Here is a 72,089-nt window from a genome sequence, read left to right as displayed (position 1 = left end):
TTGTCCAAGGAGGCCCACAAGCCCTTGCTTTTTAAGCTCTTGTAGCCTATACAAGGCCTCTCACTTCTTGTTATGCTCATATCTAGTTGCATCTCTTATGATTGTTGGTGATTGTGCAATTAAGGTTGTGCTCCACTACATCTATCATTTCTAAAAATGTGGTGAACATGCTTTCAATCTCTACTTTAAGTAGGATATCAACATTGTACTTTTGCCTCCCAATAGTCATTCCTAGTACAATGATCATGGCTACTAGATTGGGAATAAGTAGATGAAGGCACATGTGAATATCCACCATGTTGTAGTGGTGATAAGGCTTCACATGGTAGTGAAGGATGTTTCACTAGAGAGGATGGAGTGCCACTTGAAGCAGATCATAAGGAAATAGATTCCATTCAACATAAAATATTAATGTATTAACATATTGTGTATAAATTGCATTGAAACATAAACAAACAAACCAAAAGTTCTAACAATTCTAAGACTACACATTGTTATATACATCCATCCATCTATGCATCTATCTATGTATATCACATTTAAAATCGCATTTGAGAACTCCATGAGAGGATCTTGAAGCCGCCAAGATTCTTGTGCATCATATTTATTCACATGAATATCTATGAATGATAACAATATATTTGACATGTTAATTTTCTATAGGATTCTTCAATAGAAAAAGAAAATTGTAACAACAGATGACATATGTTTGCATTCAAACACTTAACAAGAATCATTAATGGCTCGCATTGATACATAAATGTATACCTAATATATAGTGAGCACTAGCTTGAATGCTACATAGATGACATATAGGCACTATTGTGGAAGTATGTGTATATGACTAGTAAATAAAATAGCATACATTCTCTCCTTTATGAGTAGTTGTGTATGTCTCTTGACAGGGTCTCACTCTTTTGATAACAGATTAGTAAATTTATAGTTAGTCTTCAACATTAGGTACTTCTCTTCTTTCATGAGTGGATCCAAGGTAGTCCACCCTATAACTAAGTTGAGTAAAGGCCAAAAGCTTGTAAATTTCAAATCAAAGATACACCAATGGTTGTTTTGGGTTGCATAAATGATTATCACAAGGTCTAGGTTGATGTCATAATTTGTATATCTACATGACTTCGAGTTGAACTATAAAATAATGACATGATATATCTTATGCTGCTCAGATTGTGACACAAGTCTATGCGATCATGTTGTTTTAACTATACACCCTAGCTATCCTTTCAATCTACTTAAGAATGTTTTGATATTTAAGTGTGATTGAATTCACAAGAGAGTAATTTGTAACGTGAGAACTAGCCAAAAAGGATAGTAAGAGTCATGTTTTAGGGAAGAAGCATGAGAAAGTTGTAATGCATCATGTGAAAATCCCATCATACATAAGGGTTGAATAAATAATTTTTTATGTGGAAGATAACATTGGGCCACATAGACTTTTTGATACAGAAATGTATATATAATATATAGTGAGCAGTAGCTTGCATGCTACATAGATGACATATAGGCACTCTTGTGGAAGTATGTGTATATGGATATAGTAAAGAAAATAACATGCATTCTCTCCTTTAGGAGTAGTTGTGTATGTCTCTTACAGAGTCTCACTCTTTTGAAAATAGATTAGTAAATATATAGTTAGTCTTCAAATTTGTGTATTTCTCTTCTTTCATGACTGGATTCAAGGTAGTCCACCCTATAACTAACTTGGGTAAAGGATACAAGCTTGTAAATTTCAAATCAATACACAAATGGTTGTTTTGGATTGCATAAATGTTTATCAACAAGGTCTATGTTGACACCATAATTTGTATAGCTACATGCCTTAAAGTTGAACTATAAAATAATGACATGATATATATTATGTTGCTCAGATTGTGGCAAAAGTCTATGCGATCATGCTCTTTTGACTATATAGCCTTGCTATCCTTTCAATCTACTTAAAAATGTTTTGATATTCAAGAGTGATTGATTCAAAAGAGAGTAATTTCTAACATGAGAACTAGCCAAAAAGATAGTAAGAATCATGTTTTAGGAAAAAAGCATGAGAAAGTTGTAATGCATCATGTGAAAATCCCATCATAAAAAATGATTTAATAAATAATTTTTTATATGGAAGATATTATTGGGCCACATAGAGGTTTTGAAAAAATCATAAGAAAGATCATGAACAATCTATGGCTAGTAAAAACATACTTTGCATGTGAAGGAGTTAATTAGGAATGTTTTTTTTGCTTGCAAGATATTGTTACACTACTGTACAAAGATTATGACCAAGGAAATGTACATGGAGGGATCGAAAGTACAAAAGTGAACTTTTTGAATGTGATTCAATATATGTGAGGTTGTACATATAAACCATAAATATCGTGTGTCTTGCTAGGAGTACTTAAAAGATCCCTCTACTTACATATAATGAAGTAATAATGTGACCCCTCTTTTTAATGATTTTATGGGTTTTTTAAAATGTGAATAAAGAACCCCATTGTGTAAGTGTAATCTTGAAAATGTACCTAGAGTTATCAAATCAAATATCTCTCCTCTCGTGAACTCATGTGATATACTTACATTTTTAGAGCTGCACCCTCAAGCTCAATAGTAACATATTACCATGATTTATTGGTATTCTTAGACCAGCTTGTATATGCACAACTTATGCTTTGTATTATTTTCATTATGAGTACATATGTGTGTTTGTCCATTTTTCCCATAGTCATAATCTTTTTTAACTAAGCAAAGTGTTTTTCTCCCTAAAAATATGAAAAGCAAAGATGGTATAAGTTCTCCCTTTTGAAAGTAGTACAATTTAATCTTCTTGGAAATTTGAGTGCTTGAGTTAGTCTTGATCATTGTCTTTGTAGAAAATTTGAGTTACCTTTTGGAAAATATTTGAGAGAAAGAGAACATGCATGAGAGAGAGAGAGAGGATGTATTTGAAAAGAGGATATGACTGTTTTGGGTGTATGTGAGCGTGTACATGAGAGAGGATGAGCGAGATGTTTGCTTGAAATAGAAAGGAGTATACAAGGGTGTGTTGGCAAAAGTTATAATTAAGCAATCACCTTCCTTCCATGGCTACCATTCAAGTCACTTAAATAGCTATAAGATTCCAATATTCACCTAGGAGACATGATAGCCTAGGCAAAATAATGGCCCAGGCAAACAATATGTTATTGTAATGGACTAGGCCACAATGTCATCTAGGTGACATAGTTTCTTAAGAAACCATCAAGTGACACCTACATGTCACTAAGGGTGTTGTTATTTATGTCAATGCATGATGTTCGAAAATGACTCTTTTAGAGACTCCTTTAGCTATACTTCATCATGTCAATAATATAGTCACTAAAAGATGTAACTCTCTCTCTCTCTCTCTCTCTCTCTCTCTCTCTCTCTCTCTCTCTCTCTCTCTCTCTCTCTCTCTCTCTCTCTCTCTCTCTCTCTCTCTCTCTCTCTCTCTCTCTCTCTCTCTCTCTCTCTCTCTCTCTCTCTCTCTCTCTCTCTCTCTCTCTCTCTCTCTCTCTCTCTCTCTGCTCCTTCTCCCATATACAAGATCTTGCAAGTCAAATGACCCTATCGAGGAGGAGAATCGATTGAGTGTTTGTGGACAAGAGCTCAAACTTACATGAACACACCATCTAAACATAGGTGTCCTCAAAGTGAGGCACCCAAGACTTTAACCCACAAACCGCTTCACCTCAAGATTATAAAGAATTGGTAGAAAGTGGACCAAAAAATGGAAGCTATAGTAGATCTTCAGTTACATCTTGTTGGGGTAAAGGCCAATGGCCAATAGCTGGAATGGCATTCTTTGTATATTACACATTGCACAGTTGTATATAAGCAAAGATAACAAAAAATAAGTGTACCATCCATTTTGTACCCACATACCTCTCATGTGTTCTTCTCTCACAACCCCCTTGCACTCCACAACTTTCACCTCATATCCCATCATTCCTTCCCTCTCAATTGGAGTGGTGTTTGGTATTTATGGAAGCCCATGCTTGGAGCAAGCAGCATAAGGAGTGAAGCGTTGCGAAGGTCAAGGATTCAAGCTTTTTCTTTGATATTGATGCTTATTACCTAGAAATTGATAGAGGTACTATTTTCAATGCCATGATCTAGATTTAAGTCAAGCAAGTGCTTGAGCCATTGAGACTTGAGTTTGAGGTTGCAATAGCCTGATTCGGTTGCATCTTGGTAGCCATAGTGGCTAGAATTGATGCAAAACATCTTAGCTTTGGATGCTCAAAAGCATATTCTATGCATACAAAGATTGAGCATTGTTAAAGCTTTCCAATAGAAGAGAAATCAACATTCTCTTTTTATGTCCCTCCTCGCAAATGCATGTACAATAGAGTAGAAAGTGAGAATAGATTGAGCATTGTTAAAGCTTTCCACTAATAGAAGAGAAATCAACATTCTCTTTTTATTTCCCTCCTCTCAAATGTATGTACAATAGAGTAGAAAGTGAGAATACCTTTGAAGCATTCACTTTTGAGTCATTCTATCCATTTTGAGTGAATATAGAGCATATTGCAAAAGGCATGAACAACTATGGTAGCTTAGCAAGGCTTCAATATTTTAGTCATAACTTTTCATCCAATATTGGATTGAGGTGTTCTAAGGATGCTCTATAGCTCAAAACAAAAAGCCCAATGAGAGCTACAAATTTGGGTATTCACGTAGTTGATTTTGTGCAATTTTTAATTCTCTCTTTTACATAGAACAAAATAGTGCTAGTTTGGATATCACTTCTAGATAATAGCTCGCATTTGGAGGCTCTTAGATTACTCTTAAATTTGGATTACATACAAATTTTGGTGGATTTATCAACTAAAAGGGTTTATCACGTTGGTTTATGCTCATTTTTCAAAGATTATGTCAGTTGAAATTAATTTGTGAATGTATTTTTCATGTACTTGGTCTCTAGTAGGTTCTTTTATGCTCAGAAGATAGCTTGAATACTTGGGAAAGCTTGTGGAAAATTTATATGCCTTTGGGAGTACTGAAGTATCATTTTTACATCAATTTTATGTTGCCTCTTATTTGGGCCATTGTCACTTGGCTTTGTAGGGCACTCCATTTATAGTCTATTGGCCTATTTTGAGCTTGCAATTGGGCATATCTTAATGTTTTGGTGTGGAGACCTACTTTACTCATTATAGCTTTTTCGTTAAGCTCAAAGAATACAATGCTCAATATTGAAAATCTTGGTGGAATAAACTTTCCATATTAGAGCAAATATACAATATATTGGTATAGGAGAAGTATGTGAAGCCAACCAAATGTAGTGGGATTAAGTTTGAGGATGTGGATGTAGATATATGAGAGGAATTGAATGAGCTAGCACATTCCACTATTATGTTGACACTCTCAAAGTATATGTATTTTAATGTGAGAGATGCAGCATATGGAAAAAGCTTGGTGACATGTATGAAAAAGAAAGTGCAACATCATAGTTTTATTGGCTTTAAAAACTCATCCATCTCGGCATGGAGGAGGGGGCTTTAATGTCTAATTACCTCAAAATTTTTAACATAATTTTTAGCCAATTGACATCTCAAAAGATTGTCTTTCATGATTCAGTGAAGGCCATGTTCTTGTTAGTTATCTTGCATAAGATCTGGGTTACTTTTAGGATTTCCATTAGTAACTCCCCACCCATAGGTGGTCTTTCGAGTCCTAATATTCAAAAAAAAAATCTCATTGAGCAAGGTGAACAAAAAGAACAATGTAGGATCAAAGAGCTCCAATGCACTTGTGGTGAGAGAAAGATCAAATGTCACGGGGAATTCTCATGAGAGAGCCAAGTCAAAAAGCAAGCCATCAACGAGGTGAGCGGGAAGAAAATGAGGATGCTAGAAAACAAAAAAGCAAGGCAAAGGATGAGAAGATTAATCCATGTGATAGCAATGATAGTGATGTTTTGTTTATATCCTCTTTTAGTGATGCATTCTTGGTTGCCATGGATAGTGGCATATCTCAAAACTAGCTTATGGATTCTTGAGCATCGTTTCATGTTACTTCATATAGGCAGTGGTTCTCTACTTATGATATTGGAAAGAGAATATATGATTGCCTTGATAATAACTATGCATGCAACATTATTGGCATTAGGGATATATATTTGTCATTACCAAATGATTCTTCCTTTGTCTTACAGAATGTATGGTATGTTTCACACATTTCAAAAGTTCTTGGCATTTGTAGAGTCAAGCAAGAAGCTTAAGTGCTTGAGGACTGATAATGTTGGAGAGTATATCCCATATGCATTTATGGACTTTTGTACAAGCCATGATATCAAGAGAGAGTCGATAAGCTACAAAGAATCCCTCTCAAAATGGTGTGGCTAAGAAGATGAATAAGACAGACCATTCAAGAGAGGGTCAATTGTATGCTCTTTAATGCTGGTCTCACTAATGGATGGTTGAAGCTATAAATATAGGAGTACAATTGATCAATAGGTCTCCTAGCAAGCCATTGGATGGCAAGATACTAGACATTAGGGGAAATATTGACTCTTTTTTACCCCTTAAAGGGTTTCTCTCACCTCTCTCTCTCTCTCTAAAAAGAGATTCCAAAATAATATTAGAATAAGAGATCTTCTATCAAGCGAATCTCATATATGTATTTTCAATAGATTTCACCTATTATTTTATTCTCAAACTATAGGATAAGGTCACTTTTTCTCAAAATCCTCATAATTTTAAAATTTTCTAGTTTTTTGTAAAAATGGAGCCAATCATTAATATATGACTCTTTAGTGTCCTCATGGCTTTTCAACATGAAAATATATTAGAACCATTCACATTATTGCTTCTTAAAATGACGGAAGTTTAAAAACGATATAAAATAACGTACACATCATATTTTAAGATTATTTTTTACCCAGAGACACCTTTTTGACTTGAGAGTTTCCTTGTAAATTTTTATCGTTTTTGGACAAGTATATGCCTTTTCTGGGAATTTCTTCATTTCCTCTCAAAGCTCTAGTTTTGTCCGAAATTTTGTGTACTCTTCTCCTTCCCTCCAGAATATGATTTCTTGCATACGAATTCTTCTAAAGCAACACTCAGTACTATCTACAATACTCTCTACCCTGCTACAAGCAATCTCAAAAGCGGTTTTGATAGCATTTGCTAAAATTAAATAATCTCTATCTACAACACTCTCTACCTTGCTATAAGCAATCTCCCTCTTCAGTACTATGCTATAAGATATCTTCCTCTTCAACACTCTATACTACAAGCAATCAAGTGATAATGGAGGTATCTTTATTTTTTAAATCTTTGTGATGTTATTATTCTTCATAGTTATTGTTTAATCCTTAAGTGTCAATTCATATATATATATATATAGAGAGAGAGAGAGAGAGAGGGAAAGAGAGAGAAGGGGGGAAGAGAGAGGACTGTGTGAGATGAACTAAGAAAATATATGATAGAGTGACAAAGACTAAATGAGGGTAGAAGATAAGATGATGCTATTGTTCTCCACTAGCCAAGCTTCTGTATAAATGTGTTTAAATATCTTTGATCAATTCTTCTTGAGAGAGAGAGAGAGAGAGAGAGAGAGAGAATATTTTGGATAGGAGAAGATAAGATTGGATGTTGATTAGAGGTAGATTAAAAGCTAAGATTACAGGCAGATTAGGGGTTGACTAGGGTCTATCATGACTGAAATCAAGAGAAAGAGACAAGATCCAACTGGGTAAAAAAGAACACAGATATAGTGAATCAAAGGGGTGTAATTGTGTGATTTGAATGTTAATCCAAGTTAAAATTGGCATATATTTTTCTTTACAGGATGTAGGTGCAGGACGTACCAAGAAAAAGAGAGATATTCACTTTCAATTGGAGGGTGAATATGCACCAATGTTCAAAAGAACTGTAGAAAGGGATGATGCAATAAGATACAGGGATGCAACAAGAAAGAAATGCAGGGGAAAAAAATGTGGACCTTTGGATTGATGGGTGCATTTATCCACCTGATCCAGTCACTCAAAGGCCACCACAATGTGAAGGGCTTACATCATTTGTAAAGTTCATTTGTGAAGACAATGAAAGATTGTGTGGATACACATGCGGACTTGTCACACAAGGATTAGCAAGGGTTCATCAAGCCTTGACAAATATGCAGACAAGATTACAAGGGGATATGCAGTCTTTGATAGAAAATGATAGATTATTGGTTGAGAAGGATAGGGAGAACCAAAGCCTACAACAAGCAATGTCTGTCATTGAAGATGCTATGCAGGCTACACACGTGCAAAATATGGAGTTACAGTCTAAAGTTATGGACTTGGAGAAGAAGAATCGAAACATAAAGAGGAAGCTCACAAAAACTTTGGAGATTGGGCCTACTTTAAAAACCAAAAGTGCATGTCGGCGCATCCGATTAGTTAAACCAATTCACCAATTAACCAAAGGAAGTGGACAATATCATAGACGGATACATACTCAATCTACTATAATGACAAATATGTTCCCTCATGTAGAGAAATGATACTATTGCCAAAGTCCTAAGCAAGGATATGGTCAAAAATGCATTGGAAATTTGTAAATTCAGGGATATTATAGATGGTATCACAAGTGAACATCTTAGGGATGTGAGCAACTTGTTTACTACTAAAAATGCTCAGGGATTATGTGACAAGGTGGAAATGAGTTTTGAGTCATATAGTATGCTCTATCAACAATTGGATACAAGATTTAAGCAAGTCTTCAAAACTAAGCGAGTAATGTCTCTACCAAAACCATTTCACATGAAGAAGGATAAAAAATAACTAAATGAGAAAGTTTTAGAACTAATTGGTGAGTCAACGCATCTAGAAATGAAGTATGATTACAAAGAATTTGCATTTGTATTGAATGCATCCAACAAACTTTGTATTGGATATATGTAGGGTTCAGATTGCTATGGTCAAGTTCTACAATATGTCTATGGAAGAATGTAGAGGCAAGCTTAAGTTTGTCCTCAAACTTGATGAGAGTGAGATTATTAAGGGGCAAAAACTTGAATGTGTGAGTATAACACTTATGAATCGAGTATTGGATCCCAACATCAATGAAAACCATCCTTTATACTTCAATGTACAGTCAGAGAATGAAATGTGGTGGCTTGCAACATTTGAAGTACCAAAGGAGGACCATGAAGTACTTAAAGTTTTTTTAACCTCACTAATATACCCAATGTTATTCAACAGCAAAATAATGGAGTAATTTTACGCATCGAGGGGTTTGGGGACTATCAAGTTGAATGGCATCTTACAAGTGATTTAAAAACATTGAAGTGTATGTTTGATTTATCAAATGCAGCAAATGCAAAACTTCCGTGCATATATTGCATGCAAACTAGGAAGAAAGGGAAAGATGGAAAGAAAGAATGGCTCGCCAAGGCAGGACAACATGGTGCTCCAATACATGATCAAAAAGTGATGAGAAATGGAATGCTAGTTTCAGTGGATCTAAATTGGCGCCCTATTTTGGAAATACCACTATCAAGGGTTCACTTTTGCACATTGCATTGTTTGGTTAGAATAATTGAGAAACTAGTATATGAATATATATTCTTTGCATACAAGATGCAGCCTATGTCAGAAGCTGATGCTACATGCAAGAAGGTAGAACAAGTCCTCTTTGAAGTTGGATTGCATGGGGGCCAAGTAGAAATAAAAAAGGACGAGAAAAAATCGAGAAAGAGTGGAAATATCCCTTGTAAACCATACTCTGGTAGACCCAAGGCTAGGAAGTTTATATCTCCACCTCAAGATGAGGAAGGCAATATACTTGTAAAACAACCAGAGAAGTATGAAGCATGGAAAAAGTTGCACCTTGATGTTCTGGATTGGAGCAATGGGAGACGAACAAGGATTGCAAAGGCAGAAGTGTAGATACACCTAGATAGATTAGCAGCTCTCTTACAAAAGTTGAGGTTTAGGGATGGTGATGCCAATACATTTAAAGAGACAGTTGCTAAATTTCATAAGTCCATGGTAGAGGCATGGACTACAAATAGTATAACACACAACGTGGTCAGTTTTATCACCATTACAAAAAATATCATCATTTTGAATTAGTTTGTGTTTCTAATCTCTCTTCTTGTGTAGCATATACTTGAAGCACATGGTCCATACTTTGCAAATCAAGGAAGTTTGGTTTTATGGTCAACTCAAGGCATGGAACGATCTCATTGCCAAGCTCCCTGTGCTTTTCAAAAGGCAATTGATCATGGAGGTGGCATCAATGATTCCAATTCTATGAGGCAATTATTACAATGGTGGTATAGGAGATTAGAGATACGATACGAGGAAAAAGAAAAGAAATCCAAAACCTCTCAATAAGAATTTATAAGTAGGGCAATATATGAACTGAGAAAAGCAAGATATGAAAACAACACAGCTAGACAACGCCACACAGAATGGTTGGCAACCCAAGAGAGAGATGGCAAGAAATGAAGGCCTAGATAAAGATAATACTTTTGATGCATTTAGAGTCCACAAGAGAGCATAGGTACCCAGGATATGACACATCAATACTCCTATCTTTAACATGAGATGTCTTGCAAATTTTGTTTTAAATTTCGAAGGTTTGTCACTATATTTTTCAATTTCAATTTCAAACTATGTTTTTTAATTTTAAAGTTAATTTACACCACAGTAAATTTAAAAGTTTCGTACCTAATTCAATTTTTTCCTTTCATTTTTTCCCATTACTCTTCACTACTCTACCCTCCACCTTTCTATCATTCATCATCACAACAATGACACGTTCCAAAGCTTCCTATCAAGAAGGCGCCTACAAGAGCAAGAGCTCAACACTCTTCCGAATCTAGTGAGCGTACTGTGAGTGACAAAGGTCCCTTATAGTGGCTGACATCGGTGGCCCTACTACAGCTAATAATGGTGATGCTACTATGTCCAACAATGGTGGCCCTATTATGGTCAATAATGATGGTTCGCCATTGCATATTTCCAAGTTTCTAATTTTGAAAGTAGTTTTGTTGAGGATAAATTCAATGTGCAATCACGCACACATTAGTGATCAATTATACATGGGCCGATGCACTATATCTTTACTGTATTTAGTGGTTTGACAACACTATATCCGATATGCGATATTCCATTTCACCCATTACTTATTTTTTAAAAAAATTTAAGTTTCTAATATTTTACGTAGTTTGGTTGACAATACATTTAATATGCAACTGCGCACACTCGGTGTGGTGGTGAGTTTTTCTATTATTAGTGAAGTATAATCCAGTTAATGCATTTTCAAAAAAACTCATGGATATTAAAAAATTGGCCCCATCAAAAGTCTCTGGGATACCTTTCCGAAGGCTCACGTCTGGGGCCTTGAATCTAGGGATTCAAGGCTCAGACGCCAACCTCTGATGAGACCAAAAAAAATTTGGGTAGTCGATGTACCCTAGAGGAGTCCACATGTAAAATTTCACGTCAATCGGATCACTGGTCATATTTTTTCAAATCTTGGATACATTAATTTAGGTTTAAGGATTTTTTGAAAGTTTCACCTCATTTTATACCTTTCACTTTTGAGTTTTGAGTTTTCTCTTCTAGAAGACATGGCACGCACCAAGCAAGCGACCCGAAGACACCCCCTTAGAAATCCTATGCAGAGGCCACCTCCCCCAGCTCCACCACCACCACGCCAATATCGTAAATGTCGATGGAAGCCAGGCACATTGGCTCTTTGTGAGATCTGCCATTACCAGAAGACCATGCACATCCTGATACCAAAGGCTCCATTCCAGAAGTTAGTGCATGAGATTATGGACAGCACACTCATTAAGAACAGCAGGAGGCACTTCCTAGATGGAACATGCTTACAACAACCAGATCGCTGGAGTGCCCAAGCCCTCCTTGCACTACAGGAAGCCACCGAAGCTTACGTCATCGACTTGTTCAGAGACTCGGTCTATGCAGCAGTACATGCAAGGAGAGTCACCGTCACCGATAGGGATTTGCAGATAGTGAGGTTCTTCCAATGATGGAAGGATAGTCCTCGCGGAGATCAATAACGATAGGGGTGTACTACCAGAACATATACGGAATGTAGCTTCCAAAGAGATTTACCGGGATGGGGTCCCCCAGAGCTGCCCTGGGCCAGAGGCTCACATTTGGGAAACCTGAATCTGCACCAGAGCAGCTCTGGGGACCCAATCCCAGCAAAATTTTATGTACACACTCCTGATGCCCTAGAGACCCTACTGGTAAATTTTTACCCAAATCTGAAAACTTCAATTAGATAACATTATCTTCTCTGCATCATCTATCTGTTGATGTAATTTAGCATCCAAGTCTACTCCTACAACTAGGGCACCCTCGTCTCTCTCTTGGGAAGGTACTGCATAGTCAAGTCGAGGTCCAAAAATGCTTTCTTGCAACCACTCGAACTCCTCATATCTGAGATCTCATACTGTGGTGCCGCATTCTCAATCTGCTCTTGGATGCTCACAATGGCAAAGATGTCATCGACACTCATACCATCATATCGAGCCACTGCATCAACATGTGCTGGCGCATATTGTATATCAAAATCTATAAAATCATTAGGTGTATCACGCACCATAATACAATATATCTCTTCTTTCCTTAGCTCCAAAATTTCTAGTACATCTTGCACAAGTAAATATTCCATCCCCTTGATAATGATAGCATGGAGAGAAGCGAGGGGTGGCTCATTACTTGTCGGCGTCTCAATAGGGCAAGGAGGTGGGTGCGCAATGGCTAAGCTTTGTGCTGCCTTTACTCTCAAATCGAGTGTTATCTCCTCAGGCTCCCTCTCAAAATACTCTAGATGTGGCCGAGAGGGTGTGTCGATATCTTCCTCACTGTCCTCTTGCACCTCAGTGCACAAAACATATATCGCGCTTGATGAGATCCATCGTGGCGCAGTCCTGGGATGAGGTAGGCACTGCTCTGACATGGAGATGCTACCCCACATGCACGAGGGCTTGATTTATTATCTTTGCATGACTTGATACAACACATAAACTATATCAGAAATCTATGGGGACCCATCTGAGAGCATAGTCCAGAATAGAGCAGGTGAGAGGGTTTGCTACATCACAAAACGATGCCAATATACTAAAGCTAGGGTCTACGGCGGAAAGTGAACTCTCTAGACTCAAGGTTGCGCAAAACCTAGGGTATATCTGGTCTCCTATGTGTGCGTAGCGTGTGGAACTAATCCATGCGATGAAGGCGAGAGTGGTAGCCATGGCACACAAAGAGAGAAGGAAGGAGAGCACAAGTGTAGGAAAGTAGAAAATGAAAGTAAGAATGAGTTTTTAGCTATAGCTTTTATGTATCTAGAGTTTTAAATAAAGGTTCTTTTTTAACCCTAAAGTTTCAAATTAAAACTCTTACCTTAATTTCTTTATTTCAATACTTTAAAGTAATCGTTAAAATTACTCATACATATTAATGCTTCGTTCTACATTATTATATCCTCGAATATACTTGGATTGCTAAGTATATTCAAGTCCAACTACAAAAAATATAGAAATTTTTTAAGAAAAGAAATCTAAAAGACTTTCAAAATCCCTTGGATCCAATTTAATATTTAATTATAAGAAATAAGTAGAAGAGATGAGCTACAATTTATCATTATGCAAAGACAATATTGCACAGATTATAGAACTCCAACCTTCAATTTAATTATGATTTTAACCAACACAATTGCCTAATTACAATATGTATTATCGCACGCTTGGATCATAGTAAACTAAGATTATCTAAATTGAAAGTACTCAAAAGTTTTTAAAAAGTTTATATTCGTTTTTTATTTTTAAAAAATTACAAGGATTCCAGTATCTTAAGGATATGTGGAAAAGCACATTGTTTGCATGTCATGGATTGCTCACTACGAATCCTGACTTTTCTATTATCTAACTTGAAATAGAAGTTGCAGAGGGGCTCATTGGACATTAATTGGATTTCTTGTCTTTGCACTGACCACAAAAGGATTATGACCACTCCACAAGATAACCACATCTATGAGAGTTGTATGTATCTCATTTCGGGTATTTCCTCTATCTATTTATATATTTTTCTCTCTCCCATCTATACTTATATTTCTCTACCTCTCCCTCTTTGTTTCTTTCTCTCCCCATCTCCCCCTTTCTCTCTCTCTCTCTCTCTCTCTCTCTCTCTCTCTCTCTCTCTCTCTCTCTCTCTCTCTCTCTCTCTCTCTTTCTCTTTATTTTGCTCTCTCCTCCTCTATCCCCCTCTTTGTCTCTCTCTTTCTCTCCCTCCCTTCCTCTCTTTATTTCTCTCCCTCCCTCTCTTTGTTTCCCTCTCTTCTCCCTCTCTCTCTCTCTCTCTCTCTCTCTCTCTCTCTCTCTCTCTCTCTCTCATTGTTTTTATTTCTTTCTCTCTCTCTTCATCTCTCTATTTTTCTCTCTCCCCTCCTTTCTCTCTTTGTTTCTCTCTCTCTCTCTCTCTTCTCTCTCTTCTTCCCTCTTTCTTTGTCTCTGTCCCAATACAATATTAGTGAGTTTGGGAATCTCTCAATTTCCATTTTTTGAATACTAAAAAGGTAGCACTCGAATAACATGCACATAAGTTTCTCTCAATAGTGCTATGAAACCCACCATAAGCTCCAAATATGTGCGTCTTAGTTGGTTTATTCAATTCTCATTGTTTGCACATTTGTTTGGTTCATGTGATCATTGCAAGTGTCCATCCGAGGAATGCATGAGTCAGCTATTGGGTGAGTCTTGGCAAGTCAAAAGAACACATTTTGATTAGACGATTGAGTGCAGGGTCAACCAATCTGATCTCACATTCAGGTAAATCTTTTTTACTACTTTGAATGCCTTGATTTAATTGACATAGGTCTTGCTTAGATGAATTGTTGTGTTATTCGCATTTACTTACCATTATTTTTATTTTTATTATACGTATTTCATTGCTAGACAAACTCTGTGCATTCGCGTTCGATATAGAAGATGTCGACTTTTATGAGGGAGTGGATCAGAGGGGGGGAATAAATAAAAACATAGAGATGGAGAGGCAGAGAAACAAACAAGGAGAGAGAGAAATAGAGAGATTAAGGAAGAGAGGGAGAGAGAAATATAAACAAAGATATAGAGGAAAAGAAAAATAAAGATGCAAATGTTACTGTTTTGTTTATAATTTGCAATGTAGTTCTTGTCGTGTATAGAGATTTGTTTGTGCGTATAAACATATTGGATCAACACTTATGTTACTTTACTTGTTCCATTAAACACTTTTTTGAACTCTAAAATTCTACCTTTCTAATGTTTGCTAGGGTTTGCAACAACCTTACGCCTAACCTTGAAACTCCATCGAGTACTTGGGTACATCAAATCCAATCCAACTTATAGTACTTATCACAAATCCAATTACCGCCACACTATCTTTCCTATTGAAGACCTCCACTGCAAGTATGTTAGTGATGTTTTTCCTCCGTGAAGACATCTATGATAACCAAATAGAAAAGTTACCTATCATCATGTGTATAATTTGCAAATGTTCTCTCCAAATGAAATGAAATTTAAATGGAGTAATTTAAAAAAAACACTGTACTTGTAATTCTTTACACAAAGAAACCCAGAGATGTTGAACAAGAAGTGACTTATAACAATACCATTGTTCCTTCACTAACAAATTCCTAGAGTACAAAAACAAAAGAAATACCAAGTCAAAGCATACATATAACTTACATAGGCTTTGTCCAAATGAGTTGAAACTTAACCGTGGAGCAATAGAAAAAAGTGGCAATATACATGTGGCTCTCTTTGCAAAGAAGCCCAAAGATGTTGAAGAAGTTGAGTTTTTAAAAAATCATTGTTCTCACCCTCAAAGACTCTTGGAGTAAAAAAACAAAGGAAAACTCAGTATGCATATAGCTTGCATACATTTTGTCCAAACGAGATAAATTTTAACTATGGAGCAGCAAAAAAACAAGACAACATACTTGTAACTTTGTTTACAAAGGAACCGTAAGATGTTGAAGAAGAAGTTGAGTGTTCAAAAGATCATTGTTCTTGACTGTAAGAGACTCCTAGAGTACCAAAACAAAAGAAATTACATGTCAGAAAATGCACATAACTTGCACAGGTTTTGTCCAAATGAGATAAAACTTTACCATAGAACATCCATGGAAGAGAACAATATACCTGTAAAGTTTTGTGAAGAAAATCTTAGGGCTTTGGTAGAACAAGATCTGCTCTCATAAAACACGTGAAACTCACTTTGTGTTTGTGTAGAGGAAATGAAATTTCACAAGGTTACAGATAGGGCAAGCAAAGGCTGTAAAATTTCGTTAGAAAAGAAGAAGCGGAGAAAGAGATATGATAAATTTGAGTTCCCCCTAAGAAAGAGGGGGAAATTGAAAAGGGGAGAAATGAAAAGTCAAACATAAAAAAATAAGAAAATTAAAAACCGAGTCACAAACTTCTAGGAAGTGTCAACATTGTATTCCCTACATTTTCCCTTATTTTATTGCTCAGGGAAGATTTGGGCCAAGATATGGCTAGAAGATTCATGTTATATGAATCTACAATCCCAGCTCTCTCATTGGTTAGGCCTATATTTGTTTATTCACTCCTCAAGGGGCAAAAAAGAGAGTCCATATTTCTCCTAATGGGAGTTATGGCAAGAGACCTAGTTGTGATCAATAGGTCTCCTAGCAAGATACTAGAGGAGTTATGGCAAAAGATCTAGTTATCACTTGCATGTTTTTTATTGTGATCCATTTATGCATATACCTAGGGACAAGTGGAGCAAGCTTAATCCCAAGTCTAAGAAATGCATTTTTCTTGGCTATGGAGAATCAATTGAAATGGTCTATCGCTTGTGGGATTCTAAATCTAGAAGGGTAGTACATAGTCATGATATCATCTTTAATAGGAATAAGATGCATAAGCAACCTATCAAAATGGTTGAGATCCAAAGAGTAGTATTTCACGAGGATGGGCAACCAACACATGAGGAGATTCTACAACCTCCTCTAGATGATACAGGACTTGGACAACTTGCTAATGCTAAGGTAGTGGTGTCACAAGATGGTGGATAACCTCATGTCTTATAGGATAGACATGTGGGATAGCTAGAGGCTCTTATTGATCCAATTTTATGTAGGTCTGCAAGGGTTTCCAAATCGCTAGATAGATACACTCCCACAGACCATGTCATGGTCATCAATTGTGGTGAGCCTTCTTGTCATGTTGATGTTATGACTAGGGATGATATTCATAAGTGAAAGAGGAATATATAGTCCAAGATGGATTCTTTAGAGAAAAACACTAACTGAGAGTCACTTCCTTTGCCTAAGTGCAAACATGCAATGTCATGTAAGTGGGTCTACAAATTAAAGGTATCTCTGCCAAATGCATTGTCTAAGGTAAGACTAGTGGCCAAATTATTTAAGGAGGAGAAGGGGATTGACTTTGATGAGATCTTCTCACTACTAGTAGAGTCAAGATGACCACCCTTCATATTATTCTTGCTTTGGTTATGGAAGGCAAGGAGCAATTGGTATGTAAGATGCATAAGAGCTCATATGGTTTGAAAACAAGATCCCAAGAAATGGTATCATGAGCTCTCTTAGGGGTACACTAGGACTGAGACCAATTACATCCTATACACAAGGAAGGCCATGGATGGTAGCCTTATAATCTTGATTCTATATGCGGATGACATGTTGATTGCTAGGAAGTCTGTTACAGATATGGATGCTTTAAAGAGAAGGTTGCATGAAACTTTTGACATGAAGGACTTAGGGAATGTTGATCACATTCTTGGTATGTGTATTATGTGGGATCAAAAAATATAAAAGGAATATATTGGGCAATATTGGAGCATTTCAATATGGAAAGGGGGAACACTATCAACGTCCCATTGTCTCTATTTTTGAAACTTAGCCAAAAGAACAATCCCAAGTCAACTGAGCAGAATGTTAAAATGGCTAAGGTTCCATATGGATCCACAATTAGTAGCTTGGTGTACACCATGGTTGCTACATGTTCAGACATTGTTTATGCATAAGGAGTGGTTAGGAAGTATATGGCAAACCTTGGCAAAAAGCATTGGGAGGCAATAAAGAGTATCATGAGTTACTTGAACGGTATTAGACCTATGTATATATACTTCACAATGAAGGATGTATCTATTCTTGGATACATAGATGTTGATTTTACATGTAATGTAGACTCTAGGAGGTCTACTATAAGTTTTCTCTTCACTTTCATAGATGGTACAGTCTCTTGGGTCTCTTGATTACAAGCATGTACAATTTTATCTACCATTAAGGCAAAGTATGTTGAAGCCACTAAGGCTTGTAAGCAAGCCATATGGTTTAATCGTCTAGTCGGAGACTTGGGAATCACAGGAGAGGTATCTACATTGCACTGTAATAGTCCGAGTGCCATTTAAATTGGCACAAAATCTTGTATTTCATGCAAAGATAAAGCACATTAAGGTAAAGTATCACTTCATCAGGGAGGTTGAGGACAAGCATATTGAGCTTGTTAATATCTACATGAATGATAATCTTGTAGATCTTCTCATGAAGAGTTTGCCTTCTAAGCACTTTGCACACTGTTAAATGCCAATGGACATTGGATTGTATCTTTCACTTTCTTCTTATTCTTCCATAAAGGTACATTGGCCTTTTAAGTGGAAGGTTGTTGAGGTAAAGGCCAATGGCCAATAGTTGGGTAGCCACCCCTTGTATATGTACCCATTGTACAGTCATATATAAGTGAAGATAACAAAGAATAAGGGTACCATCCATATTTTTGCCCACATAACTCTCTTGTTTTTTTTTCTCTCTCTCAACTGTCTTGCACTCCATAGCTTCCACCTCACCTCCCACCATTGCTTCCCTCTCACATCTCCAATCATTTGTAGATTCTTTCTTTCAGCTAATCATGGCAAAAACCAAGGCTACTACATCCCCCTTTCATGAGTCATAAGTGATTCAATACATCAACTCCTTTCTTCGACAATGGATGTAAGAAGGAAATTTGTTTCTTGAAATGATGTAGCAAGGATTCTTACTTCATTTTCAAGGACTTTCCAAAAGCAATTGTTTTAGTTTTGTAAATTTTAATTTTACATAGTCGTCACGTATGCACATGTGGGCGTGCACATATGCAAATGTAAGCCTGATGTCATGCCTTTGAAAAATATAAATACAAGTTTAGAGACAAAGGAATTTGATCAAATTAATAAGATTATACATGCTTTATTGTTGCACATGAGAGGAGACAAGGAGACACTCTCTTTTAGTTAAAGGAGTCCTTGAGGCTAAAACCTTCCCTACTTGGCAACAAAATATTCCATATAATATTTCCTTTATCATCGAGTCGAGGTGCTACTCTTAGACCCCTATCAAGGGGACTGTTGGCCCCTGAGACACACTAGTTAAGGATCACTTCCATAGCCCCAAACCCTAAAATAGGGACCCTTGATAACTACCACACCCCACAACTCAATGCATTATGCCTTGAGTTGCTACCAGTATAACTACTCTATCTAACCCAAAGGCTAGATCCACAAAGGTCACGTTCTTTCTATCCGGTCACATATACATCATTTGGCATACATCAAGACCCAACCAATATCTGGACTCGCACATGGCTTCTCCTCATAATTGGGGCTTTACAACCTAGAGCACTATGGATCATTGATGGCATCTCATTGAGGGTGGGGCATTGAGCATATCTAACACTTGTGTGATTCTAAGTGGTTGAAAAGGGAGTGTATGTTCATTAAATATTACCATGAAAGATGTGATATGTTCACTTTAGATATGTGAGAAGTGCTTGAAAAAAAGTTACAAAGACTACGCTTGTGTCATTCTACTAATAAAGGACCAAAGCATTGTTTAGTAGTGTAGTAATTATGGCAAACCTTGCTTGACATGTTGGTGGAACACAATACATCAATTATAATTTAAAAAATTAATTAGTTTACACGATGTAAGATAATACATTCAATTACCTAATTGTCATACATCATGTCTTGTAAAGATGTGGCATAATTCTCTCCAAGAGTTTATAAAGATAGGGGACATGGTTTAAAAAAAGTAACTCCCATTATCGCTAAATTGTAAATAGGTTGGTGAATGTTTTGATAATCAAAGGTCAAGAATAGAGAAAAAGGGAATCATATACTTTGGGGCAAACTTTGAGCAAAAATCTCCAATTGTTTATGTATAAGGGCTCTTCAAAAAAATAAATGAAGCTAACAATTCAACTTTATTACCAAAATGAGCCTCCCAAAACTAACCATTGGACTAGAACTTATCCCTAGTTTTTTACCTTAAAAGTGCCTTTCCTGAATGATTTCCCTAGTTTAATACTTTATGCAAAATGTATAAAATGTGAACTTTAATTTTAAATGGGGCTCTCTACTAGACCCCAATGAAATGGTTTCAAAGTACTTCTAGGTGGGATGCAAAAATAAACACATGTTGATAGCATCCAAGTGGAAGGCATGCTTGCATGCCCATCCTACTTACGCTCATCTAGCACATCATATAGTTGTATTATTTCTTCTTCCACAATAGAATCTAAAGTGCCATCCATTAAAGGTGACTTATTCATTGGATACATAAGTACAAGAAAACTATGCGCTTCCAAGACAAATTCAATCACAATACAAAGAGGGAAACATATTTGCACTTAATGCATTAACATTTGCAATCAACAGTCAAACTTTATTAAACATCTATGGAAAACTTAATGCTTCACCACATATGAGTACAATTGCATGTACCGTTGTGATTGCATAACTAAGGATGGATTTTTAAAAATGGTATTGTTGATATTGGATGCTATCAAGCTACATTCGATGGAGTTACAAAGATTAGTGAAAAGAGAAACAAGCTAACGTATGATGAGAATTCCAATCAAAATGAAAGGTTGCTAATAATATACATTGATGTCAATTAAGAGAAGCAAACAGACATGGAATTAATAGAGGAGAGAGAGAGAGAGAGAGAGAGAGAGAGAGTGTGTGTGTGTGTGTGTGTGTGTGTGTGTGTGTGTGACCAAACGAATGTAGCTTAGTTGGTTAAGTTGAGCATGTGGTGATTAGAAGGTCTTGGGTTCAACTCCTACATTCCATACAACCATTTAGTATAGAAATAGAGAAAGGGAAATTTAAACTTAAGTTAGTGGGTTAATAAAAATAAGGGGCTTACCACTAGGGTAACCACTTGATTAGGGGAGAGAGAGAGAGAGAGAGAGAGAGAGAGAGAGAGAGAGTGTGTGTGTGTGTGTGTGTGTGTGATATCACCTATATACTATATGGATGGGGCCAAATGGTCTCCTCTATATCTCCTCGATAAATTTAGCAATCTTAGAGAATATTTGATTCTCCATCAATTTAGCAATCTTAAGATAGAGTGTTTATATGCATGTACATGTGTATTAGCTATACCGCATCAAAACAAATAACCTCTTGCACTTCTAGTTATTCTTTCATTCCATAATGTGTATGTGTATGTGTTGTATTAAAGTCCTTTAAGACAACTCAAAGGCACATAGGAAAAAGGCATACATCAAGATTTTGAAGCTAGAAGAGATCAACCACTGAGTCTCACATACCCGCAAGAGCTACTAAGTCATTGCTCAAGTTGCGAGCACTAGTACCACCACTACATCAACCATCAAGACTATGAGGTGAGGCTTTGGGGATTCTATTGTACTAACAGCTATTGTGAAGAATGCTCCAATTAGAGAGCCTAGGTATCATGATGACAAAAATGCTATCAATACTACTGACTTTGGTGAGTCTTCTGAGGCTACTTCTGGTGTCAAAGGCACTCGGACTTCCTACTGTCTGCATGCCCTACATAGTTAAGAGTCAATGTACTCCACAACTCCTGCATTGGGATACCATTGACACACAAGGAAAACCTACTAAAGCTATAAAAGTTACTAAATACATCTTGACCCTAAAACAACTCAATGCTCAAGCTTTCCAAACTCCTCTATAAAGTCACTCGATAAATTGTCAATTCCTCTTTGCTAATCAATTTCACCACATCATGCTTTGGGATACATGATGCAAGGTTTATCTATGATCCACACTTTGACTTCTTTAATATTGCAATTGAGATATATATATATATATATATATATATATATATATATATATTCATTACGAAAAAAAAAAGAAAACAATTTGAATTAATGTCTTTTTAGAAACCTCAAAGGCATAAACGATAAAGAGACACCTCAAGATTTTAGTTGCAATACTCTTCACGTATTATTAGTACAAAAAGAAATCCATTTCAAAGCTCACCTTTGTTAAGAAAAAAGGAACCCAACCACGAAAGATATTTAGTTACTAAATACATTGTGATCCTACAATAACTCAATGCTTGGTCTTTTTTAGCTCTTCTATGATGTCTTTACCACTTGGATAAACAACCCATTTGCTCTCCTCTCTACCTACCTTCATCTTGGCAATTTCACTTCGAGTAGTACTGATGTAAAATCTCTGATTCACATTTTGGTTCCCTTGAAACATTTAGATTAGATTAATACTTTGACTTTTATCTTGCATATTTCAGAACCCCAAAGTTGATTGGTTCTTCTCTATCCGAGTGATTTCCTAGGGTATCATCCAATCAATTCTAGAATGGGCCTTAGTTTGGGCTCTAGCTGATATGAATTTGAACATCCTTAGTGGTCTTCATCATATAGTTCCTCTTGTGTTTTTTCATGCCAACCAGAGTGCTTAATGGATAATTAACGTGTAGCTTAATGAGACCTAGAGAATTATGTTAGGCTAACTAACCAACCACAAGTTTCCCTTTGAAAGAAAGTCTATATGACGGCAGAGATCTCAGCAGGTTTTTAGTCTGACTGCAATGCTCTTAGCAAGCTTCAGAATATATGACAGCCGTGAAAATCTTAAATAGATTCTAGATATTGTTTTGTATTACAAGCAAAGGAGGTTTCTTGATGCCAGGATAGTGATTTACTTCCCAATGAGCTAAGCTTTACTATGGATCCCTGCCATTGGACTCGTAAGCTGACTGTGCAACTCACAAATGCCAAAGCCATGCAGAAGGTAACCATAAAAACGTAAGGTAGTCATTTTATGGCACTAAATCACTGTCAGAGTAAGTATAATCTCATTTACAGAGCAAGGTGCCATTATTTTGATGAATTTGCTGTTTGCATATAGAATTTAAATTGGAAATCTGTACAGATAACGTTGATGTGTAAGCAGCTTCAACTCTTGTGGTGAACTATGCAAAAATATGTGCCTGTCAAATCAATTTGTTCTTGTAACAGTAGGTAGACTCCGGTCAAATCTAGATTTTGCTTATCAAAGTACTACTTTGCACCAATAACTAACAAATCGAGCTGGTTTTGATACAGACACTTTTTACACTTCAACTTGAGTTATTGGTAGAGGAGCATCATAACTTTCTCCACAGCTCTCCACCAGTCTCTCAATTTTCTGAAACAAAACAGCAGGTTGCGCTTAACATGGAGAGATCATCACTGTACCACAGGCATTTAGCATTACAACCATGAATCTGAAAATACCTTCAGAGCATTCCCAAGTTCCTCCAGCTTCCTCAACAGCCTTTCTCCGTAAAAGGAAGGATCAGCCCCACCCCCTGCACGAGGTGAGGACATCTGACAGAAACAGCACAAAAGCTCAGCAGACATCTAGCCCCAAGTCCCAAGGGTTTTAATTATGAGCAAGCATGTCTCTAGACTCCCAACTGCATCAGATTTTCCTTAACTATACCCTTAAAATTGAAATCTGGAATAAAAAGCATGCCGCAATGCCTTTCATGCCCACAGACTCCCTCTTTATCCATGCCTTCAAGCAAGGGAAGTCTACCAGAGATTTCAAGTGTTCCCAAAAGTTGCAAAGTGAGACCAACAACATCCTTACTTCCCTAGGCTTGGAAAATCCCAGCCACTATCCCTTTCTTGCCCAAAGTTTTTATCTTCATCCATGGCTTTAAGCAAGTGGAGTCTACTTTGGCCACAACAGCGCTGAAGCCTTGGCTTGTGGATTAGAGGCCATCATTCAGATTGGCTGATGAATATACACAATAGGGAGCTTGGTTACTGCCGGTGACAAGTAGGCACCATCAGACACATCGCTCCATGTCTAAGGTTCTCTATGCTCCAAATCTTGGTTTCAGTTATCTACTATGTATGGTATCCTCACTGCAGACAAGGTCATGATGTGACATTTTGACGGGCAAGCTACTTTGGATTTCCCCATAAAGGGTAGGTTGAACACACTTACAAACTTTTGCTTGGTCTTGGAGTGATTTGTGGCATTTTTTCATTGCATGCTATGTAAATTAGAGTACATCCTTCAGCACCTCACTTGAGTTGCCTATACAGTATAGAATAAGCAGCATCGTGTGACTCTTCCTCCAAAGGCCACCCCACAAAGTCACATCCCCAATGGAGCTTGTTGTCACAAACTTGTGCCACTCTATGCATACTTTACCTTATGCTCACTATTGATGATTTCTCCAGGTACGCTAGGGCCTACTTGCAAAGGTTCAAGATGAAGACATTTGAGACTCCAGAGGTTCCAAGAGTGGATACCTGTGGAGAGAGAAACTGCCCCGGAACAATAAGATCTGACCTTCACGATAAACTTTACTTCTTGTGCTTTTTATGATTATTGTTCTTCCCATGTCAACACAGATAGAATTCCATGGAGCGACAAAACACAACCGCTATGGAGATGGCTTGGACTATGCTTGAGCACAAGGGCTTCTTTCCCTTGCTTTCTTTTGGCTAAGGCAATGGCTCTTGTGGTTCATACCTACAATTGCTCTCCCACAATATGATTTAAATATGATTCCTTACAAGAATTTTTATGGATTCACCCATCAATTACACCTTTGGGATACATTTTTGGGACTTCAGATTGTAATACTCCCAATCATGGTGCTTGGACTCCCAAGTCCAAGGTTTGGTTTTTCATTGGTTAATAGTCAAAATGATGACAGTTTATGGACTCCATCATTAGCAAGAGAGGTGATGATCATTGTTTGCAAAGATGTCATAACATATCCCACGATGACTCTCCCCATAGATGCTCCAGCCACCATGATGCTTCCTTGAGCGATGCTTTTGCAGAGGCACCACAATTTTGAGAAGTCCCCCCTTTCACCCCACATCTCACCTTTGCATTCTATAGCACAAAGGCCATCTTCATCAACACCATCTTCCCACTCTCACCATCTTTGAAGCAGCAGGCTGAGTTTATCTTATTGGTAGAGGGGAATGACAGGTTACAAAAGAGTTTCAATAAGCACACTGCTTGGGGTCCTACACCACATCCTTGAGTCTACATACACGCAAGTAATTCAAGATTCTTATGCAAGAAGAATAGTGTTCAATCTTCTTGTGCACCATACTTGGATGGCTTTGCATGTGGCATTCTCAAAGGATTAGGAGCAATTTGGGATCAGGTTGGTTCACACAGTGTGAACCAAGAATTTATGTACCATATTGGAGAGGACACAAAGCCCACTCCTACTCCAGATTCTTACACATGGCAAATTGAGGCATGCTTGTACAATGATCTTGATTTCACCAAGAGGAGTCACATGTGGAAGTCAGTTTTGCAACAACCTAGGTGCAAGGTCATTGGTTTTATAATAGGTTTAGAGGACTAAGTATGAAGCTGATGGAACCTAAAGGACAAACATAGGCTTGTTGTGAAGGGATTTGCTCAATAGCCTAGACACAATTATGTGGAGACCTTTGAATCGACAATGAGATTAACTACTATTCGGATGGTCATTGCTTTCTCTACCCATCATGGATAGCAATCTATTAGAGGGATGTCAAGTCACAACCTTTCTCAACAACATTCTCCAAAAGGACATATACATGGAGCAACTGCCTAGTTTTCTTATGCAAGGATCAAAGGATCATGATTACCGCTTGCTAAAAGCCTTTTATAGGCCGCAACAAACACCTTGAGTTCCGTATCACATGATTGACAATTTCTTTCTTTATCATGTTTTCAAGATGTCCAACCCACATCTCATAGAGAGTGTATTGTTACTTTCACTATTTTCTATGTTGGTGATTTTATCACATAAGAGCCACAATGAGCACATATCTCACACAAAAAAGTTGTTGCATAGGCAAGAGTTCAACATGACAGATTTGGGCCTCTTCCACTTCTTCAAAGCCCCCAAGTATTTTAGCCCCTTAAGAGGATCTACAAATCTTAGTAACATATATTTTGGACAAAATTTCTTTATGGTTAAGTGCCACCTCATTTCTTCAACTACAAATATTAAGTAAAGATTACCTAACTCTAAAGCCTAGTGTCACCACATTCAAAGTCCTATACATACTGTAATGGATGCTCAAGCAAGGACAGCCCTTGGTTCATGTGGCCATGAAGTTTCTAGAAGATTCCAGAACATTCTAGAAGATTGGAGAAAGTACTAGATAATTCTAAGTCAGTTCTAGATCATTCTTTGGAAAAATTTTGGAAGAGGCTTGCATCAACGTTTCCATCAATATTGTTTATGTCATCAATGATGTCATCATCAAGAAGCTTCCCCTTAACTCCTCAATTCTAATATAAATACGGGTCTTGGGCTATAAGCCCTTCAGTCTTGCTAACACCAATTGTGAGGCTCCTGCGAGGTAAGTCCTCTTCCAATTCTTGCCATGTTCCAATCCTATCTTGTATTAAGTCTTGTCTTGTAATGAAGCCACACTCTTTGTGAGCATTCTCTTGTAATCAAGTTCTCTTGTAGTCGGGTTATCTCACAATCAAGTTCTAGTTCAACTTTTCTTTCAAGTTCTTCTCTTGTAAGTTGTGAGAGCAATCTCCTCGCTCTCAACGAGCAGTTGCCATGCTCATAACAGTTTGGCAAGACCCTCCTACGATCATGCCTAGTCATGATGGAAGGTATTGTTGCTTCTTTACAAAGCAACCAGTAACAAATCCAAGAGCTTCAAGAAAGTAATGCAAAGCTACAAGCAACTTAGTAGAGCAACCACAAGCTTTGGGCTTAGCTAAGCAAGACCTATAATGAGAAATTCAAGAGACAAGCCTACATCAAGCTAGAGATCCATCAACTACTGGCAATCTTCATGGTCAACATAGGAAAGAACCAACGGTCAAACTTCCAAAGAAATTTGATGGCATAAGGTCAAAATTTAGAAGTTTCCTCTAGCAAGTACGATTGTTTACACGTATACAACTAGATGGTTACCCAAACGATGCTTCTTGGGTCGGCCTAGTTGAAGCTCTCCTCTTAGATACAATACTCTCTTGGTCAGCCTCCCTGCTTGAGAAGGAATCCCCATTGCTATGTAATTTTGAGACCTTCATACAAGAGTTCTCTAGCACATTTCGAGAACTAGACAAAACAAGAGTAGCTGAAACAAAGATTAGAAATCTATGCCAAGGGTCGAGACCCGCCTCGTTCTATGCATCAGAATTTCACAACTCACATGCAATTTAACATAGCATGAGGATTATTTTATTAGTCAATTCCATTGGGGATTGAAAGATGATGTTAAAGATATAACCAACCTTCCTCTTCGAATAGGGTGGTAAATAACTTAAGTAAGCACTAATTACAGCAAACATAAAATTCACGTAAACTGAAAATGCACACTTTACCTCTTTAATCTTGGACATTGGGCACCTTGTTAGCCCCAAAATTGGTGCCCCTTGTGGTATTTCTTTATCTTATATTGCAAATGGAAGAAGTACAACTGAACTCCTTTGATCTCCTCCGCTAATCCAAGTGTCGCTTGCTATCAAAATTAACTAGCAAGTCTCTAAACCAACTTGCCCCTTGGTTTGCTCAAAGATTGGCCTTCACCCTACTCTTTGAAAGACAAATTCAATCCCAAATCTCATATTGCTAGGTGGCCTCTTGAATCTCTTACAAATTCCTCAATTTCAGTTACTGGAATTCAAGTCCCAAGATCTCAATTTTGAGCATGGATCCCAAGGCGGCTATCAAAACTCTAATTTCTACTGTAAATTAGGGTTTACAGCAGAGATTAACTGAAATCTCTTCCTCTGATGGCTCAAAATGTTGAAAAATGTTGAGATAACATAAGAGATGGCTAGGAAATGAGAGAGAATGCTATAGAGAGAGAAATTTTAGAGTTTCATCGTAAGAAACGTTGAAAAGCTATTATTGCCCTCCTCAAACAGCAATTGAAGCTATCACCTACAACTTAGGACAACAAGAAAGACTTGCCCCATCCTATGTGCTATCATCTGCACCAAAAGGACCTTGGGCTACTATCACGTGCTCCTAGAAGGCTCCAAACTACTGTCACACGCTGTAAGACAGATCCTTGGTGGTTGCAAATCACATCAACAGCCTTTCCTTGGTCTTTAACAACCTCATTCTCTCTCACAATGACTGAAATAAACTTCCACCAGCCCCTAAAAACGTTTTTTCCCACTTGCATGAAAAAGTTTTGCCGAGTGGTAGCCTTCTTATCCCATTTTCTAATATTATCCAACTTATTAAATTAATTTTCATTATATTAATCCTAAAATTTAATTTAATAATTATCCTAGTGTTCAAAAAGTTAACACCAACCAATAATTAAATTAGATAGGCCAATTTGTCTTTCAAGTATCCTTGAGTAATTATTAACCCTTAGACTACCATTAATTAATTAATTAATGCCTAGTCTCTAATGTCACCACTCACATTAGTAGCCAATAAATTGGTCTAGGCCCAAATCTAGCACCGGGTATCACCTAGTACGTGTCACATATAACTTATTACAACTTTTGCCTTTAGCACCAGCTGATATCTCGGGATCTTAGATTCCCCAATATGAAACGATTAACTTATACCTCACATGTGCAAGTCACATGAGCATATTTGATTAACTTTTAATCAAATGCTAAGCAAAGCAATAAAATTTCACATCCTCGTGACTGACCCCCCCCTTGAAATCTTTGCAATCGTCCTCGATTGCACTGCATTGTGCAAAGGAAAAGCAATATTGCAATGAAATTTCCATAAGGCACCATTATTGTCTAACCATGCCATATGCCCCAAATCTGTTGAAAATTTTCAGCCAGCATATACATAACATAATACTAAAAATCAATCCAGATTGGATGCATCCATAACTCACGTTTCTTGACTGTTCTGACTTCACAACCATAGTAAAGTATATTCTCAGCATAAACCATTGCTGAAACTGTCAATGGCATTTATTAATATACTACTGTCCATCCATGTGTAGCAATGATCATTGCATTAGGAAACATTATTGTTTGTATACTTTCAACCATTGCAATGTGACTGTGCATGGGAATTTGCATACTACCAACCATACCAATATAAATTTTTCCATACATTGCATGCATTACTAGTTGCATTTTTCTTCAAGCAAGCATTACTAGCTACATTTTTCCTCATGACCAACAAACTAGTGCCACCACCAAAGTGACCTAGTTACCCCATGATTGCATTCATGCATACCCAACTATCCAAAAAACATTGGATTGGCACTTCCAAGTTCGCCTTGCATATGCATCACTTACCCCACTAGCATCATTTACTTATGCTCACTACCCACGTTTAAAATATCATGTTGTTGTATTGGCTTTTCCTTTGGTGCATCTTGTTGTCCCAAATCTCTTGAAGACGATTTCCTTTTCTTGCCTTTACTACCCTCCTTTTTTAGGGATTCAAAAAGTGCATGAACTAAGGATAATTTGCCAATTACACAAACATTTTAACTATTATCATCAGGTAATCTTTAAAATGGTCATCAAATCCATCTTGCACTTGCTAGTCATCAGCTTTTGAAGGCCTAGAAAGACCCATACAACATTATCAACTTGATGTCCATGTTGCACGCCTTGTCCAAGATCAAGCATTGCATTTTTCCTAACACTTGTTGAATTTTCAGATTGGAAGGCATTATCCCTGCTTGATCCCATCTCACTACCTTAAGACTGTCTTGCTGTAATGCTCAGCTAAATACAATTTCAGCACTAGAGCAAAGCTTTTGACCTTCAATCAAGTACCTCGAGACTACCAATTCAAGGGAGTTGATGGTACCCCGGTGATGGAACCATGAAACTAGCCTTCCTCTTTAGATAGGGTGGTAAATAACCTGATTAAGCACTAATTAAAGCAAGCATAAAATTCATGTAAACTGAAAATATACACTTTACCACTTTAATCTTGGCATTGGGCACCCTGTTGGCCCCAAAATTGGCACCCCTTGCAGTATTTCTTTATCTTATATTGCAAATGAAAGGAGTATAACTAAGATCCTCTGATCTCCTCTGCTAATCCAAGTGCCTCTTGTTGTCAAAATTGACCACCAAGCCTCCAAACCAATTTTCCCCTTGGTTTGCTCGAGGATTAGCCTTCACCTTGCTCCTTGAAAAACAATTTCAATCCCAGATCTGATATTGGTCAACTAGCCTCTTGAATCTCCCTAAAATTCCTCAATTTCAATTACTAGAATTCAACTCCTAGGCCTTCAATTCTAATCACGCTTTCGAGGTGGCCAAAATCCTAATTTCTACTGTAAATTAGGGTTTACAGCAAAGATTGAATAAAATCTCTTCCTCTAATTGCTCAAACTATTGGAAAATGTTGAGATAACTTGAGAGAGATGACTAGAGGATATGAGAGAATATTGTAGAGAGAAATTTCAAAGTTTCATTGCGAGAAACATTGAAAAGCTATTGTTGACTTGCTCAAACAGCGGGCTGAACAGGCTAAGCAGACTTAGTGGCTCATTGTCCATGTCCTCTTGGAGGACTGGAGGAGGTGTAGCAAGAGCCACAACTCGAAGCCGGACTTCTTCACCGCTAACATAATCCCAAAGATTCTTTGCAATCAGCACACATTTTTCATCATAAAAGACTATGGAGAATAGTTGTTGCCATCCAACTTATCCTCCTTGGACACATATGTGAATACATCACCTCCTTGATTGGCCGTGGTAAATGTTACCGATCAAAAAGCACAAGAGCAATACTTCAAGCTAGACTAACCTTGAAATATAAAAAATTTCAAAAATTACAGCAAGCACCTTGCTGTAATTAGCAAATCTAATCACACTCTATCAAAAAAATGTATGATGTACACACTATCCAAGGTACAAATAGTGCTCAGCAGCACAAAAAATGCAAAAGCCCCAAAATTTCTTGTCCCAAAATGCACAAATTCAGTCTATTACAGACTTCACTGATGTACATTTGCGAATCTCTGAGCTGACATCAAAAGCCCCAAATTTCTGATTCGAAATTCACAAAATCTTTGCAATAAATGTATCCCTGACACTTGCACAAACAGAGATATACTGCCCGAGCACAAGCCCCTTCCAATAGATCAAATCTGAATTAAAAATGTGAAAATTGAAAAAAATTTCCCTTTTTACCTCTGATTCAGGTGGTGCAGAGACCTGGCGGAAGAGGAGCAGAGCATACGTGGCTCAGCTGGTGGCTCAGCTGGCAGCTCTGTCTGCACAGGTAGTCAGGCGCTGACCAAGGTGGGCGGGCGCCTTACGGGGGGGCAGGGAGCTGGACTGGTGACACCTGGGGCAGCAGCTCTGCACAAGGAGCTGGAGGGGCGGGCTGGCGGACAAGGTCTGGCAGGCGGCAGCGCACAGGAGTAGCCGCAAGGAACTGCAGCTCAGGTGGCGAGCACTGATGGCACGCCTGTCAGACTGACAGCGCCTGTAGGAAGAAGCACATGGAGCTGTGGTGGCGCACCTAGTGCAGTAGAACTGCTGGTGACAGACCTGGTGCCGTTGGTGGGGCTGAATGTCACCTGTGGCTGTGGAGCTGCTGATATTGCAGGTGGTGGCTCAACTAGTGGCGGCCACGAGCTCAGCTGAGCTGAATGTTTGCTCTGATACCGAATGTGAGTGATGCCAGGAGGCATATGCCACGGTGGATTCCGTGAGGTTTTACGATGGATTCCGTAAACTTAGATGACCGGGGCTCATACACAAAGAGGATTCTTTGTGCGAGAAGTTGATGGGAACGCCTGTCCTTTTCGGGCGTTTCATTAATTTAGTGTGTACATGGGTGATTCCATAGCGGGTGATTCCGCAAAATGCATATTAAATTAATAAACGTTTATGAGTTTAGAGTGCGCACTCGTAATAAATTAAGGTTAGGATTTATTTCTAACCAGTTGATTTATTTATGTAGCTGAAGACTGCTAGGTATTCACTTTTGCCGGTTTAATTGTATTATTTTACTAACGATTGTGAATGCTTCAGTTGATGTGTAGAGATAGCAGCAGTGGCGGAGGAAAGCATTGGAGTCTAGCGGGTATTCGACATTTGGACTATATTTTGATAGGCGCCACGCCTATATTTTGTTATGTCTATAGAGACATCGATTATTGATTATTATTTTGTATGCGCCTATGTGCTCGAATATGTTATTTCTATTTGGACATTGAGATTGGGCGTGCCAGACTCTATGGGCACCGTCCATTAGCTTTATTTTTCTATTTTTGTAGAAAGCAAAATCAAAAGCTAAAAGCTTGTCATATTTTTGTAATTGGGCTATTATTGAGCATGAAGATTGGAAATATACATAAAATACATGCTTTGTGAAGCGCTCACACAAGGCATGGGGGAGATTGAACCCAATTTGTCTCTTGCCTCTTGTCGTGCATGCTTTTACATTGTTTTTTGTGCAAAAAGGTAGAGTTCATTGTTCTTGGGGACCTTCCGGGATTCACCACGTGAGCTATCTGCGACCGATCTGCGCACCAGTGGTATCAGAGCGGAGCAGAGATCAAGAGCTTCCAATCGCTACCAATCTCGGGCGAAGGCGGAGCTTCAGGAACAAACGGGCTCTACAGTCAATCTCATCGCGAACCGTCGATACAGGCAGACTTCTGGCGATCAAGAACCCCTGTTTCCACTGTTAGATCGCGAAGGACCAGGCTCTGCAGGCGGAGGACCATTCAAACACTTCCATCATCAAGTCGTGGAGTTACAGAGATAAGCTCTCTTCATAATCAAGTTTATTATCATAACAAAGCTTAATCTTAAGCTTAGGGAGCTTAAATACTCAAATCGTGATCAAAACGGCTTCATCCCGAGAATTCCGGCGGAAAAAACGGACCCCCCCCCCCTCACGAAATCTGACGACGCCCTGTAAGTCCACCATTAAGCCTCATAAGCTTAAGCTAAATCACTAAAGCTTAAGGCTTTCTGCAAGTTACACAGGGCAGATAAGTTGGTATACTCCGGGTCCCGCACTTCTGAAGTTAAGTTCCGCAAGTCGACGGTAATCAAGTTCTGCAAGTTCTGCAAGTCGGCCTAAGTTCAGCAAGTCAACAACTCTGCAAGTCTGCAACTCTGCAAGTCAGACTAAATCAGAACTGACTAGTGCTTAAAACTCCTAGAAGACTTGTTCGTATGCAAAAACTCTGACTGGAAAGTTGTTCGCAGCAAGCTGTTTTACCTATCTGCAAGTTCGTTGAAGTACTTTCAGCAAACGGAGACAGAAATATTGCAGAATTTCTGAAAATTGAAGAAGAAATACCCAAAAATACATAGCCTTGTAACCCCAAATTTGAGCTACGCTCATCCCGCTAACCTGATTTTGAGTGAGAAAGGTTTGTTGAGTTTTACAGGATGACTACCCCACATATGGATGATCCTATGGCTGAAGACGACTTACCTGAGCCTACCATGGAACAAAAGCTGGATCTAATCATGCTACAATTGGAAGAAGAGCGAAGGGCTAGGCAAGCATTGCAAGCGCAATTGACAAAACTTCAAAGAGCATCCACCGACAAAGAAGAACCACAAGCTGATGATTTGATTCGCCGTACCATCGACACCACTCTTGAAGCACAAACCATTCGCAAGGAATCCAAGATAAGTAAACGAAGTTTCAAGTTTCGCACTTTCAATGGCATAAGAGAAGGAAAGACTGTTTTATCATTCATTAACCAGTTTGATGACTATTTCCATGAGGAAACTTATCCCGAAAAAGATAAAATCAAGTGTGTTACTAATCATCTGATAGACAGAGCATCACTTTGGTGGACTGTAGTCCGCAAGAGCATAGAATGTCCTGCTACTTGGGAAGATTTCAAGAAGAAGTTCATGCAGAATTTCCTTCCACCGCAATTTCATGAGAAGGCTATCAAACAATGGGATTTACTTCAACAGCGAGATCGTGAGCCTATTCCACAATATACAGAGCGTTTTTGGAATGCACTCCTACAGCTACGCATGCTTGAAGACGTACCAGAGACGACACATAAGCGGAAGTATATGTCTGGACTTCTTGGACATTACTACGCTGAAGTGAACATGTTCAAGCCTGCTACCCTTGAAGACGCCATCTCCTTAGCTCACGACACTGAAGATAAGTTACGTGGAAGAGATCGACGACCACAGCCATTCCAAGCCAACGGTAATTATGGATCTAAACAATTCAATTCCCATTTTAGAAGGTTTAATCCAGGTCGTTTCTCATCACCATCTTTCCGCAAGAATTGGCCTAAACCACCTGCATTACCATCTAATGTCAATCCAAATCCAAAGCCTATTCCACAAGCAACACCAAATGTACCCAGACTTCCAGCCATTGCAAATAATGTAACCAAAGCCAAGCCAATAGTATGCTACAAGTGTCACCAGCCAGGGCATCTCGCAGCAAATTGTCATTCAAAGAAGCCATCAGCACATATCAACTACCTTGGAGCCATGGACGAAGACGAGCATGAGGATATGCCGGATTTCACTGAAGAAGAGGATGATATTACTACTACTTCCGACACTTTACCAGGTATGCTTACTCCACATTCATTGTTGACTATGAAATGTATGGTGCATGGAAAAGAAAGAACTATATTGCATGATGACGGTAGTACCTATGACTTTATTTCAGCAAAATTGGTAAAGTAATTGAAATTGCATACAGTACCTACGCATTATCGCATAAAAGCTGCATTTTTAGACACTAGGTACAATGGCACACAAGAAGTACAAGATTTAGAAATTCAAATTGGTTCATATATTGAAAGAAGAAATTTATTAGTTGTCCCATTACAGTCAAACAACATTATTCTAGGAATGCCATGGAGACACCAGCATAATCCAAATATAGATTATTCTACGCACACAATGAATATTAATTTTCAAGGAAAATCTATTATATTATATGGTATGCATGCATCTCATATTTTTCCACTGCTTTCGCATACTCAAGCAAAACGTGCACTACGCAAGAATACTAAATCATATCTCATTTGGGTGAATGAATTGCACGCAATGGAAAATCATATGCACCCTAGGCATAAGGAATTTCTTGCATATTTTAAGGACTGTTTTGCAGAAGACCTACCACCAGGTTTACCACCATCACGTCCAGAAGACCATAAGATTGATCTAATACCTGGCACACAACCACCTTGCAAAGCACCATATAGGCACAATCAAATAGAGCAAAAAGAAATCCAGAGTCAAGTTGAAGAATTACTAAATAGAGGCCTAATTCGACCTAGCAGTTCTCCATTCGGTGCACCTGTACTCTTAGTCAAGAAAAAAAATAATACTTATCGTATGTGTATTGACTATCGAGCATTAAATAAGATCACTGTTAAGAATAGGTATCCTATACCTAGAGTTGATGACCTTATGGACAAACTGCAAAGATCTTCTATATTTAGTAAAATTGACCTTAAGTCTGGATATCATCAGGTGAGGCTAGATAGATCTGACATATTTAAGACTGCATTCAGAACACAGTTTGGCCATTACGAATTCTTAGTCATGCCATTCGGATTAACTAATGCACCTGCAACTTTCAGTAGAATGATGAACCGTATTTTTCTGAAATATCAATATTGTGTGATTGTTTTCTTTGATGATATTTTAGTGTTCAGTCAAAGTGAAAAAGAGCATTATGAGCATTTATCATTAGTTTTTCAATTACTAAAAGAAAATCAATTGTTTGCAAATCCTGAAAAGAGTGAATTCTTTAAGACAGAAATAAAATATCTAGGTCATATTGTATCAAAAGAAGGAATAAAAGTTGATCCTAAGAAAATTGATGCAATATTACATTGGCCTGTTCCTAAAAATGTACATGAATTACGCTCATTCCTTGGTCTTGCTAGTTTCTATAGGAAGTTTGTACATAATTTCTCATTACTTGCTTTACCATTAACAAAACTTCTTAAGAAAGGAATTGTTTATCAATGGACTGAAACTCAGCAGAAATCCTTTGACTTACTGAAACGTGCATTAACCAATGCCCCTGTTCTACAATTGCCTGACTTTAACAGACCATTCTTTCTAGTTGTGACCGATGCTAGCGGATCAGGAATAGGAGCCGTATTAATACAAGACAACCATCCAATAGCATATACTAGTTCTAAGCTGAAACCCTCTGAGCTCAAATATTCCACTTATGACAAGGAACTATTAGCAGTTGTACAAGCATTAAAACAATGAAAGCACTATTTAATGGGTTCAGAATTCATGATAAAGACCGACCAGCAAAGCATTAGACATCTACTTAGCCAACCCCAAATTTCTGACCGTCGTATCAAATGGGCTTTCTTCATTCAAAGCTTTCATCCTATCATTCAATACCAACCTAAAAAAGAAAATGTAGTTGCTGATGCATTGAGTAGAAGACCTGCAATTCATAATATTTCCATCATATCTTTTGATTCTTTGATTGCAATGAAAAACACATATCACCAGGATATTACTTTTCATTCTGATTGGTAAAAATTAGTTCAAAATAATTTCATTCCTGTTGATTCATTGTCATATAATGATGGATTTATGTTCTTTGAAAAGAGACTGTGTGTTACTATTCCATTCCGATCTTTTGTTTTGAATGAAATTCATTGTCCCCCATATCAAGGTCATAGAGGTATTATATCTACATTACGCATGTTAACTGAAGATTTTTATTGGCCGCATATGGATGCAGATGTATCTAATTTCGTTTCTGAATGTTTGATTTGTCAAAGAATAAAGAGACATCATAGTAAACAGTATAGATTATTAATGCATTTATCTATTCCATCTAAACCTTGGGAACATATATCTATGGATTTCATTACTGGTTTACCAAATACTAAATCTAACCATGACATGATTTGGACAATTGTAGATAGATTTAGTAAGCAAGCATATTTCATTGCATGTAAGAAAACTTTAACAGCATCACAAGCAGCACAATTATTTTTTAAAACTGTTTTTACTAACCATGGATTGCCAAAAGTGATTATTTCAGATCGTGATTCTAGATTTTGTAATAATTTTTGGATCACACTGTTTGCAAATCTAGGAACAAAGATTGATTTCTCATCTGCATTTCATCCAGAAACAAATGGACAAACAGAAGCCACAAATAGCACTATTTTAGATCTTTTACGTGCATACACTATCTCTAAACCTCAGACATGGGATACTCATTTGCATTTATTACAGTTTGCATATAACAATACACCGCACACATCTACAAAGAAAGCACCTTTTGAAGTTATTTATGGATATAGATTATCTACACCTGTTGCATCTTTGTCTAATAGAATTCAGAGTGCTGATGATATTGCTACTATGCATAACACTATTTTTGATGAGGTTAAGGATATGATTGCTAAAGCCCAACAATCATATACCAAACAAGCCAACAAAAAAAGACAAGCCATGAATTTCAAAGTTGATGATTATGTTTGGCTTAGAATAGAAAAGCGTAGACTGCAAAGTGTAGATAGACATCCAGTTGTCAAATTAGCTCCTAGATTCTATGGACCATTTAGAATCATTCATAAGATTAATGATAATGCATTCAAGTTAGAATTGCCATCTCATTGGAAAATTCATAATACATTTCATATTAGTTTATTGAGACCATTTAGAGGCCAATTACCTATCCACCCTGTCTATGAAAACCCACCTTTACTAGAAGAAGAGACTGAAATACTTGAACCAGAAGCCATCATAGACACTGACTACATGACCACTAGAACTGGCCGAAGGTATTCTAGATATCTAGTGGGTGATTCCATAGCGGGTGATTCCGCAAAATGCATATTAAATTAATAAACGTTTATGAGTTTAGAGTGCGCACTCGTAATAAATTAAGGTTAGGATTTATTTCTAACCAGTTGATTTATTTATGTAGCTGAAGACTGCTAGGTATTCACTTTTGTCGGTTTAATTGTATTATTTTACTAACGATTGTGAATGCTTCAGTTAATGTGTAGAGATAGCAGCAGTGGCGGAGGAAAGCATTGGAGTCTAGCGGGTATTCGACATTTGGACTATATTTTGATAGGCGCCACGCCTATATTTTGTTATGTCTATAGAGACATCGATTATTGATTATTATTTTGTATGCGCCTATGCGCTCGGATATGTTATTTCTATTTGGACATTGAGATTGGGCGTGCCAGACTCTATGGACACCGTCCATTAGCTTTATTTTTCTACTTTTGTAGAAAGCAAACTCAAAAGCTAAAAGCTTGTCATATTTTTGTAATTGGGCTATTATTGAGCATGAAGATTGGAAATATACATAAAATACATGCTTTGTGAAGCGCTCACACAAGGCATGGGAAAGATTGAACCCAATTTGTCTCTTGCCTCTTATCGTGCATGCTTTTACATTGTTTTTTGTGCAAAAAGATAGAGTTCATTGTTCTTGGGGACCTTCCGGGATTCACCACGTGAGCTATCTGCGACCGATCTGCGCACCAGTGAGAGGTAAGAGGATGCACAAAGACCAAAGCTCAGCTGACAGTATAGTTGACAGTGAAGAGAGTGTATGAGAGTAAGGACATGACTCCCAATGCAATAATCAAAGAGTGTAATGTGCAAGTACAAAGTACAACCCTTAAACCTTAGGATTGCTAAAGTGTGTTCACACTTGAAATGTGTAAAACACGATAAGTGCCCAAATTGTGTAACATAGACACACAACATAAAAAAGAATAAAACTAGGGGGAAAAACTCTCTCGTAAGGAGAGTAAAAAGCTACTAAGGATCACCGACACTCCTCTGTGAGCGTAGGTGTGAGTCAAACCCAGCAATTAATTAATTAATGCTAGTCTCTAGTGTCACCACTAATAGTTATTGGCCAAACAATTGTCTTAGGGTTAAAACTGACACCAACTAACCCCCAAAGTCCAACTAGCATAACTTATCACAACTTTTGCCTTTGACCATGTTCCCATGAAACAACTACCATGTGCATCACATGTGCTAAACAACCTTGCACATTTGATTAATAACTTAATGAAAAGTTATCGATAAGATTAAAGCATCTCAAAATTTCACGTCCCCATGACAATGTGGCTTGAAGATATGATCCATCATCCGATTAAAAGTGGCAAGAGCATTCAGAAATCCAAGAGGCATGACAAGAAACACGTACAATCCAAAAGATGTCTTGAAAGTTGTCTTAGACACATCCTCCAGTCTGATGTGAATCTAATGATACCCACCTTTCAAATCTATACGGTTGAATATAGCTATCCCCTGTAACTTATCCATAGCATAATCTATCCGAGGGATTGGAAACCAATTCTTTATTGTGATTTCATTCAAAGTACGATAGTCAATGTATATACGCCATGAACCATCTTGCTGGGTTGCACTAATCCTATAGGGTGGTTTTTTAGGTGCGCTACTTCCAAGGATAAAATCTATGCCATGATCTTTTGGCCTATTAGGTAGTAGCTACCTTGGAAGTAACTGAGAGAAGCAATTTGCATACATTTTCAAAAATGAAATGTGATCCTTCTCTAACTTTGATATATTTCCAATGTTTTCATTATCAACCTTATCCTTGGTAAAAACCAAGTGCGCTGAAAGGTGGTTTTTAATTACTTTGAAAATAGCAACAACCGATACAACAGAGACAAATTCCCCTTTCAACGTTACGTCCAAAATATGGATCTTACCCCTATGTTGAATAGTAATCACTTCAGCATGCAAATCAATCACTACATGCACATGATGGCGCCAAGGCATAACAAGCAAGATATCACAATCCTCAACCCGAGCACTACAAAACTCTTCATTGTCCACATATCCCTGAATGTGCAAACAAAGCTTTCCATGAGCAGTGCGACAGGCTTTGCATGGGCTTGCATGTCATACCAACTTCTCTTGTGAGTCCATCTCATTCTCTCTAATGCCTAGATCGACGTCTATAGAGATAAAATTGGCTCGTTCTCCATTATCAAAGAAAATCAAAGCATGTTGATCTTTGATTCTGCCCCATGCTCTATATAATTCACTAGCATCATCATTGGGTTGATCACTAATAACATCTCGCATCAATCCAACCAATGTTTTGGGCTTCTTTCTTGGTTTTCTAATTTTCTAGCTTGCTGCCTATTGGAACAATCCTTAGCCATGTGACCCTTCTATTCACAAACAAAGCATTTATTCGCAGCCCTTAATTCCCCTTGTTTTGCAACTCATTTCCAATCCTTTCCTTGCAGTTTTAACCTCTTTTCAGGTTAATTTTCAGAAATGTCCCTTTCTCAACCTTTGACAACTGTTTATTCAACTTCTCCCAACTTTTTTGGAAGTCCGAATTTTTCCTACACAACAATGCATCAGCTATAGTAACAGTCTCTATGAGTTGATATATGCTAGACATGGTAGATTTAATGCAAAAATCCATGATCCCCTTAGGTAGCCCACACACACTTTTCCGCTTGCTCATGAAGAGAAACTGAATGATAAGAAATTACTAGCAGTAAGAAATCCCAAAATTTCTTATTATACTATTCCAAGTTTTTACATTGCGTTGCATTAAGCTTATTTCAAGTTGTCATGATATCCATCTCAAATGTACTAGCCAACCAATTCACTACAAACATTTGCTTAAACTCCACTCATGTTGACGGTGCTCTACCTTGCATTAAGAGTGTGGACCACCATTGCAATGCATTCCCCTTCAAAAAAGTTTCTCCCCAATTAGGCTACATCAAACTGTTGAATAAAAGCCGAGGCTTTGAGCCTATCTTGTGCACCATTGAATGACTCAAACTTCAACCCTTTTTCACCTTCATCTTAGTCTTTTGCTACCACTTTGAAAGTCAAGTTGTCATATATTGGTTGTTGCAAAAAGAATGCATTTGTTAGATTTGCATCATGATCAACACCAAAAAAAGCATTTGCATAACCAACAATCATTCCAATGCAGATGCATTACCAAACATGCCACTTTGTGCCCCAAGCATCGTTCCAATGCTACTATACATGGGGTTATGCATATCACTAGTCCTATCCAAATGCAGCTTTACATACCATCCATTCGTTGATGCATGCCATAAGGAGTTATGCCATACATTCCCATATGTGGTCTCTAACCCACCCTAGCATGAAAAATAGTGCTACCACCAAAGTATCTTGGCTGCCCCATTATTGAATGCATGCCCGGCTGTCCAAAACCCATTGGATTGGTACTACCAAGATGGTCTAGAATTTGGGTATCCAATCCTATGGGTACCATTTGTTTTTGCCTATCCCCACCCTCGGGTGCATCTTTAGGCTGCGGTGGCTGTCCTTTGGAAACTTCATGCTACTCAAAGGCCTTAGAAGATGACATCATCTTCTTGCCCTTGCTATCCTTTTTGGGAGAATTCAAAAATCTCTCAAACTGCGCATCTTTGGCCAATTGAACAAAGATGTCAGTTGTTGCCTTTAACCAAGCCTTAAACTAGTCATCATATTCTTCATCTCCTTGTTGGTCATTAGCATCTTGTGGCCTTGAAGGAGAATCCGCTTCTTATCCCTATTGTTCATGTTGTAAGCCTATTCCAAGACTAGGCATTGAATTTTCCCCTTCATTATGTGCAGTTGCAAAATGAGATGCATCATCACTGCTTGATCCCATCTCATTGCAAGATGACATACTTGCTGTAAATGCTTAGCTAAACACAATTTCAGTACTGGAGCAAAACTTCTAACCTTTAATCAAGTGCCTCAAGCCCACCAAGCCAAGGGATTTGATGGTATCCAAACAATGGAACCATGAAACCAACCTTCCTTCTCAGATAGGGTGGTAAATAACTTGATTTAACACTAATTACAGCAAGTATAAAATTCATATAAACTGAAAATGCAAATGTTACTACTTAATCTTGGACATTGGATAGCCTGTTGGCTCCAAAACTTAACACCCCTTTAGCTTGTCTTGCACATCAATAGAGTACAACTAAGATTCTTCAATCTCCTCCACTTATCCAAGTGCATCTTGCTGTCATAAATGACCAACAAGTCTTCAAATCAATTTGCCCCTTGATTTGCTAGGAAATTGACCTTCAACCATGCTATTTAGGAAATAAATTAGCTATAATTCAATGATGGCTAGCTAGAAAATCTAAATCAAAGGACAAGGCCAAGGCAAAAGTGGAACATAATACGAAGGCATGCCAAGAAGAATCTAGAAACACAAGAAGTGTAGAAAAGTCCTGAATCAAGGAGAAAGGTGCATAAGAAAAAGCGCATGTCAACACTTTTGTAAAAGAGCGCAAGGTGCACCATGCCCGAAATACACTAATTTCAGCTCTGAAAATTCAAGTTTGAAGCTTTTAAATTTAGGTACGCTTCCCAAGGTAGCTATCAAACCCTAATTTTTGCTATAAATTAGGATTTACAACAAAGATTCACCGAAGTCTCCATCTCCAATGGTTGAATTGCTATAAAAGAGAAAATTTGAGAAATGACTGGAGAAAGAGGGAGAATGTTGTGGAGAGAGAAAATTCAAAATTTTGACACAAGAATTTGGTAAAACTGAGCTATTGACCCGGTTTTCCAACCCCAAATGAATTCAATAATAGCAAAGGGAGCATCAAAGGCTATAATCTTCAAGAGAAAGTGCATCAGCCGCAATCCCCAACTTCCCCTGGTCACGAATATGCCATCATCTTTATCAAAATGGTCTCCAATGGCCACATTCCCCCATGAGATGAACCTCGGGTACACGAACTCGAGCCCGTTACTGGAAAAAAGCGTTGCACTCCATGAACCAAGGGTAATGACCCCTTTCCGTTTGGACGAGAAGCCTCTCGAATGACACCTTCGAATGTGAGCTAGCTAAAGATAGGAGACTGTTAGGTTAGCAGGAAAACTCAGGTCAATCCTGGTGGGATGAGGCAAGACATTCCCCTATGAGGTGAACCTCGCGTTACACGAACTCGAGCCCGTTACTGGAAAAAAGCATTGCACTCCATGAACCAAGGGTAATGACCCCTCTCCATTTGGACGATAAGCCTCTCGAAGGACACCTTCAAATGTGAGCTAGCTAAAGATAGGAGACTGTTAGGTCAGCAGGAAAAACTCGTCGATCCTGGTGGGATGAGGCAAGATATTCCCCTTTGAGGTGAACCTCGGGTTGCCTAGACCTATCAAAGTCCAAACATTCCAATGGAGTGTGAACGGCGGCAGCTAAGAAAAACCCCAGACAACCACCAAATGTTATCGACTATATTTAACTATCGATACGTCACATGTGGTATCAGAGAAAGAAAAAATTTTTTAAATTTTAAAATATTTTTTTAAAATACTGTAAAGAATAATCACACATTAAGAAAGAATGACCTAGGCCAAACTGCTATAAGCGCAATCTCTGGAAAAGATCCTGAAAAGAAAATTTGTAGGAATTATTTACGAATGAATCTACGAGTAAAATGATCCAGTTTAAGGCCAAGGATTATTAGTCAAAAAAATATTATTAATCTCGCACTAAATTTTTTCTTAAATAACATTGCTCATCCTGAAAATTATGTGCAAGATGAAGAACAGTTATTCCATGAAATATTTCAAGAAATATACAACATGGAAACCATGTTCTCTTTCATTGAGACGAAATTTTCCGCATTATGGAAAATATTTTTATTTCCCTAGAAATTTAAGTTGATCCTGAGCGGTGGACCCTAGAGAAAAATTGGGCATAGACACCTACTTACTAGCCAATTTTTGCTGATAAAACAATATGTATTAAGTATAGATTATGGGCATTACCTTGGGCAGAAAGACTCCAACTAGTCAGGCTCTATATTTTTCATAGAAGTTTTAGCGATGGCGAGACAATGTCTCTAAATCAATGGATCTATAGTTCCATTGTCAACATCATCCAACCAAATCGGGTGATGGTAGTTTATCGTACTCGTCAAGATAATTATGAGGTGAAGGAACTGTCAAATCTTCCCAATAGCTATTTGACGTTGGATACGTCCAAAGAACCTCCTACTTATTAATCCCCGTCTTTATCCAGAATCCATGGATAAATTGGTAAATTTTCTTAAATACAAGAAGCCGAAAAATATGTATGGAGCTTTAGTAATTCGCAGGATAAGCCCATGAAAACAAAAAATTTTGTAAAGCCTATGGTGCTAGTTAAAAATATGTAATATACTCTGTCTTTTTTTAAAATTCTGTCGTGGTTGAAAAAAATCTTGGTTTGAGATAAAAAAGACTTATCATCTCTAAGGATTATAAATCATGAATTTCTCAACGCTAAGAAATTATCGAATTTTAAGTTTCTTCCAATCCTACACTGATGGCAGTTGTTATCCCAGCCATGGAATCGATAGTTGAGAAGAAAAAAAGAAATTTTTTGCTCAAACAAGTAAAGTCGCCAAAATTTAATAGCGAAGGAGCGAAAGTCGCCATTAATGTCAAAACCTGGATATAGCAGATGGAGAATTATTTCTCCGCTGTTGGCATAAGTATTGCTAATTAGGCAATGATAGCAAGATTGAGGCTTACAGGTGAAGCTAGACTATGGTGGAAACAATGGTCTCGAGACAAATCAGTCTTTGAGCCTATTGTTACCGGGAATCAGATTAAGGAGGTTGTCCAAAATCGTTACTTACCCCCTTGCCTATCAGACACTCAAGATGAACGAGTTCTTTGATCTCAAGCAGCTAAACCTTGGAAGGGTACTGTTCTCGGTTTGTGACCCTGCAAAAGTACACTCTTCACTTGTCAATGAAGCAACAAGTTGTACGTTTCTGCCAAGGTCTGAATTTTTTCCTTAATGAACAACTAGAAGCAATGAGGCCTATGAACTCGGTAGATGCACTACTAAGGGCAGAACCTTTGGCAAAGGCTTACTCTAAGTCAAATAATAAGTTCAACAATAGATTTTCCTACTCCTAAAAGAGCACACATAGGATATCAACAGCAAAGAAGTTACAATCAAGGACAAGCTGATGCAGTCAGTACTCCTCAAAATTGTGGCGGAGATAACAATACTAATAGAAACTGGAATAATGAGCCACGATACTGGAGATGTAATCAACCATGTCACTTTTTCTCTAAATGCTAAAAACAGCTTCATTAATTACAATTTTAACGCAAGCTTCGTTTCAGATCTTTGTTAATTCACAACACGAAAGCAACAAAACCAGTCATTTCAAAACATTGAATAAAGTCATATTTATATATTTTCAAATTCACCCCCAAAACCAGAGGTCCGTCTGCCCTTAAAAACCAAAGAAACGTTTCCAGTCTGCATCTCCAAGCTCCAATGCAAAACCGCATTGATGATAGTACGGATTTCTTCTCTGTCTTAGGACCGACTATATATTCTATGAACAAGTTCCGACCAGAGCCCCTCATGGTTATAAGTCGCCATAGAAGGAAACCTCCCGTACTGGACCGTTTATCCTAGACGCTGGTCAGGTGCTCTACACAGACCAAAAAATATATCCAGCTCGTTCGAGCTCTAGCAGTTAACCCCAGGGAAAAGTTAACCACTAAAATCACTGGTTATCTTGGCAAAAATATTTTCTTCCATTAGAGAAGAAATCACAATTACATCCAAGTTTTAAAAATCAGAAATCATTAATCATCCAATCCTTTGCAGTCAATATTTCTTAAGCAATTAATGCTACCAAAAATATATAAAGACTTTGCTTAATTTGTTTTGCCAATTTTTTAATTTTTCAAAATCATGGCAATCAATTCTTTATTTATTCGATTACCTTGTTTCCTTATGACATTTTTTTTAAGTTTACTAAATCAACAATTTTTTATACTCTCGTATTTATTTGTTTTGTCACCCATGAGTTAGGAAATCCATTTCTAAGTAATAATCTATATTTCCTATGTCGTCTAGGATAGTTTATGATTACAAAAGTCTTTCCATGGCTAAATCGATAGACATTATTCTTATTTAAAGGAGTCTTCAATTCTATTAGCAATTATCATTATCATAGAAATAAATCCTATATGTTTAAACGTTCATAGAAACCGTTAATTTTTAGTCAAAAAAATAACTCAAATTTCAATTATTAATCTAAATAATTATTACTATAATTATACTTAACTTTTAGAAATGACTTAACTAATTTATCCTTAGTTAATATTTAATATTTCTAATGATTTCACTAATGTCATTCTTACAAGTATAATACTAAAATTTATAGTTAGCTCAATCATGTAAAGAATTGTAATATTCTATATATGTTTCTTTAATACTAATTCTAATATTCTAATAATTTTAGTTTTCTAATAGATTACCTTGGATAAGCCTTAAACTAAATATGATACTAAACAATATTTTTGACTTGACATTTTATGTAAAATTTCCTAGAGCATAATAGTTGGCATAATATTCTAAGTTAAAAAAATTTCAAGCATATTTTCTTATTTTTTAATATAACATTTTATGTTAGGATTTTTCTAGAGTATGACAATCTTTTTTTAATTGACTTTATTATTCCATGTATATATATAACTAATTTTCTAATTATTTCCAATGACTAGAACTTAATCTAACTTTAATTATAATTATCTTTTTTTTAAATTATCATTCAATAAAAAAATATCACCAAATATTAACATTAAAAAAATCAATTTTAATCATTAATTTATTGAGCTTTTATACTTTAAAGTAATAATCTAATTCATGCTTTTAAAAATCAAATGACTTTTATTATTTTTCTGAAATAAAAGTATTTTCTTACTTTATTTTAGAGTCTGATTTTGGCTAGGATTATTCGTAGCCGGCCCCGCATTAAGTGACGATGTTGCCGGCATAGCCACATTTGGAGATGATGCTCCACCTCGTCTTCTTAGCCGCATGATGAGGATATTTTTGGATTTTAGAGAAATAAAAAAATTAAAAGAATAATACTATTGTTAGTTTTTAACGTATATAAGTATACATATATGCCTAAGAAGAAGTTCACATGGATAACTTATCTCCACCGATTCGGTACTTTTAAGGCTGAAGTCCTTTGGCTAGTGGGAGAGGAGAGAGAGTTCATGCAAGGATTTTCTTCCCAACATAATGCCCATAAACTATACTTAATACTACTTGTTCTATCAACAAAAATTGGCGAGTAAGTAGGTGTCAATGTCTCATTTTCCTCTAGGGTCCACCACCTAAGATCAGCCTGAATTTCTAGGAAAATAAAAATATTTTTCATAATGCAAAAAATTTCCTCTCAATGAAAGACATCGGTTTCCATGTTGATATATTTCCTAAAATATTTCACGGAATAACCGTTCATCCTGCACATAATTTCCAGGATGAGCAATGTTATTTAAGAAAAATTCCAGTGTAAGATTAGTAATATTTTTTTGACTAATAATCCTTAGCCTCAAACTGCATCATTTTATCCATAGATCAATTCCTACGAATTTCATTTCCAGGATCTTTTCCAGGGATTGTGCTTATGGTAATTTGATCTAGATCCTCCTCTCTTAATGTGATTATTCTTTACAGCATTGTTTTATTTGAAAATTTTAAATTTTTTAAAAATAATTTTTTCTTGCTCCAATACCACGTGTGACATATCGACCGCTAAATATAGTCGATAACGTTTGGTGGTCATCTAGGGACTTTCCTAGCTGCCGCCGTCTACACTCCACTAGAATGTTTGGACTTTGATCAGTCTAGGCGACCCTAGGTCCATCTCGCAGGGAAACATCCTACCTCGTCCCACAAGGATCCACCTGAGTATTTCCTACTCACCTAATAGTCTCCTATCTTTAGCTAACTCACGTTTGGAGGTGTCCTTCGAGGGACTTCTCATCCGAACGAAGAGGGATCATTATCATTAGTTCATGGAGTGCAACGTTTTTTTCCAATAATGGGCTTGGGTTCGTGAAACCTTAACGCGTTCTAACACAACCACTACACCTTTCCTGTAAGATAATAATTAGCCCAAGTTCTAAGACTCTAACCCTAGGGTAAGTCATTGTGTCGACTCTTATCCTATTTTTCCCTTTCATGAAAACACCCGACTTATCGGGTCTACCCTACCATCGAACGCCTTTCGTCGAGAAAGGTCACTCGTCTACTTCCCCTTAAACAGTGTTTTCTTTAGTTATCTAAACAAAGCATATAACCACACTGTTGAATACATAAAAACACCTTCATTAATTACTATTTTAGCACATGGTTTGTTTCACGTCTTCATTAATTCACAACACAAAAACAATGAAACCAGTCATTTCAAAACATTGAATAAAAGCATATTTATATATTTTTAGTTTCGTCCTCAAAACCAAAGTTGTATCCGCTCTCAAAAGCCAGAGAAGCGTTTCCAGCTTGCATCTCCCAAATCTAATGTAAACCGCATTGATAACAGTACAGATTTCTTCTCTGTCTTAGAACTGCCTATATATTCTAGGAATAAGTTCCGACCAAAGTCTCTCATGGTTATGAGTCGCCATAGGAAGAAATCTTCCGTACTGGACCGTCTGTCCTAGGTGTAGATCAGACACTCTAAAGACAAACCAAAAATATATCCACCATGTTCGAGCTCTAGCAGTTGATCCCAAGGGAAAGTCAACCACTAAAATCGCCCTAAATCTGAGCAAGAATATTTTCTTCCATTAGTGAAGAAATCGCAATTACATCCAGGTTTCGAAAATCAAAAACCATCAATCATCCAATCCTTTGCAGTCAATATTTCTTAAGCAATTAATGCTACTAAAAACATTAATTTATAAGGCTGGTTATAACTTAATCAAAAAGATTTTTCAATGACTTTGATTTTGACAGCCAATAATTTCTAAGGATTTGCATTCCCTACTTCTTCCTTTTTGAGGCTATTGAATTTTCTATGGGAAAACTTTACTTGATTTGTTTTGCCAAGTTTCTTAATTTTTCAAAATTATGGCAACAACTTGGACTGCAATATTCTCCGTGAACGGGGTGTGGACAGCAAACTGAAAACACCTGAAGCCTGCAAAAATGAGATTAAGACTGAATAGAGGGCAGCATACCTATTTATAGAAAGTTTGGGCCCTCCCAAGTGAGTTTGTGCTTATGGGATACAGACACTCTCTAGGAACACATTTCTTTTAAATAAACAAGGTTTCTTCCTTAATTAAGCATGTTTTGGGGCTGTTTAAGTGAAGCTAATGCATTTTTAGCTCACATTGGTTGTGCAGCATTCGCTGTCATGTTTCTCCTTGGTCATGATGCTGCCACATGGCATCCTCCAAAGATCAGAAAATTTTCACCCTTTTTGCTCAGGCCCTTTTGGTCAGTCAGCTTTTTCTCCTTTTCATGGATCAGTTAGCACTTTTCACTGGGGCAAATGGTTGTTCTTCACAGTCCAACCTATTTCAAACAGGCTGGTTAGCTTTGACTTTTAGGCTATTTATGCCTGCCTCCCCATTTTTGTCAATCACGTCTTCTTCACCTTATCATGGTCATCTTTTCCTGCTGTTCACAGCATCCTTCTCTGGCCAGCGTTCTCTCCTCTCATCATCAGATTTTCATCCTCTCCTATCAGCAGCAGCATCATATGCAGTCCTGTTTCATTCAGGATTATACGGGTTTTGAGTCTCATTATCCGTGTTCTTCTCTTTCTCTCTCAGTTTCCCTGTTGCTTCTGCATGCGTACTCACAGTTTCTCCGCCCAAAGTGTGCTGTCCATCTCCAAACAGCAGGTACAACCTGCAGTTTCCACTGTTCATACCTGTGTTTGAGCTGGGCAACTCCATTCTCAGTCTCACCTTTGCCTTCTGGAACCTTCAGGAGGTTTAAAGCTCATTGTGGTCCCAACACATCTGAAAATCTGCGTTTCAACCTTGACCAAGATAGCCAAGTTTGTGTTCACAGCCATGAGGACATTGACATCAGCTAAGTGAATGCTTTTTACATTGCTAAGCACCAAGCACCAAATATCCATGTTTTTCGCACCAAAGGAGCAGGCCATTTGCATTTGGGTGGACAGCCACCTTACGCAATACTGCCTATCAAAGAAGGTACTCATTTCCTATTCAGCTATGGCATTTTTTATGAGTGTCTTCTGCCTCCAGCTGCCGTCCACTTTCTGTTGAATTGGGGAGCCTTCCTTGTCTACATCCTCAAGCAATAGCCGCAAAAGCTCCTGCTCTGATCAATTTATCAGAGGCCCAGAAGTTGGATGGCACCAACTATTCCCTTTGGTTGAAGGCCAAGGGCCCTTGGGACAGCTGTAGGAATTTATCACCATCAAAATGAGATGTATTTAATAATAAATCCATGCTTTTAAGCCAGCTCTTTGCTCCTTCTATATGATTGTTCCAAAACAAGGCGTGATCTTCCATCAACAATTAGGTTTCCTTCATCAATGATCTATGCAGCCAAACTTATATAACATAGGATGTTGATATGGCTTGACTTTTTTCCAGTTGACTCTTAAGGTATCCCATGAGAATCTTCACTTCGGATTGGTAAGAGTCTCAAGGGTTGGTGCAGATTCTCAACAAAGAAACAAATTTATTAGTTCTATCTTCCGTTGATTTAACATAATGGGATCATACACTAACTCAGTGAGTTAGGAACTTGGTATCAATCTTGTAATATTTGGGCTGCCTTGTAAAGGGTAAGGCTTTTCTTTTTGGGCAACAAGGTTGCTCCAACTATAGTCCCTCATAAGGACACAGCATGCACCTCAAATTAATTGATCAAGAATCAAGATAATGGATCTGATCGATGCGGTTGGATTCAAGGTAACTCTAGATTGAGGAACCAAAATAAAATACTTTCCACGTGATTTAGAACCATGATGTGAGATTTGCTAGTTTCATGTAAGAAGGGAGGGACCCAAATCAATATCACAAAGAAAACAGACATGCCAGAGCAATTCCAACTTGCCTGTCTAGATATTGATCGGGATAAAGCCAACGATGGTGAAAGGTTGCCACTCTCTGAACTGTGTCCTGGTAAACCCAGAATCATTTTTCCTTCATGCCTAAAGCTATCAAGAGGCAAATTACCATCTTTCCTGGACATTGTTGCTGCAGCAAGAATAACCTGCAGATGAGGTTGCAGAAACTAATCAGACTTTTTAAATCGAATGTGTTCAATACTAACTAGCTTTATCTTGAACTTTAAATGCCTAATTTCTAAATCAATTCATGAGCACTGCGACTATACAAAACCAGTGACAAAGACCTTCCGAAGCTGTCTAGGATGAGTCATGCCACATATGTGAACATTGTAGGCTGCTAGAGGACTCCCTTGGCCAAGAGTTTCAATCCGTATTGAATGCAAACCAAATAGGGATTGTAAGCAACCTGTGGCAAGAAACAATAAGCAACTACTGAACCAGACACTGCACACTATAACAGCATACATCCCAATATAACTAATGTTCTCTTAGCCTCACTCAACAGAATGTTTTAGGCATATCTTCAGCCTTACCAGTTAGCTGCTAACATATATAGCATAATTCTTTAGAATACCTTGCTCAACAACTATATCCGTGATCAGTGGCAAAAGGATGCATTTTTCCATCTTGGAAACTCCTAACCATGGTACGAAGACTGGCCTTGTCACCTGTCAGCACAGAGAAGGAAAAATGGGCAACTAAAGAAAGCAGTAGCTGTTGATGTGCCTGTATCCATGGCTCTTAAAACCTCCTGCACTAAACAAGCTTCTGTACCTATGGTGCTTTATAGCAGCATTATATTCTGAGCCACACAAGAAGGGGCAAAATGGTCATTAACAATGTTATCCCATCCCAAGCACATAATATTACAGCCACAATCCCGGCACACAGACAGTGGCATGTTCCTCAACTGTCATCACACAGTCAGAAGAACAAGTAGGTAAGGGAAAAACAAAAACATAGCATCTTTAAGCACATTTACCTCAACCAACCTTGTAAACTACTGCATCAGAGGTCACATAGAGTTCGCGTGATCGGAAATCTCGCCTCATGACATATCTTCTGATAGGTGTGTAAACCAATAAAAGAACACCAATGCCCCATGCAAGTATCAACAGCAGGGAAATCAGAATCCACTGTAAAGTTTCGTACTGTAAGAATTCCCTCTCAAATCTGTCAAATGTTGCTCGGTGTAGAACTTTCCCAGCTCCGATACTTTCCTCATACTCTGAGGAAGCTGCAGGTTCTGTAAGAGGTTGGGCTTCCAAATAGTCTGCTTCAGAAACCCCATTAACTGATCCCATAGTAGAAGCACAACTGCATTCATAAAAAATAAGAACCTGTACAGAACACTGCATTAGGACTAGAACACCTGTTTAAAATTTGCAGTAAAATGCACAAACAAATGTTGACACCATTGCTTCTAAGACTAGCCTATTCATGGCATTACCAATACAGGGTATAGCTTCACTATCATCCACGGAGTTCTTCATGAACAGACTTCTTTGATGTCCCCATCTGACCCAGTCTTTATAGTCCATATATATATCACTCCAGCTCAGGTTTAATGCTTGGCTTATTATTGACATGATATTTCCTCTTCAATAAGATTTACAGTATTTTCACTAAGTATGCTTGGTTGTTTCCAAGTTGAAATAATCGTACATTGTATGTCAATCTTCCTTTCTTGGACTTCCCAGTAATTTTTTGAATTACCTACCAAAGTGGTGACTGCATATCCCAATAAGAACAACATTTTTGTGCGACTATCATCCTCACCCTACTAGATGAACTTTCAAGCTTCACGAGAAAGCCAAATGCACCTACTGTACAAGTTTGCTGAATACCTTACAGAAAATTGAGGTACAATCATTTGTTTATAGCTAGTCAAAATGTTTGAACAGACTTTCCCGTCCTTTTCAAAGATATTATAAGCAGGAAAAAAAAAATTAATGGTATATATACTATATAGATTCTCTGAATGCTGTTGGGCATTTTCATGGACTTGAACTGCCAAATGGTTTTCATTTTCTGCCACAAGCATATGATGATGATTATTTTTAATGCCAAGCAATGACGAAAGGGATGTTGCCACCTTGATGAAAGCATTAGGAGCTCTTGGTTTGGCTGCCAGTATTAAGGTTGATTCCATAAATCAAAACTTCTTCTATGTCTGAACACCAATGGCATCACCTCCTTTGGCTTCGTGAGGTTCCCCCTTTGTGATCACTTTGTTTGACATTTGGGATATCCTTTGAAATGGAATATCACTCCAGCAAATGATGGTTGGGTTGTGCAAAAGCTTCGTGTTAATTGTGATTGCCAAAAGTTACCCACATGGCCTCTGCATGTTCACCTTCAAATTGTGCATTCAATTACAATAGCATATATATAGTGTTTAGTCCAATTTATAATATGGAGAAGACTAGATATTTTCCAAGGGCATGAAAGGGATTAGATTGTTTTCAGTTGAGCCTCCCAAGCTTCACAGTAGCCATAGTTGCTTTATTGTTTGAATTTGCAGCTTCAGCCTTGGACTCACATGTTTGCCAATTTGATTCATCTATTGGAAACAAATTCTGGCAGATGTACAATCACACCTAGGCGAATATAGCTTGCCAATTTGATTCATCTTTAAAGCATTCACTGGAGCAAGCTGTTTGATTTGCCTCTTGCTTTGTGAGAACCAAAAGAGCTTATTTTCCAACTAAAAAAGGGATACATTTTATACATGATGTGGTGGATAATCATGGATATGTTCTCTCTTTTGGTACTAGCTTTACTTTTTATCATTTGGGCATGCACTACAAGCTTGTTGGAAGGAAAATCAGAGATCTTATCATGCCTTTCCAATCTATTCCTCCTCTGGATTCTCAATTCAGGTTGGTTAATTGGAGTTTCCAGCATTGTTTACTAAATGCTTGCCCTTTACCTTTGTAGTTGGCCACTGTCAACTCAATTTATAAGCATTGTTCTTCCTTTTGATTGGATAAAGGATCATGCTAATCAAATTTGGTACATAACTCGTTCTTTAAAATGGTGGATGAAAATCTTATGTTCCATATGGAAATGCAAGCTGCCTTTAAAATCCAAGACCTTCCTTTAGGAGATGTCTGGTGGGTGTATTGCCATCTAGTGTTCTTGCAAAGAGGGGCAAGTGCTACTTCAGCATGTCAAAGATTATTGCCTTTGCAAGCAGTCCCTTACATTCCGTAGTTCTGCCATTCAATAGTTTATTTGAGAGAGAGATTCTTCCACATTTGGCAAGCACTTGGATGTTTTGGATTTTACCTGTAGCTCCTAGAGATTTCTCTCACTGTTTGGCTTGGGTCTGATTTTGGCATTTTGGACCATTTGGAAGACTCGGAGTCTTCGATGATGTTTTAATTGATCCATTTTATTTTTTCAGGAAATCTCTTCAGCAATCATTGTATAAATGATTTAGACTTCATGATAATGCTCCTATTCCAATACTCTCTTTTGCACATGTTTTTGATGGGGTGTATGTTTTCCAGACAAATTCCCCTTTGTTCAAACTTTCTCATGTGTTTTCTCAATGTTTCTAATACATTCTTTATGGTGCTCGCCTTCTTGCTAGCATCACATACGTTAACTTAACCGGAACATTCGTTTCACAAAAAGAAGTGAGTTTGCAACCAGCAGGGGGGTGGGAATCCTCTGCAGAGCAAGAAACAAAGGTGAAAGATGGGTGGAAGAGGTTAATCTGCAATGATCAATACTTCCATGAAGACAAAGGACCACCTAGCAGAAGGGTGCATTGAATAGCATCCTCAACCAATATCACATCCTTGCCAACAATAACCTGTCCAAACTCTAGATCATAGAGCCTATATCCAAGGTAGCTGGCTATACTATATAGCCAATGAAGATGTGATACTTCCTTTGGAATTCACATATAGGCATCGCATCCATAGACCCTGAAATGAGTAACAAATGGCTGTAAGCCTCGTAGGGAGTCACATGTGGAACAGCAAATGAAGGAGAAAAAGTGTGGATATGCACCACAGCAATGGCAACTTCCTCAGCCTAAAGGAAATGAGGTAGCGCTGCGTGCTCAAGCATGGAGGCAGCCATTTCTAGCACTATCTTAATCTATCAAGCATACTCCACCTGAATACCATAGGATGCACAATATTATCAGTACACTCATGGGACATGAATTCAGCATCCTGATCTGTTTCAGTTGTCCAAACTTTGTGAGTAGAATGCCTCTCTACCATCCTCTTCCAATTACACAAGATCTACAGTGCCTCTAACTTGGCATTTGGGAAAAAAACCCAAACATATCTAGAAAAGCCATCAACAATCAACCAAGCTAAATAGCATTGGCTGACAACAGAGTGCAAACGGCCACACCAATCCATCTGAACAAGCTGAAGAGAAGTAGTAACTCAGCAAGATGGCTTCTCCAAGAAAGGCTCTCTATAATACTTGCCTCCCATGGCTCAAGGTGCCTGAATCCAACCTTCAGGCACCCCAAGGACAATAAACCACAATAAAGCAAGCACTTAATTCCAAATAGTAAATTCAGCAACTTTACGACACACTCAACTACTAGAGCCAGGGTGCTCTTGCACCATACGTCATCTATTGGCCTTGGCAAAGCTTGGCACCCCTTGTGGGATCTCTTTATGATTACAATAGAAAGCTCTAAACTAAGTAAATGAGGTTGGATTTCCAATAGTTTCTTTTGATACAACTAATCTATATGTGCTAGATGACTTTGTTGCCTTCATTGTTGGACTCTAACCAACTCTAGACTATTCAAACATCCACCCTAAGACTTCATGAAACCAGCCTTTCTTCTCAGATACGGTGGTACTAACCCGATTTAACACTAACTACAGCAAGTAATTAATTCACATAAATTGGAATGCACACTTTACCACTTTAATTTTGAACAATGGACAACATTTTGTCCCCAAAACTAGCGCCCCTTGCAATATTTCTTTAGCTTTTATTGCAAATGGATGAAGTACAGCTGATATTCTCTAATCCCCTCCGCTAATCCAAGTGCCTCTTGCTATCAAAACTAGCTAGCAAGCCTTCAAATCAATTTGCCCCTTGGTTTGCTTGGGGAATTGGCTTTGACCCTGCTTTTTACGAAACAAATTTAACCCCAAATTGACATTGGCTAGCTGGCCTCTTGAATCTCCCTGAAATTCTTTAATTTCAACTATTGGAATTGAAGTCCTAGGACCTCAATTCTAAGCACATATTCCAAGGTGGTCGTCAAACCCTAATTTATGCTGTAAATCACACCTTACAACAGAGATTTTCCAATATCTCCACCTCTAATGACTCACGCTACTGGAAAATGCTAAGAGAACTTGAGAAATGGATGTAGGATGAGAGAGAATGTCAAAGAGAGAGAAATTTCAAACTTCCATCACGAGAAAATAGAAGAAATCGGTTGCTACCCTGTCTAGACAGCCATGAAAGTTGTCTCCACTGATGGAACACATAGAATATGATGTTGTTTGGCTGAAACAATCCTCAAACTGCTATCACCTACTACTGTAGTCTCTTCAAGGATTGGTCTAGGCCCAATATGACACCAAGTAACTTATTATAATTTTTGCCTTTAGCACCAACTAATATCTCGGGGTCCTAGGTCCCACATTGTGAAAACATTAACTTGCACCTCACATGTGCAAGTCACATTAGCACATTTGATTGAATTTAATCAAATGCTAGGTAAAGCAATAAAATGTCATGTCCTCGTGGCAATTCAACCTGCCAAACCCTAGAAAACACATCCAACAATTAAACTCATAATTGTAGAGCATTCCTCATATAAACTTGTCTTACACAATTCTATTTGCATACCCGCATTGTCCTTGCACAAACAGTAAGCTTTCACATGATAGAATTGCAAGAAACACACACTGTCCATGTCAAAAGTGTTCAAAAAGCACATAAGTCTTGAGATCTTAGAGAAGAAAAAAGGATCTTAAACCTAGGTGCTATATGAACCTATCCTAGAAGATTTAGGTCGAAATCTCCAACATTATTGAGCATGGAGATTTAAAGTTGCCCAACAGATTCCTCGCAAATAGGGGAGAAGATTGGCTGCTATCTCAACTCCCTTCATGTGTTGTTGTTGCATTCTCTTTGTCTGCAAAAAAACCATCCTAAAAGTGAATGAGGCTTCAAATCTTTGAGAAAAAGAGAGGATCTCAACCCTAGATGCTCTACAAACCTATTCCAACACGATTCAAGTCAAAATTTTTAGTATTACTTGTTGAAAATGGATATCTAGACCCACCCCACGGATTTCCCGTGATTGAAGGAGAAGGTTGGCCATTGTTCCAACTTGATTCATGGGTCATTACATTCTCCATGGTTGAAACTTATAAAATCAACAACCACACTGAATGGCAACAATTAAATTGGACATTGGCTTCCACAAAGAGACAAAGAGATTCAAATAACAATATATGTCTTTCTAGATGCATTTATCTCTCTACAATACCATTAAAAAATGAGAGGACTGCTTTGCATTTGACAACTGCTTAATTGAAAGAAATTATCAATGTAAACTTAATTCTAACTTCTAAAGTCCAACCTTGTGATATACTGAAAGTTCCATATTTAACCTTGTTCCTTTTGTCCTACCCTTGTGCTACATAGCCCTTACATTTCCATGAGGAGCTTCTTCGTCAAAGGAGGGCATTCAGATCGGTTTTCAGTATGAGAGAGAGAGAGAGAGAGAGCTATTTGTGCAATTTTTGCAAAGAACACAGCCATTGGGAGGTTGGGACAGCATACAAGAGCCATTCTGGAGCTAGCGACAATAGGAAGACCATCATTTCGAGAAGGCAACAGCATTCAGCAATAGGTGACAGCATCCTGGAGGCTCCAAACAGCACGCGACAACATTAAATGCTGATTGGTGCAGGCTGCAGGCAGTTTTAGGGGTTTTCCCTTGTGGAAACTCTGAATTTTCTCTCTAGCATTCTCTCACCTATTCAACCCATTCTCAAGAGATCTGAGCTTATTTTAGCCATTTGGAGCAGATCTCAGCCAAATTTGGTGGATAGCAAGAGGATTTCTGTTGTAAACCCTAATTTACAGTAGTAATTAGGGTTTAACAGCCACCTCGGGACCTATGCCAACAGGAAAAGGCATCGTACACTAAAATCAACACCTGAAATTTGTGAAATTCTCAAAAATTTCAAATGTCACGCCATTGAGTATAAAATTTGGGGCCAATTTGAGTCCGATTAGAGCAAGTCCTAGGTGAAAATCAAGAGGCAAATTGCCCAATTTGTTTGTTGATTGTTGGAGCAACAAGGGGCTTTTGGATTAGCCAAGGAGATTGTGAAATCTTAGCTTGTAATCAATCCATTAGCAATTGAAGATAAAGAAGTACTGAAAGGGACGCCAGTTTTGGGGCCAACAGGGTGTGCATTGTCCAAGAATTTTGAAGATAAAGTGTGCATTTTAATTTATGTTTATTTGCTAATTGCTGTAATTAAGTGCTTGATCGGGTAATTACCACCCTATCCAAGAAGGACGGTTGGTTTCATGTGAGGTGTCCGCCAATCTGAATCCACCGCACACCCTTTAATAGTCCATTAGTAGGTTTTCCAAAAACGATACCGTCCGGCGCTCCCTTGGAACATCATGGGGTTTGTCACTTAGGCCCTACTAAGTCTACTTTGCAACGGGAGAGTTCCGGAAGAACCCACTAGAATCGACTTGAATTTCCAAGATCCTAAAATCAAACGAGTCTCCTAACAGCCAACTAGCGTCAGTAATTTCAAGTTCCCACTTCTACAGGTTTACTCGATCTGAAGTGGACTTGCCATTGCACTTGGTTCAAAGAGAATGGGAGACGAAGGCGAGAGCAATATATCAACCCTCCTACCTGTAAGGCAAAATCCCATTCCGGCCCCCTAAAACAATGCAAGTCGATTCTCCCTAACGACTAGTTGGTCAATTTATCATCTTTCTATTTCTATTTCTAGTTCAGAAAAGCTCCCAACTAATCGGGACCACCCTACCGTTTGTAACGTGCCCGCCTATCGACTGTCCCGGCACGCTTTTAGCGGTCCATTGGGAGACGAGTCTAAGCGATGCCGCTTGGCACTCCCATGGAATGTCACGGGGTTTGTCGCCTAAGGTTTCCCGAGTCCCCCTCGCAACGGAACGCCCGCGGCCGCGAACCCACTAGGATCGACTTGAAATCTGAGTTCCTAGGGCCAAAGTCTCCTAGCAGCATTTTAGCGTTGGGTTTTGGACATCCTACTTTATGCACAAATACCCAATCCCAAGCAGATCCATACCGCACTTAGTTCAAAGAGAATGGAAAACGAGAGAGATGTGCCGCTCAACCTCTCTGCCCGTAAGGCATAGTCCCATTCCGGTCCCCTAAAAAGGCATGAATCGGGTTCTAACTTAACAATACATAAAGTCATCATCGGTAAAACCTTGTGAGAAGCCTCCCAATTCTCTGGGACCACCCAACCGTAGGACGGACCCGTCGGGGATTCCGTCCATCCGCTTCCCTTAATAGCTTTAGTTTTCTAATTAGGTCCTACCACATTTATGTACGACATTTAAAATTAGCGTCATTAATTAAGCCTTTTAGGGAACAAGGTTTGTTCGCGTAATTTATGGCACAAGCACGAAAATAAAACAAGCAATCCTTTTGACAAACAAGTTCCTTAATTTATCTTCAAGTTAATCTTTGTCTCCTGCCCATACAGGAGAATTATGTATATGGTACTGTTTCTTGGTATTCAGCTTCAATGGTACCACGTACCAACAATGTTTTACTCAACCATATAGCTTCTCCTACCACTCAGAACATGCTGGTGGGGCTGTTTCTTGGTATTCAGCTTCAATGGTACTCAGTGCAACAATGTTTTGCAACCTGGAACACCAAGAAACAGCCCCACCAGCAACTGTAAAGACGTACCCGTTGGTGGACCTACAAGTGTCCAAGTCACCTGCCATGTCTGCATCACAATAACCCTGCAAACTAAGTGCACCCTACCCATAGCAAATACTTTTTCTTTGTGTACCCTTAAGGTATCGAAGAATACACTTGACAGCCTCCCAATGTGCTTTGCTAGGATTTGATATAAACCTACTAACAACTCCCGCTGCATGAGCAATGTCTGGACAAGTAGCAACCATAGCATACATAAGAGAGCCACAAGCTGATGCATAAGGAACTCCCTTCATAGCATTTGCTTCCACGTCATCTTTCGGGCTGTTGGCCTTACTAAGCTTGAGATAAGGAGGTAAGGGTATCCCAAAAGGCTTAGCTTCAGCCATGTTAAATCTGTCCAGTACCTTTCCAATGTACTTTTCTTGAGATAAAAATAGCAATTTCTGCATTCTATCTCTACGAATCCTCATGCCCAAAATATGCTTTGCATTTCCCAAATCTTTCATGGAGAAAGCTGATTGCATTCTATCTCTACGAATCCTCATGCCCAAAATATGCTTTGCATTCCCCAAATCTTTCATGGAGAAAGCTGATTTCAGCTGATTTTTGAGAGCATCCAAGCTGGTCTTTCTTTTCCCAGCTAGTAACATATCATCCACATACAAAACAAGTACTATGGGGCTGCCATCTGTATCCTTTTTCATGTACAAGCAATGATTTGCATGGCTGCGTGTAAACTCAAGAGATAGCATAAAAGTATCAAACTTTTTGTACCACTACCATGGTGCTTGCTTCAGCCCATACAAGCTGCGTTTTAGCTTACACACCATCTGCTCTTTTCCAGGAACTACAAAGCCCTTGGGGTGTTTCATGTAGATTTTCTCATCAATGTCACCATGCAAGAAAGTTGTTTTTACATCCATTTGATACAGCTCTAAATCCAAAAACAGCAATAAGAGCAAAAAGCACACGTAAAGTGGTCATCTTCACAACAGGTGAGAAGACCTCTTGGAAGTCAATCCCTTTCTTTTGTGCATAACCTTTGGCAACTAGCCTTGCCTTGTACTTGGGTTTCCCATCAACTGTCTTGACTTTGTACACCCATTTGTTTGGAAGTGGCTTCCTTCCCTTTGGTAATGACACAAGATCCCAAGTATCATTTGCATATAGAGATTTAATCTCTTCCTGCATAGCTAGCTCCCACTTACTGCTAAACTCAGATGACTTGGCCTCTTTGTATATAAGAGGCTCACCCTCATCTGTAAGCATCACATAATGCAAGGAGGGGTCAAACCTATGTGGTTGCCTTCTTACGCGTGTAGACCTGCGTACCCAATGATCAACATTTTCAGGAATTGGATCTACATCAGGAGGTATATTATTTTCAGCATTCATTTGTTGCTGTAAACCATTTTCAGCATGCACTTCATGCTCTTCATTTTCATTTCCAGCACCTACATTTTCATAATCAGCAAGCTTATCTTACTGTCCATGACCTCCTTGTGCTTCTATTTGTTGTCCATCATCATCTGGCTCAAAAGTAACCAGCTGATCATCAGTTTCAGCCTGTGGTACAGCACCTTGAGGCTCATTTTCTGAAGTTATGGGTGGCTGCAAACTCTGAAATTTCACCTTTTTCATATCTTCATTAGAGGCTAAAGAGCCTTTCAGAAATTTTGCCTCATTAAACACAACATTACAGTTGCGAATAATTTTCTTGGACTGAGGTAACCACATGCTGTAGCCAAATTCACCCTCATCACCATAGCCCATGAAAATGCCTTTGGTGGATTTTGGGTCAAGTTTGTTCCTCAGCTCGTCCCTAACATGTACAAAAGCATCACAACCAAATATACGTAAATGGTCATATGAGGCCGATTTGCCAGACCAAACCTCCTCAGGATGCCATTATTTAAGGACCTATTTGGAGAGCGGTTGCAAATGTGAACCGCGGTTTTGAGTGCCTCTCCCCAAAATACATGAGAGAGATTGGCAATGGACAGCATGCACCGCACTCTTTCACATAAAGTCCTGTTATATCTTTCAGTCACTCCATTTGAAGGACTGTAAGGGGTTGTAAGCTCCCTCTTAATACCATGTAAGTCACAAAATGACTTGAATTCAATCGATGTGAACTCACCCCCATTATCAGTTCTCAAGCATTTCAGCTTTCTATCTATCTGAGTAGTCACAAATGCATGAAAAGTTTTAAAAACAGCAAACGCTTCACTTTTCTTTTTCAGCAAGTACACCCAAATCTTATTGGAACAATCATCAATAAAGGAGACAAAATATGCAACACCACCCAATGATTTCACGGGCATACTACATACATCAGAATGCACTAAGTCCAAGACATTGGAATTACGAGAGACACCAGAGTAAAAGGAATTTTTTATTTGCTTTCCAAACTGACACTCATTACAAAAATCAAGTTTAGAGCCTTTTCCACTCTTCAGAGAGGTAAGAACATCAAGTTCTTTTTGGCTCATATGGCCTAATCTCTTATGCCGTAACTCCAAGTGGCTGCAAATTTCAGCAACTACAAGAAACTTGCCATTCAAGGCTTTACAATGCAAACAATACAATGTGCCCTTCTTGGTTCCTTTTGCAATCAGCATGGAACCCTTTTTTACTTTCCACAAACCACTACCAAACAGTGTGGTGTAGCCATGCAAGTCAAGCTGACCAACAGACAGTAAATTCTTTTTAATGCCAGGCACATATCTGACATCTTTCAACACAAGCTCTTGACCATTGTCTAAAGACAAGTGTACGGTGCTAATCCCATCAATGCTGCAAGCATGGTTATTTCCAAGGTACACCTTTCCATAACTGCCTGCATTAAAGATAGCAAAACACTCCAAGCAAGGAGTTACATGGAAAGAGGCACCAAAGTCTACAATCCAAGTTTGAGTGACACCATCATCAACTGACAAGAGTGCATCAATCACATAACCTTGGTAATCTGCATATCCTGCATGTGACATACAAGTGCATCATAATCAACTGCACATAATACATCAGCCTCTATATCTGAAAGCTCCTCTATGACCACACTAGAGGCCACATTGGCCTTTTCTTTGCCTTTGGATGTCTCCAATGCATCTGTCTTTTCTTCCTTCTTCTTTTTATCTCCTACATTCTTCTTTCTCTCTTGTTCCTTCTTGTAGTACCTACAATCAGGTTTCTTGTGGCCCTTCCGACCACAATGATAGCAAGTAATGTCACTCTTATCCTTTCCTTTGCTCTTGCTCCTGTTTCTTTGCCTTGCATATGCATTTTTCTTTTCAACCCTGCCTCTTACATTATAAGCTGAGTTGTTGTCTTCTCCACTAGGCATACGTCTAATTTCTTCATTCAAGATAGAACCCCTCACCCCATCATATGAGAGATTGGGGTTATTGCTGAGTGAAACCACCAAGGTTTCCCACGAGTCCGGCAGTGTCATGATCAAAAAGATCGCCCTCAACTTATCATCAAAGTCCAAGTTTGCATCTTTGAGCTGATTTAGAATCCCTGTAAATGCACTCAAGTGCTCGGCTGCAAGCTTTCACTCATCCAGTCGCATATTCACCAACTTGCGCATTAAATGCACCTGATTAACAGGTGTGGTGATCTCATAAGTAGTCTTCAGCTTCTCCCATATTGCATAACCTGTGTCTAAACCCTTAATGTCAGAATGTCATCAGTGACACCCATCTTTATGTAAGCCACAGCCTTTTTATTCACTCTAGCCCAATCTGCATCAGACATTAGTGAGGATTTATCTTCGTGCAAAGCATCCTCACAATCCTTCAGGAACAAAATGCCCTGCATACGGTCTTTCCAAAGGTCAAAGTCATGACCATCAAACCATTTGATCTCCATCAAACTCTTGATGTCTGAACTGGAAGAAGTTGCAGCCATTTTATCACGAACACAAGAGTAAATGCACTAATCTTACGGAAGCACAAGCTGAACCAGCAAAATACCCTGCTGTTTTTTCTCAACCAGAAATAAATATCTGTTGTTTATACATTAATCAGTCTCACTGCACAGGCAAAAGATGCAGTAATTTACCAAAATTCTGTGCAAATCCCCAAAATTTCAAATCCAAAATTGCATGAATGTCAATCAATCTGACCCAGCTGAGTAAAGCTTTGCCAATACATGAAAAGCCCCAAATTTCTAGGATCTAATGTTAGGAAATGTTACCCAAAAATGCAAAATTTCGACAAAATTGGCAAAATCCCCAATGTAATTGAAGTCACCGCTCGCGATGTCTGCAATTTCTGACTCAAAAGTCACTGGCAGGCATGAATGATACCAAATCTGGGAAAAGCCCCAAATTCTGTGGCTAGATTTGCACAGATTTTGAAATTGTGCCTCTGGTGTGTGAACTCCCGCCAAGGAGGGATTCAAGAAAAGATTTTTTTTTAAAAGTCTGGGATTTACGAAATGACGGGGGTGGGGGGGGTTCCGTTGACCCTGCCACGTCACGTCTGACGTCGCACTTGCCTGTCGGCGCCGCCTGCCTGTCGCCCGTCACACAACCTCTACACCCCGTCACGTCTGACGTCGCACTACACAGCTATCGTCCGCCAATGCTGGTTCTATCCACCAGTCAATCGTTGCACTGCACAGCTGTCGCCTGCACTTCGTCACACTGGTCTACTGGTTTCCTGCTACAATCGCTTATTGACTGCTACTACACGCCTGCTGCCGTAAGCCCAGCAGCCGTCGCCTCAATCTTGGAAGCGTGCAGAGTCTTGGCTCTAATACCAATTGTTGAACTGGGAAGGACACAGCTAAGAGAGTTTGAGATCGAGCAGGAGCGTATGAGTATGACGGTTGGAGAGAGTGTGAGCAAAGTGAAAGTCTGAGACGATAAGAGTGTACCAACCAATGTGTTGGTACACAGAATAAAATGTATTTATACTTGGGGCACGTAAAGGGTGCGTTCACATGTACAGTGTGCGTGTACTATATACACGGAGGTCACCAGGCCTTCATATCCCAACATTAATCCAATTAAGAATCAAGTATAATCAAGGCAATCAGCCCTAATATCATCTTCTAGGAAAACATTCATTTATTCCCATGGCAACTTATCATTACAGACCCCTGCCATGCATTTGCCATCAACACAAGCCTTGGAATATTTATCCAAATCACAATGCAACAATCAATTGATTGAAAGAAAAACATTTAGGGTGTTGTTCAATCAACCAACAAAACTAATTGTATTTTTCCCAAACAATACAAGAATAGACGTGATAACAATTTTATCATATATTCGCTCTCCTCCTTGGAACCAAAGAGTAAAATTTACCTAACATTACCTCCTTTTGGCTAAGGCATATACTAAAGGTTCAAATACTATACACGACATAAGTCCTATCATTCCAATGCAAATTAATCAATCTAGTAAGAGCATTTATGCATCTTCTCTAAGTGACATTTATTTTTTAGTCTTTCCCTTTATCTTGACTTTATCTTCCTTTCTCGTAAGGCAAGGAGTTGTATGTCATTGATGTAAAGTTTACATAATCTCTTCCATGTATGTACCGTCTATATGCATTTGTGAACCTTAAACAATATTGTCCTCGGTAAAGATTAATCAAAGACTCATCGATGCTCAATACTTAAGAGTCCCATATGCTCCTTATGCTATGTATGGATTCATCGCATAGCAACTAGGTGCAATTCAACTCCCCTTAATACAAGCACTTCACAAACTTCATATTTGAATATTTGAGATGCGAGTTATCATTTTCAATAACCTATTCTAGGACAACAAAGTACGGAGCCAAACTTATCTTATGTGAGAATCAAAGCAAGCATCTATCAATTTAGAAATACATTACTTACGACCGGAACCGCAATTGGATTGACAGTGATGCCTTCGCCCAAAGCTTCGTTGCTGGTTGTAGGATTGCCATCCACACATGACATTCTTCGCTTGGAGACCATCGTCCGCAAATAGACTCAAGAGATTAAGAAGACGGAATAGATTCAAGATGGAAGAGTGTAAGAGAAGATGCTTAAGTCGAGGATCGAGATAGAGGAAATTGTGCAGCCTCTCGGAATAACTCTTCTCTCTCTTATCATCTGAATCCTAGGTAAGCATAGCTTCCTCATAGTTATCCTCATCAGAATCATCGGAAAGAGGAAAAAAACACTAAAGACCGAGGAATAGCTCCACATACAATATACCGAATCAGCTTTTACACACAAACCAAGCTTTCATCACAACACGTCATGTAAAATAGTCAAAGTCCATGTAACTTATCATCTGTAGAAGTGCACAAAGAAGCCATTTGGAGAGAAAAAGAGAATATAGAGGATAGAGGATATATGGAGAGGCAATACAACCAAACCCACAATCATAATAGTTTATTTTTTATTTTTTATTTTACTCCCTACTATCGAAGGTGTTTCCACCTTTTCTCGAAGAGTATGTCGGTTCAGAACTACAAATAAAAGGCCGGCTAGTACCGACAAGGCCAGCTAGCCAGTACCTAGCTAGTACCGACAAGGCCAGCTAGTACCAACAGACTAACGAGAGGACAGCCAAAATTCTAACTTCTAGGTAGAGAGGGATTTCTCTTTATGAGGGACTGGTGATTCAGGCCCGTAGTCAGACAACTTGAGTCGAATAGATGCGTTGGTCTGAGAGCTAATAATTAGATTGCGCATATCGTGTTTGCGAATCTTGACGCCGGCAATGGCTGAATTATATGGATTTCCCATGTCTGCAAGCAAAAACAACGAGCTTACATGAAAAGAGAGACGTCCAGCTGAAAATCCCAGCTGACCCCTCCTCCTGAGAATGGCATGAACAATAGCATTGATCTCCCATAAGCAATACACATATATGACTGTGCACGGACATCCGGGGCATGGCAAGACAATGGCAGGACGAGAAACGGCTGCGTGCACAGTGCAAAGATGTTTAACAGCTCCCCTGTGGCAGCAAAAGACCCCAGCCTCCTTCATTTTCTTGATCAAAGAACAGAGCATCTAACGCGAACAAGCATGCAAAAAGACAGGAGTATCAGATCGAACCGGATGTCAGGCAAATGAGTACGTAAGAAGATCGAGCATCTGTTCGCCTCGGTCTCGCTTCTTCCCCCCGAAAGGAAAATGATCAGCTCAGTCGAATGTAGCTAGGCCTATAATGTCATAGGGCAGTCTATTTAAAATCTATTCTATATACAACATTTTTCTATATATTAACATTTGCCCGCAACACCGTGCTGGCAAGGCTGTTCCTCACTCGGTTATATATTAACATTTTTCTATATATTAACATGTTTGGTTAGATATTGACCCCCAAGCTATTGCCCACTAGGCTTGCTAGCCACCCTTCATGTGTCATTGCATTAAAGCGAAGCTTGCAACACTACATCTCACTTGCTTCATGTTTTTTGTGTCGAAGGGAAGCAATTGTGTGACTTCACTTTGCTCACAAACAATGAATGAAGGATAGTGTGCTTCACATGAGATGGTAATGTGCTTTGTGTGTAACAGTAAGTGCACTTCTCATAACCTTGTTTCTCTTTTCAACATACACATTTATGTGTGTCTCTTTGTCTATCTAAAAGTCATCTAACATTCTCCATCCTCAAACTAAGTTGATAAACCCTATTTGCATCAAAGGTGCATGAACATTACAATTTCGTTACAAAGTATCTTCAAACTCCCCCCCCCCCCCCCCCCGGCCATTTTATTTCATGAGATATTACATATTCTAACCTTAACCACTCTATGTATGTGTGTGTGCACGCAATTACTAGTAAGGATTGAATCCCCCCCTTTTGTCTCTCTCTATCATGTCCTTAAATATATTTGGCAAAGTGGCAATAAGTTTAAGCCCACGCATATTGCTAGGTATGAAGAGTTATCAAAGGTAGCAAGATAAGGACCTTTTCCTCTCTTAAATGTGTTGTAAACCAGAGTTGCAGCATTGGAATGTGTGCACAAGAGGGAGAAGAGAGCTCAAAGTACAAGAATGAAATCTTGCTTACTAAGTTGCTTAGAGTACAACTTGGGTACACTCTCTCACACTTCATAGTGACCCATAGGCTGTTTATATAGCCTTTGCCAAGCTAGGGTTAGGGTTTCCCCTGCCCCTAGGGCTATTTACACTCATCTGCCCTTATACTCCCTTGCTTACAGTGGGTTTCTATGCATGTCTTCTAACACCCCCCCTCAATGCCAGGGTGGCATTGGATTACAAAGCATGTAAGAGATTCCCCCCCTTTTTGGGATGCCTTTATAAATCAGGCTTACAAGGTTGTTTTAGATAGATGATTTAAAATGGTCAAAATAGTCGATCTTCAGATGGATTGGAGGCATAGTTGGCCACCAATTCTTTGGGTATTTCAAGAGTGTTGGGGCATTTACTAGTGATATGCCATGTCTTCTTACACTTGTTACATTTCATTTTCTCGGGATACTTCTTCCAGCAGTTGTTTACAAGATGTCCTTTTTTCTTACAAAAAAAACATCTAGTGAGAATTGTATGAACCAATACTTACAGGAATTTGAAGTTGCCTGACTGTTGCTGCTTTCTTTATGGTTCCTCTTTTCTTCATCCAAACAGGATTGAATGGTACTTGCCAAAGTAGGATCTGGAATGTTGGTGAGAGTTGTTACAAGAGTAGGAAACACCTGTTTTACAGCTTTTAGGAGAATAGCAATAGCATCTTCTTCATGTATTGGAGCTTGTACAGAAGTAAGCTGTGCCATAAGTCCCTTCATATGAGAAATGAATTTTCCCAAATCTTCTCCTGAACGATATTCCAAGCTAAAGAATTCAATTTTAAGGAAGATTTTAGTATTTTTGCCAATGGCTCCATAGAGCTTTTCAAGCTCATCCCATTTTTCTTTAGCAGTGTTTAGTTGATTAACATGATGAATCATGGATTCATCTAAGTGTAGCATTATGATTGCTTGAGCATGTTGGTCATCCTCTATATCAATCATATTTGCAAAGTTTACAGCTCTATTGCCTTGAATGAGAGGCCAATACCCTCTTTCCATCATTTTGTATTTTATAAGTACCTACCATGGGTGGAAATCTTTGCTATCAAACTTTCGAATTTGAGGACGGACATCAGCATATGTTGTGGTCATTGGGAAGGTCTTACCACTTGTTAGGACAAGGGCAGTGTCTAGTCCCTTACAAACTTTCCACTGAATGCGAAAGCAAATTAGACAATGTGAAATCAAAGTTGCAATGAAGAGAAAGGCTGAAAATCATATAAGTGTAATATTTCAAAGTATGGCTTTGGTGGTCCTTTCTTATGTGCAAGCTTCTTCCGAGGTTTAATAGTCTTTTTAGGTCTTAATGAAGTAAACCTAGACTGGACTTCAGGCTCCTCCTTGTGGTATGGCTTAGTGGATGAAGCTTGTGTTGGATAAGGTTTGTCTATGATCTCAATGCTTGTTGCTGATGATTCCGAGGAGAGTACAATGACACTCATGCTTTTGATTTCATTGACCAATGTACTTGAGACAAAGTCACTCACGGTATGCAATACACTTCTAGTGCATGATGGTCTATGTGTTAATTTCACACATAACCTTACAACAATATATGAAGAGGAATAAAAAACTCACTGGATTTTAGTGAATGCCCAACAAGCAATTAACCAGATGATTCATGATAAGTGTTTAGAAAACACTATTGTCAAGCTTAGTGAAGTGCTTGAATGGAACCCGGTTGGAAGTCAGCTTCTCGATGCTTAGTGATGTCCATTGAGCATGCCCAAGAGCTTTAGAATCTGGAATAGGCTTCAGAGACTCTGCTTCAGTGATTAGATCACTGTTAATGAAGCTCAGAGTGAAAATATGACAAAATGTCAAGCTTGGAGCTTGTTGGCTATGGCTGCCCAAAAAAACATAGTTAGGGTTTGGCAGAGATCTCTTTCTGTGAGAGGAATTTCCATGAACCCTTTTAGATGACGATAGCCCACTTGGGGGGCTATCAAAGCCCCAAGATAACTGCACAGATCGCGCCGCCTGCTGCGTGTACAACAACCCGAATTTTGTGCTGTCAGAAACTGCGTCTGTTTCTGAGATTCACGCAATGCTGCCCACGCCGTCGACTAATCTTGACGTCTATCATGCCAGGCTGATTCGTCCTGAGATAGGCAAGAAATCCCTAGAAGAAATCAGAGGGAGATTTGGCCTCCTTTGTCCTCCCCAAGTCCTCCAATGGAGGTAGGTTGCAGGCAGCTATGGAGGAAAGAAGGATAAGATGAAGGAGATAGAGGCTCATGTGCACTTAGTGATAGCTAAGTCTGAGGAAAGCTGAGGAGATCAGAGATGGCTCTGATACCATGTTGTAAACCAGAGTTGCAGCATTGGAATTTGTGCACAAGAGGGAGAAAAGAGCTCAAAGTACAAGAATGAAATCTTGCTTACTAAGCTGCTTAGAGTATAACTTGGGTACACTCTCTCACACTTGATAGTGACCCATAGGCTGTTTATATAGCCTTTGCCAAGCTAGGGTTAGGGTTTCCCCTGCCCCTAGGGCTATTCACACTCATCTACCCTTATACTTCCTTGCTTACAGTGGGTTTCTATGCCTGTCTTCTAACAAAATGAGCCTTCCAAATGAAGATAAAACATTATTACATGCGAAAATAGTTTGTATCTATAAAGAAATACCTTCAGTTACAAAACCTTAGGGCCTTACAAAAGATGATATTTTGGCCACATCATGAGTACTGAGTATCCTAGATTACCAATCAACTCCCATATACCACTAATTTTGGAGACTATTTTCATCCAAGAAGGCAAGTTAAAGATGCCTTGGAAGACTACTTAATTTGCAATGAAACAAATGAAGCCCAAGACCACCAACCTAATCAATTGTGCAGCAAGATATCTGTGCTCTTGAGTGGAGTCAAAGAGTCCCAACAACCATGCTTTCAAGTTTTTCTCCAAAAGGTGAGAAAGATCGAAGCTTGCAAGAGAGAGCTATGGCAGGAGAGCAAGAACGAGAGAGAGAGAGAGAGAGAGAGAGAGAGAGAGAGAGAGAGAGAGAGAGAGAGAGAGAGAGATATAGAGAAAGAGAGAGAGAGAGAGAGAGAGAGAGAGAGAGAGAGAGAGAGACTCACAATGTGAGAACTGCAATAGTCACAATGTATGACCAACCTTCCCTTCATTTACATGTCACTAAAAGAATAAAGAATAAAGTGACGGTAACGTACGCCCGACACCTATAATATGTAAGTGCAAGTATATTATCAATGTAGTAATACATGGGCGGCTAGGCGAAGGCACCTTTACCCCCAACAACCTCTCACTTAAGGGCAAATCTTCCCTATTGAGGAGTGAAAAAGAAAAAAGAAGAAGAAAAAGATAGTACAATATATACACATGTACAATAAGATGAGGAAAGACGTCATCTCATCCCACGCCCATCAGTCTCCTGAGGAAGGCAAAGCGCTCCGTAGAGAGACTTTTGGTGAGCAGATCTGCAAGATTCTGGTCAGTCAAGATCTTGACAAGGTGACAAGGTCAAGAGACTTGTCCTCAACGACCCCACGTATGAAGTGATACCTCACCTCAACGTGTTTTGTCTTCGCATGAAAGACCAGATTCTTGGCTAACTAAATAGCACTCATAGAATCCGAATGCAGTGTAGGGATAGCATCAATACCAAGGTCATAAACCAAATGGCCTAACCATATGGCCTCCTTGCAAGCCTCAGTGGCTACAACATACTCAGCCTCAGTGGTGGAAAGAGTCGTACACTTCTACACCCTGGACATCCAAGAGACAGCACCTCCAACATAGGTGAACACATAGCCAGAAGTGGACTTCCTGCTATCTGCATGTCTTGCAAAATCAGAGTCAGTGTACCCCACGACTCCTGTATTCTAGCTACCATAGTATATAAACATATCTGCAGTGCCCTTCAGGTACTTCATGATACCCTTCACGACATCCCAATACTTCTTGCCATGTGTAGCCATATAGCGTGCCACAACACCAAACTGCAAAGGCAATATCTGAATGAGTGGCTA

The 72,089-nt window shown here is 38.5% G+C and overlaps 1 protein-coding gene across 2 annotated transcripts; it reads right to left on the bottom strand.

Moving 5' to 3' along the window:
* Positions 1-22,949: 22,949 nt before the first annotated feature.
* Positions 22,950-67,244, bottom strand: LOC148010796 (uncharacterized). 2 transcript variants are annotated; one of them, XM_087672029.1, is made up of 8 exons: positions 67,114-67,170; positions 66,826-67,012; positions 52,133-52,480; positions 51,715-51,808; positions 51,425-51,546; positions 51,125-51,283; positions 23,575-23,667; positions 22,950-23,485 (listed from the first exon to the last, which is right to left on the bottom strand). In XM_087672029.1, exons 3-8 carry the CDS (start codon positions 52,442-52,444, stop codon positions 23,411-23,413), a joined length of 855 nt encoding a protein of 284 aa, XP_087528155.1. In that variant the 5' UTR covers positions 52,445-52,480; positions 66,826-67,012; positions 67,114-67,170; the 3' UTR covers positions 22,950-23,410. The 2 variants fall into 2 exon arrangements, with proteins under 2 accessions (XP_087528155.1, XP_087528154.1); XM_087672028.1 differs by lacking the exon at positions 66,826-67,012 and having other exon boundaries at positions 22,952-23,485; positions 67,114-67,244.
* Positions 67,245-72,089: the final 4,845 nt, after the last annotated feature.

This window comes from Lygodium microphyllum, chromosome 29, assembly GCF_053477565.2.
Source record: "Lygodium microphyllum isolate KBCC chromosome 29, Lygodium_microphyllum_v1.1.10, whole genome shotgun sequence".
NCBI classification, from domain to species: Eukaryota; Viridiplantae; Streptophyta; class Polypodiopsida; order Schizaeales; family Lygodiaceae; genus Lygodium; species Lygodium microphyllum.
The sequence above is the reverse complement of the archived record's forward strand: the minus strand, read 5'-3'. Positions and strand labels throughout refer to the sequence as shown.

Bases quoted from the DNA above. Each gene is read 5' to 3' on its own strand.
- LOC148010796 (XM_087672028.1), bottom strand. From the start codon at position 52,444: ATGGGATCAGTTAATGGGGTTTCTGAAGCAGACTATTTGGAAGCCCAA. The intron at 51,547-51,714 runs GTATTCTAAAGA...TTCTTGCCACAG, and splicing joins GGATATAGTTGTTGAGCAAG to GTTGCTTACAATCCCTATTT. The intron at 51,284-51,424 runs GTCTTTGTCACT...CCTCATCTGCAG, and splicing joins ATCCTAGACAGCTTCGGAAG to GTTATTCTTGCTGCAGCAAC.